This window comes from Myodes glareolus, chromosome 12 (genome assembly GCF_982192425.1).
Source record: "Myodes glareolus chromosome 12, mMyoGla1.1, whole genome shotgun sequence".
NCBI lineage: Eukaryota > Metazoa > Chordata > Mammalia > Rodentia > Cricetidae > Myodes > Myodes glareolus.
Window position 1 is genome coordinate 68,525,286 of NC_142037.1, and position 72,089 is coordinate 68,597,374.

The following is a 72,089-nucleotide window of genomic DNA, read 5'->3' on the forward strand; positions in this document are numbered from 1 at the left end:
CCAGAATAATGCACACAAAATGCTTAACTTGATACCATGCATGAAATATATGCTCAATAACAGTCAAAAGAGAGAGTATTGGGTGTGTATAGAGAGATGGCTCAGTGGTTAAGAACACTGTCTGTTCTTGAGGACTCTGGTTCAAGACCGAGAACCCCAATGGCAACTCACAACCATTTGTAACTCTAGTCCCAGGTGATTCAATGCACTCTTCTGACTTCTGTGGGTACTGCATACATGTCATTCGCAGACATACATTTGACACTTATACACATAAAATGAAAATAAATAAAATCTCAAAAAAAGAAAAAAATTAAGAAATAAAACAGGTTAAAATGTAATGATAGCTCTTAAATCTAATATTTTGGGCGCTCCTAATTTCTTATTTACTGCTGTAGCTCAGTCTTTTTTTTTTTTTTTGAGGTAGTGATTGCTTTTAAGAAGAAACATCAGAATATGAAAATAATGCAAGCTGGCACAGCCTCTTTGGATGCCAGTGTGGCGATTTCTCAGAAAATTAGGAAACAACCTTCCTCAAGACCCAGTAATACCACTTTTGGGTATATATCCAAAAGATGCTCAATTGTGCCACAAGGACATGTGCTCAACTATGTTCATAGCAACATTGTTTGTCATAGTCAGAACCTGGAAACAACCTAAATGCCCCTTGACCGAAGAATGGATAAGGAAAATGTGGTACATTTACACAATGGAGTCCTACACAGCAGAAAATATAACGACATCTTAAATTTTGCAGAAAAATGGATGGAGCTAGAAAACATTATTTGAGTGAGGTAACCCAGACACAGAATGACAATTATCACATGTACTCACTCATAGGTGGTTTTTAAACATAAAACAAAAAAAACCAGCCTACAAAATACAATCCCAGAGAACTTAGATAACAATGAGGATACTAAGCGAGACTTTATAGATCTAATCTACGTGGGAAGTAGAAAAGGACAAGATCTCCTGAGTAAATTGGGAGCATGGGGACCTTGGGGGAGAATTGTAGGGGGAGAGGATAGGTAGGGAAGAGAGCAGAGAAAAATGTAGACACAATAAAAACAAAAAAATAGATGAGAATAAAATGAAAAAAAAATAAAGACAGTGTATAGAAAACTTGTTTTAGTTAGGACTTTATTGCTGTGAAGAGACACCCTGACCATGGTAACTTTTATAAAGGAAAACATTTCATTGGAGCTTATTTACAGTTTCAGAGATTTAGTCCACTATCATCATGGCAGGACATGGTGACTTGCAGGTAGACATGGTTCTGGAGAAAGAGCTGAGAGTTCTACATCTTTATCTGCAGGCAGCAGGGGTCTGTGTCCCACAGGCCAGACTTGCGCTTATAAGACTTCAAAGCCCACTTCCTCCAACAAGGCTATACCTCCTAATAGTGCCTCTTCCTATGGGCAAAGCATTCAAACACATGAGTCTATAGAGGTCATACCTATTCAGACCACCACAAAGCCTAGCTTCCCTTTCTCTTTGATCTGTTGCCTCTTTCAATTATTCCATTCTCATTTTTATTGTTTCTTTGAGAATTTCATACAATATGTTTTGATCATATATACCTCTCCCCCGGCACCTATAAGATAAAACTTCCTTCTTCCATCCACCACATGTTCCTTTCTCTTTTTAAAATCAGATAGCACTGTTTCTTTATTCTTGGATGAATGGGCTTTCACTGGAGTGTGGTGGACCGTCTAGTGGCTGCACTCTTAAGGAAAACCGATTCCTTCTTTCCCAGTAGTCAGTCGCCAACAGCATCTCACTTAGATGTGGGATCTCATGCTCACATCTACTCTCCATGCCAGGGATTGAGCTTGCATAGGTCTTGTGGCTAATGCTATAACCACTGTGAGTTCATAGGGGCAACTGCCATGCTGTGTCCAGAATATTCTGTTTCCTATTCATTCACTGTCCCTTCTTCCACAATGATCAATGAGTCTTGAGAGGAGACTGTGTGATATAGATGTTTCATTTAGGACGGAGAACTTACAGTTTCTTATTCTTTGTGCCTTGACCAGTTAGTTGCATGTCTCTGTGTTAATCATTATCTCCCACAAATCGAAGATTCCCGGATGAAGCTTGTGAGGTGCATTAATCTATGGGTATAACCACAAGTTATTAGGAGTCAGTTTAATACCACGTTTATTAGCAGAATATTTATAGTAGGTTTTCACTTGGGACCTATCTTGCCACCTATCTTGTCCCGATAATCATGCCAGACATGTGTTTCACCTTGTGGAGTTGGCCTTAAACCCAACCAGAAAGTGGTGGGTTCTTGCCGTGGCGTTCATGTTATTGTTGTTCCAGTGGGCATGTCATGCCAGGTCATTCACTGTAGCTTGCATGATTCACAGCTCAGTGAGGCCAGTGATTATTTCTCTCCTCCATTAGTATATGTAGCACTTCCCGTACTATGACAGCAAACTATTGGGATGAAGCTTCCAGCTGAGTATCAGCTTGATTTCTTCACATCTCTAATTCAAGCATGCAGTGACATCAGCAAGTATTGGGGTGTAACTTATATCATTAGCAATAGTGTGTAATGTTTTGGGATCTGTGGGACCTCACTGGGCAACAACTCCAAGAGAGGTATCCTGTTCCTAGTAGTAGGCTTCATTCCTATGGTGTATAGTAGAGGCATTGATCCCTGTCATTTACACTCCATTTTAGCATCCACATATATTCAGGAGCTTCTATAGTCGTAGGTCTCCATATGTTTTTTTTTTTCACTTGTAGGAAGAAACTCAAGAACAAAGAAAGAAGAAGGATTAGGAAACAGAACACACTGAAATTCCTACTCCCGTTTGCCACATGGTTAAGTGTGTACCGCTTGTCGAATTCCGCAACTGTACACAGTTTAGTCTACCGTCAGTGGGCAATCAGCCATACTATAAGCAGCAAACCTGAGTGGGAGACAAAAACATGGTGCATTTGTTAGTTTAGTACTAATGTTTGGTTTTCTTTTTTCCTAGTACACATGACTTAAGTTTATCTACAATAGTAGACAAGCCATTCCTTCCAAGCAAATACTCTTCGCTTGTTTACAAACAGTTGTAATGTGGGTTCCTTTGGATTCATCCAGGAAGACAAACAGGAAGGGAAAGAGCTGGAATGCTTCAGACTTCGCAGCATAAACAGTTGGCCAATGATGGGCTGCAGACTATTATAGCCAGGTGCTCCTCAGTGCTCTCATTGTCCCCCTTCCATTCCTGGACGGAGACCAGAACGAAATTAATCAACTTACTGGGTTTTTTTTTTCTTGTTATTTAAATGTGATTTAAAGTCAGGGTAGAGAAGCCTTACAAAATATTTCCCTCATGTCACCACATAAACAAAGAGCATCCAAATCTTAGTCATCGCTTCAATAATCTGTAAGAAGCCTGAGGGAAGAGCAGAGCAGGATGTGTAGGGAAGGCCTGATTCTACCATTTGGATAAGGAGCCCACTAAGTAATTAACCTCAGAATCTCCACAGTCCAGAAATGTAAAGTAATGTGTCACAGACCTGTTTCTTAACAGAACGTTAGCTGTGTGTTCTTTCACTTGGCACATGGTAGGAGAGCTACTCCCCTTTCCTAGTCTTAGATTTCTCCTGTTTTGCATGAACTTTGCTAGTTCCTGTCCCAGTCTTGGCTCTTCTGATGGTGCCTGAGGGAGAATGAATAGTAGAACCAGAGGCCTGGGGTTTGATTCCAACACATCTGCTTCCTCCCTAGAGGTTCCTGAAAGCCACGTTCACCTCACCTGACAGCTTGGCGCTGTTGTTGCGGAGGCAAAAGGAGGTAAAAACTGAGCAGTGCTGGGAATGGGGTGGGAGTGGGGCTTCTGTCACATGAGAAATGTTTTGATTATCTTAGTTCTTTGCTTTTCTCCAGTAGAAGATTTGACTTAGTCTTATATGCATTTGTTCAGATTTTAGGTTATTAATCAATGTTTTCCACAGTATTCTTTTTTAAAATTTATTTTTATTGAGCTCTACATTTTCTCTACTCCCTTCCCTGCCTCTCCCCTCCCCCTTCAGTCCTCCCCCAAGGTCCCCATGCTCCCAATTTACTCAGGAGAGCTTGTCTTTTCCTAGTTCCCATGTAGATTAGATCTATAAAGTCTCTCTTAGGGTCTTCATTGTTTTCTAAGTTCTCTGGGATTGTGGGTTGTAGGCTAGTTTTCTTTGCTTTATGTTTAAAAACCACCTATGAGTGAGTACATGTGATAATTGTCTTTCTGTGTCTGGGTTACCTCACTCAAATAATGTTTTCTAGCTTCATCCATTTTCCTGCAAAATTCAAGATGTCATTATTTTTTCTGCTGTGTAGGACTCCATTGTGTAAATATACCACATTTTCCTTATCCATTCTTCGGTCAAGGGGCATTTAGGTTGTTTCCAGGTTCTGGCTATGACAAAGCCACAGTATTCTTAAGGAGACTGTTTTCACACCCTACTCAGACAGCTTCATCTACGAGTTTCTCGTTTCTCTGCAGACTGTTTCCATAAGACACACTGTGCAATGGTCCATCCAGTACCCATTTCCCTTTATCTGTCAAAACGAAATTTTGACATTTATTTATTTGTGCATGTGTTTGTCCATGTGTGAGAGAAAATGATTTGAGGGAGTCAATTTTCTGTCCATCGTGTGGGGTTCTGTGAGTTAAGCTGAGGTCCCTCAGGCCTGGTCACAGATACTTTTCCCCACTTCATCCCTCATAGGCCCCACTCACGCGAGTGCCGAGGAGAGGGTTTTGTGGGGAAAGGGCTTGCATAACATAGGACTTGAGTTTGGAATCTCAGCACCCACAAAACGTGAGGTGAGGTGACACATGCTCGTTGTAATCTCAGTGCTGAAAGGTCTAGACCTCATATCCTAGTGGGTCTGTCTGAATCAATGAGTTTCCTGCTTAGGAATAGACCTTGTCTCAAAAGATAGTCTGGAGAGCAATCTAGGAAGATACTTAAAATCTACTTCTCACCTCCACGTCCATGTTCATAAAAATGCATGGATACACACACATGCATTCCCCTTATACATTGTAGGGTGTATATACACTTGCACACATAGACACACACAGACACACACAGACACACACAGACACACACAGACACACACACAGACACACACACACACAGACACACACACACACACACACACACACACACACACACTACCCCACTCAACTTTTTACTTGTACATAGTTGATCGGTGAAGTACCTTGCTCTCCTTGTCTGGGCATTCTTACAGTCCCGAGACTTGAATAGGTGCCAGAGTGACCTGAAAATGGTTGGACTAGCTCATACTAAATGTGTCACACCTGGATGAATGTATTAAGTTGTCCTTTCTAACTTAGATTATTTGACTCAATTGCCTCTTGAGTTTTTCTTAGCCCAGAGTGTCTCCATATATCCATCGAATGAATTATCTCTTTTTTTAAAAATCAGAACTGGCTAGAGCAATTTTTTTTTTTATACTGAGAACTGAAGAAATCTCTCTAATATAGAGCTCTTCTTTCTCTGTTAGTATTGCAAGTCTCTCTGCACACTCCAGGGTTTTGCTCTGTGTGCTCTGGCCAGCTGCCTCTGTATTCTTTCCCACTGCAGCAACTGCAAGCATATTTCATTATACTGCTTTTGGCAGAAAGAATTGTTTCTTGATTAATATCTGAGCAGAAAATGGTTTCTCAGTTGAGCAAAATTATCAAAGCTGTCCTAGACTTGTTTATAATGGCTTGCTATTTCCTCAGCCCCTTCTAAGGGCAGCTGCTGAGGCCCTTGCTAACTAATAAGTAGATTTGTTATGGAGAGGCACCCTGTGACTTACACCATCTGGCTGATGGTTATTGGACCAGGGAGGTGCATCTACCCCGAAGCCCTGTTTCAGCAAGGCAAGAAACCTATGGCTTGCATAGCCTGGCTCAAAAAATATTTTTGGGAAAATAGCCAATCAGATCCATGTCTTTGGAATTTAGAATTTGGAAACAGATCTGCCTAAGGCAGTTAAGCTTAGGGACATGTATCGTGTGTGTGTGTGTGTGTGTGTGTGTGTGTGTGTGTGTGTGTGTGTGTGTGAAGAGTTGCTCTTGTTGAGAGGAGTCTGAAATAACCACCCAGAGATATGCAAGCCGAAGCAGGAAAGAGTCCCTGGGAAAGAGACAGACGGATGAAGTATCTGGCAGAAGACAGGCAGAAACATATGAAAATGTATTCTCTGTAGAGCAGAGGGGGAGGCTGGATTCTGAAAGTTCTCCTGGTGTAAGCCCTGTGAATTTCAACTGTATAGTGCTACTGCTCTCAACTTCTTGGCTTCTTGATTTATCCTTAAAATATTGCACGTGAACACATCTTTACCTTTGTGAATTGTGAAAACCAATGTTTGTTCACCAAAGAAGGTACAGTATTTGCCGCATCACTCCTGTGAACTCTTTGCTGGAACGTCAGCATACTTTCTCTTAAACCTTACAAAGTCTTCGTGTGTAGCTATAACAAGAGAGTTTTATTGTTTATTATTGCTTATTTGAGTCTTGGTTGTGCATCGACCCATGCCTCTTTGCTTGTCTCTTCATCTTCCTGTCAATTTCTTAAGGGTCCACCAAGCTATAGTTACTCTTCATATCTGTGAAGTCCCTCTAGAGCATGTGCTAAGGAATTACCTGCCTGCTTCCTTTTTGTGACCATTAAACCTTCTCTGTGCTAATGTTCTTAGTTCTGAAAAATTTCATTCAGTAAGGATTACACGATGTGAGGAATTGGAATAAACCCATACGACCATTAAAATAGAACTGACATGCATAATAATTATTTAGACTGCTACTCAAGACAGACACTATGATTGTTTGGTATGAATAAAAGCAAAGTGAGTGAGCACATCCATTGCTACAGATGCTGGGTTTTAGATACCCAGAATGTATTCATTTTGTAACTAAAAGGCTGGGCTATGTGACGAGCTTCTCCATGTTGTCATTGCCTCCAGACTCTGGGAACCATACGGATGTGTTTTATGAGTTTCCCTTTTGTAGATTCTCTGTTTAAGTGAGGCCATACAGTATTTATTTTGATAAGCCAGACTTATTTTACTTAGCATATGAATTTCTATATTGTTCCTCTACATTGTCACAAATGGCATCATTTTCTTCTTTTCAAAGTCAAATCACATTCCATTTTGTATATATACCACATTTATTTATTCATTAATTTCCTGATAGATACCTAGTGTGTTTTCTCACCTTCGTTATTGTAAATGATTCTACAGTGAAAATAGAGGTATATTTATATATTCAACATAGCTGTTTTATTTCCTTTGTATTATAGATGTGTGCATGTAATACACATGGTGGTTTGAATAAAAATAGTCTCAATAGGCATATAAATTTGAATACTTGGTCACTTCCTGGTACCTACAGATTCAGATGTAGAACTCTCGCTCCTCCAGCAGTGTGTCTGCCTGCGTGCTGCCGTACTTCCTGCCTGGCTGATGATGGATTAAAACTCTGCAACTGTAAGCAAGCCCTAATTAAATGCTTTCCTTTGTAAGAGTTGCAATGGTCATAGTGTGTCTTTACAGCAATAGTACACTGACTAAGACACACACACATGCGCTGAATTGATAGATAATATGATAGTTCAATTTTATAGTTTTTTGGAAACTTTATACTCTTTATGTAGTATAAAAATTCAGTTTACATTTCTGTCAACATTTTGCCTAAGTTCTTTCTTTTCCTTTGACAGAATTTTTATTTGTTATCTTTGTGTTGTTATCCATCTGGAGAGAGCGAATTTCTGTGTACCTAAGCTATTCTTGTATCTGATAATCCCCACTTCACCCTCTGAGTGCTTGGATCATAGGTGCAGGTGTCTACCACAATCCCAGATCAGTTGTTTTTGTGGTTAATCATGAGGTATGAAGTGATAATTTGTGATTTTGATTTGCATTTTTGAGTGTTTTTCTCATCTTTGTTGATCATTTTTTTTATGTCTTCTTTTGAGAAATATTTACTCATATCCATTCTCTGATTTGACTGTGGTTATTATTTATTTTGTCATTAATTGGCTTTTTGTACTTGCAACATTTTTCTTCACAATATAGTTGCTTTATAATTTTGTTGATTGTTTTGAACCACCCAAACAAATTGTCTTTAATTTAACATAATCCTACATATTACACCTTGCCTGGTCTTTAGTATTATATCCAAAAAATATGATTAAGATTAATGTCATGGAGTTATCTTCTAGGAGTTCTGAAGGTTTTGAACTTACATTTAAATCTTTAATCTGTTTTTTTCTTATCTTTCCTATATGATATAAAAAAGTATCCAATTTCAATCTTTTGCAAACATTTATCAAGTTTTCTCAACACCATTGAAGATTTCCTTATATATGTATATATACATGTATATATGTGTATTTTATAATACATATATATATATATATATATATGGAATTTATTAGGATTGCCCACACACAGGATTTATTAGAATAACTTAATGAAGTTTGCTTCTGTGGTTCTTGTTCTAGTTCCTACATGTTTTATTTCCAGATATTCTTCAGTTTGGGTTTTCTTTATTGATTTTCTTTGCATTTTCAGGTATTGAATTGTCTTTATTAATTTCCTTCCAATACTTGTTTGAGTTTTCATAAATTTCTAAAGACATTATTCATTTCTTTTTTATTGACCTCTACTATATCCATAAAGGCTATTTTAAGGTCCATCTTGTGCTTCTGCTATAGTAGATTTCCCGGGCTCTAGTGGAGACATATAGTCCTGGCTGTTATTGACTGTGTTTTTATGGTGGCATTTAGGCATCTAGGTTTGAAAAGATTGTAATTCTAGATGTTGATATTTGGTCTTGTCTTTGTTGAATGGGTATTTCCTTGGTTTCTGTTGCCTTCTCTGGTTTTTAGGAGAATATGGTGACTGTGTGTTGCCTCACAGGAAATTTTCTGGGGTGATCTGGAGAGGCATGGTCTCTGGGGATAAAATGTGTATCTAGATATTGGGGGCTGACACTCAGGAATGGGGACTGGCTTGGAGAGGGAGGTTGAGGAAGTCCATAGGAAGGAGGAGAGCAGGGTATTACATCAGGATCTGTGTAGTCCCCTGGAGGTGGAGGCAGAACGTGAGTAAAGGCCACAGCACAGGTCTACTACAGAGCTGGGTTGAAAATGGTAGGTTGGACTTGTGGGAATGGAGGGAAAGGTGAAGATGTCCTTCAGCTTGCTATGGCCTGAAGATTCCCAGGAAATGCCATTGAGTGGGGGACTGGGATAAGCCACTGGGTGGGGGCAAGGAAGTTTGGAGGGGAGGATCTGTGTGATCCGCTGGGGGATGGGAACAGGGTTTGGAGGAAGGAAGGATGCAGCACAGAGCTGCTGGTCTTCTGCAGAGCTAGGGCTGAGACTGGGGGATTGGATTCCGAGGAGGGGAAGGATAGGAGAAAGTCTGCAGTCAACAACTTTGCTTCCCTGTTCAGAGGGGTCTGTAGGCTCCCAGGGGTTGCCTGCTGAAGCTGGGGTCTGGAACAAAGCATTGCATGGGAGAAGAAGAGTTAGAAGGTGGTGATCTGCGTGATCCACTGGGGGAGAGGGAAGGGAGGCTACCTTTGAGACACAGCATACAAGTATTTATGAGAGAGAGCGGTACCCGGATGGCGCAGTTGCTTGCAATATAAGTCCCCCCCACTTTTTTTTTTTTTTTTAAAAAAAAGATTTTTAAAGATTCTACTACAGAAACACTGGCAATCTCAGGACCAAATTTTCAGAACATAAACTGCTTGAGGACAAACCTCTCCCAAAACACTGCAGCGGGTCCTGTGATTTTCACCATCTTCAGACAGCCAATGAGAAATTCAGCTGTTTGACAGGAAATAACCCAGAAATTGTACCCACATCATACCTTCTCATGTTCTCAAGACCCTTGTAACATTGCTACATGAAGAACAAATAAATATCTCTCAAAGTGTCTGTAGAATTTGTATTTTCTAGAATTCTACTAAATGTTTCCTGGGAAAACTGAATCATTCACACAGTCAAGGCCTTCATGCCAAGAACTTAAATCCCTTTATGTGTTGTACATTCTTATGCAACATAAGCAGAATATTAAGTGTTAATATATTTCCTTTGCTTTTCCTTATTAATTTTTTCTCAGTGTTGAGGATTCTGTACACGTTAAGTAATTTCTTTGCCAGTGAGCTGTACTTCTCGTTGACGGTTTGTAAAGAAATGTGTGGAAGGGACTTTATGCACATGGCTGATGCCCCACTGCCTATGTATCTATTCCAATCTTCTTTTTCAGAAGGTTTTATTGCTGACAAGAGATAAGACAGCAAAGTCTTTTTTAAATACATATTTACTCCATGGGCTACATATTTCTTCAATCTTTTTTAAAAAAAGATTTATCTATTTTTATGTATGAGTATTAGAATATCCATTCTTTGGCTCTTTATTCTTCTTATTTTTTTTTACATTTCTTGGCAGGATTATTTCAAAAATTCCACAGATTCAACAGATGAACAGGTAATGAAAAAGCGATATATACAGACAGTGCAATTTTATGTAGTCTTAAAGAAAATGAAATTGATGGAACTCACTGGGGAATAGTTTATTAAGTGAGGTACCTTAGGCTCTGAAAGATGAAGAGTGTATGTTTTCTCTATAGACGAGCTTCCAGTTATACACGCATATTTCGGGGAGGCCTGATGTCAGGCACTAGAATGCATTGCTAGACTCTGTGGGAGAGTAGAGTAGAGCAGTACAGCTGGGATGAGGGACAGGGAGGAGGGAAGAACAGGGAGGTCACCCATATTCGCGTATGAAAGCCAAGGACATAAGCCCAACTTGTTAGGCTGTATGTTCATTAAAAAGGAAAGCATACCTACAGTCACCTCTCACCCCTAGTCTGGTGACCTCACAGCTACCTTTATCAAGTGACAAATCCCCTTCCTTTCCTCTTCCCATATGTTAATCCTGGAGTCTGTGACTTGCCTTGGAGAGCAACAGGGATACAGTGTGTGGCTTGTAAGAAGTCTGGAAGCTTCCACTTTCATTCTTGCAAAGATTCTTAGTATAGATTAACAAATGGTACAGACTGAGAAAGTCAAGGAGACAGATGGTCTGCGTGGAGAAAAAGTGTAAGAATCCAAGCCCCACAACTGTGAGCAAGACTCCTCAGATTCTCCAGCCCTTGTTAAGAGACCTTGTTGCTAAGACTCCAGGGAGCATGAGACATGAACTATGACCTCTGTTTCCATTCCTAATCTGTGGTTTGTGAAGAATACAGTGAAGGTTGGTTTCAGCTCCTGAGTGTTGGAATGGAAGTTTATGCAGCAATGATTACTGGAACTCTTTTATCCCCCTTGACCTCACATATCTTTCAGCGGGGAGAACCATTCTAATGCATTGTTTTGGTGTTTCTTCACAGAGCAATCGTCTGGTTACACAAGAGCTGTAACTGAATTAATGCCACCTTGTATGTCTCTAGGAAAAAATCTCAAGATTAGTCTGATAAAGTTCTGCAACTGTCAGTGTGATTTTGAAAGGCAGCTTTGTTATGACTTGATTATTTGGATTCATGGCATTATACAAGTCACTAGATCACACAAGGCAATGGTGCCGTTCCTCTCCAAGTCTCTCTCAACTCTACCCAAAGTTCTTAAAACCATCGTCCTATCAGCAGCCTCAGAGAGAACCACAATCACAGTAGAGACTTCATGTGGATAGGAATAAAAGCAAGGAAGAGAATGGAAATTTAACATCAAACTTAGAGACAGTTCAGTGTACTTGTTCTAGAGTATGTTTTTAGTTTTTTATTTTAGAGTAAAATTAATAAGATGAAGTAAAGCAAAAACAATAGTATGGAGTGACAACATGAGTCCTAGTAAATGCCTTACTTCTGTAATAAAAGAAAAATAAAAAATTGAGGGAAGAGAGATTAAATGACAGAGCAAAATGTGACACCAACAGATCAAATAATAGCCATGGTTTTATGATGACTAAAATAAAGGAAGGCATTTTCTGAATAAAATATTTTTTAAAAGTGATGTATGTGATAAAACTCCCCCCCCCTTTTTTCCCAAAGATAGGTGAGTCATACATAAAAGAATAGAATTGGATTGCTGAGAAGAGGTTTTGGTCACTTTCCTTTAAATAATTAAATTTAACCTTTTTGATTGGTTAGAAATGTCTTCCTATCTTTACTTCTCTGACAGGTACGCAGGGGAAACTATGCCTTCTTTATCTGTCTTTATTTATTCCATTAATGTCTCAGTAACAGCAGCTTGTATGGCATAAGCGCGGGGGCTGTCTCGGTTTTCAGAGGAAAGCCATTCATTTGGTGCCTTCCCTTCAGTAAGAGGCATGCTCTCAGCTGCGCGTGGCTGGAAGCCAGAGAAGCAATTTCCTTTCTTTTAAAAGGGCTAAGAAAGCATCTGATTGTATCAGGAAGAGGCTTTTCAGTTCTCAAGGTGAAAGAACACTTGCTTCTTTTGAAGATATAGTAGAAATAAGATACAGTAGTGAGAGACAGGGCTGACCAGTTAGACAAATCCAGGAAGGGTAGGACACAGTCTGTCTACAAGCGATCTCAATGCAAATTAGCAGAGCAGGAGAACAGTATCACCTTTTCCGAATCCCTGTACTACTTGGCTTAACTTTTCATCTTATTTTACTTGCTCTGTGTTTAATATATAGTGAAGGTAGGCACTTTTGAAGTACAATGTGACGTTTTGATTTATGTGTTGTTGGGTAACAATCAGCACCAAAGGATTTGTCCATCTAATACTGTAAAATTTCTTGACAAGAATGGTAAAGACCATCACTTCCCTCCGCTTTTTAAAAAATATTTTTTATATTTATAATTTAAAAAATATTTAAAACAATTTCTAAATTTAAATACATTTTGATCAGATTCTTCCCCTTCCTTCTCTTTCCAGATGCTCTCTGCCTCCCTTGGACCCACCCAACTTGGTTTTCTCAAAACAGACAAACAAAAAGCCAATATGACAACACCACCCCCACCAAGAAAATGAAATTAAACTATACTTAAACAGAAAAAAACAAACAAACAGAAAAACAAAACACGACAAAACAAAAAAGCTAAAACAACCAAATTGTAACTCGCTGGCCTCGAACTCACAGAGATCCACTTGCCTCTGCCTCCCAAGTGGTGGGATTAATGGCATGTGTTCTTTTAACTTACTAGTGTGGGATTTTTCCTGCTTTTTTATGTAGGCATTTAGTGCTATGAACTTTCCTCTTAACACTACTTTCATTGTGTCCCACAAATTTGGGTATGTTGTGTGGTCATTTTCATTAAATTTTAGGAAGTCTTTAATTTCTTCCTTTATTTCTTCCTTGACCCACTGATGATTCAGGTGAACACTGTTTAATTTCCATGTGTTTGTGTGTTTTCTGAAATTAGTGTTGCTATTGAATTCTAATTTCAAGCCATGGTGATCTGATAAGATACATGAAACTCACCTAGGGGACTAGATGGCAGGAAATCATCAAATTGAGAGCTGAAATAAACAAAATAGAAATAAAGAAAACAATATAAAGAATCAATGGGACAGAGTTGGTTCTTTGAGAAAATCAACAAAATAGACAAGCCTTTTTCCAAACTAACCAAAAGGCAGAGAGAGAATATCCAAATTAACAAAATCAGAAATGAAAAGGGGGACATAACAACAGACACAGAAGGAATCCAGAGAATCATCAGGTCCTATTTTGAAAACCTATACTCCACAAAATTGAAAAACTTAAAAGAAATAGACAATTTTCTAGATAAATATTACTTACCAAAATTAACAAGACCAGATAAGAAAATTAAATAGACTTGTAACTGCTAAAGAAATAGAAACAGTCATCAACAGTTTCCCAGCCAAATAAAAAAGCCCAGAACCAGGTGGTTTCAGCACACAATTCTACCAGATTTTCAAAGAACTAATACCAAATCTTTTCAAATTGTTACACACAATAGAAACAGAAGGAATATTAATAAACTCTTTTTATGAGGCTACCATTACCCTGATACCCAAACCACATAAAGATATTACTAAGAAAGACAATTAAAGACCAATCTCACTCATGAATACCAATGCAAAAATATTCGATAAAATACTGGCAAATCGAATTCAAGAACACATAAAAAAAATCATCCACCATAAATAAGTTGGCTTCATGCCAGAGATGAAAGGATGGTTCAACGTATGAAAATCTATCAATGTAATCCACCATATAAACAAACTGAATAAAATCCCACATGATCATCTCATTAGCTGCTGAAAAAACCTTTGACAAAATGCAATATCCCTTCATGATAACGATCTTGGAGAGAACAGGGATACAAGGAACATACCTAAATATAATAAAGGCATTGTATAGCAAGCCAACAACCAAATTCAAACTAAATGGAGAAAAACTCAAAGTGATTCCACTGAAATCAGGAAAAAGACAAGGTTGCCCATTTTTTTCTATATCTATTCAACATAGTTCTTGAGGTTCTAGCTAGAGAAATAAGACAGTAAAAGGAGATCAAGGGGATGCAAATTGGAAAAGAAGTCAAACTCTCAGGATTTGCTGATGATATGATAAGTACATAAGTGACCCCAAAAATTTTACCAGGGAACTTCTACAAATCATAAACATATTCAGTAATACAGCAGAATACAAGATTAACTTGAAAAAATCAGTAGCTCTCCTTTACACAGATTATAAACGGGCTGAGAAAGAAATCAGAGTAACATCACCCTTTACAATATCCACAAATAACATAAAATATCTTGAAGTAACTCCAATCAAACAGTTGAAAGACCTGTATGACAAGAATTTTAAATCTTTGAAGAAAGAAATTGAAGAAGACACCAGAAAATGTAAAGATCTCCCATGCTTTTGTGTAGATAGAATTAACAAAGTAAAAATGACAATCTTACCAAAAGCATTCTACAATTCAATGCAATCCCCATCCAAATTTCAGCAAAATTCTTCATAGATCTTGAAAGAACAATACTCAACTTCATATGAAAAACAAAAAAAACTAACAACAACAAAAACAACAACAACATCAAACCCCCCCAGGATAGTCAAAACAATACTGTACAATAAAGGGACTTCTGGAAGCATTACAGTCCCTAACTTCAAACTACAGAGCTACAGTACTGAAAATAGCCTATTATTGGAATTAAAACAGACAGGAGAACCAATGGTACTGAATGGAAGACCTGGATTTCAATCCACACAATTTTGAACACTTGTTTTTTGACAAAGAAGCAAAAAATATCAAACGGAAAAAAGAATGCATATTCAATAAATGGTGCTGGCATGACTGGATATCAACATGTAGAAGAATAAAAATAAATCCATATCTATTACCATGCAAAAAACTCAAGTCCTAATGGGTCAAAGACCTCAACATAAAGCCAACCACACTGAACCTCATAGAAGAGGCAGTGGGAAGTACACTTGAATGCATTGGCACAGGAGACCACTTCCTATATATATAACCTCAGGAGCATAGACACTGAGAGCAACAATTAATAAATGGGACCTCCTGAAACTGAGAAGCTTCTGTAAAGCAAAGGACACAGTCAACAAGACAAAACGGCAGCCTATGGAATGGAAAAAGATCTTCACCCCACCCTACATCAGACAGAGGACTGATCTCCAAAACATACAAAAAGCTTGAGAAATTGGTCATCAAAAGAACAAATACTCCAGTAAAAAAAATGGGGTACAGACCTAAACAGAGAACTCTCAACAGATGAATCTAAAATGGCTGAAAGACACTTAAGGAAATGCTCAACATCCTTAGTCATCAGAGAAATGCAAATCAAAACAACTCTGAGATTCCATCTTACACCTGTAAGAATGACTAAGATCAAAAACACTGATGACAATTAATGCTGGAGAGGATGTGGGGTAAAGGGAACATCGCTCCATTGCTAGTGAGAGTCCAAACTGGTACAGCCCCTTTTGTCATCAGTATGGAGATTTCTCAGAAAATTAGGAAACAACCTGCATCAAGACCCAGCAATGCCACTTTTGGGTATATACCCAAAAAATGCTTAATCATACCATAAGGACATGTGCTCAACTATGTTCATAGCAGTAGTATTTGTCAAAGCCAGAACCTGGAAACAACCTAAAAGCCCCTCAACCAAAGAATGGATTATGAAAATGTGGTACATTTACAAAATGGAATACTACACAGTGGAAAAAAATAATGACATCTTGGAATTTGTGAGTAAATGGATGGATCTAGAAAACATTATATTGAGTGAGGTAACCCGGACCCAGAAAGACAAATATACATACTCACTCATAAGTGGTTTTTAGACATAAAGCAAACAAAAACTAGCCTAAAATACATAATCCTGGAGAACCTAGATGACAAAGAAGACCCTAAGAGAGATATACCTGGATCTAATCTACATGGGAAGTAGAAAAAGACAAGATAGATCTCTTGAGGAAATTGGGAGCTTGGGGATCATGGGAGAGGGTATAAGGGGAGGGGAGTGGAAGGGAATGGAGCAGAGAGAAATATATAGCTCAATAAAAATAATTAAAAAAAAGGTGTGTGCCTCCATCACCACCACCCAGTGAAAAGATATTTTTAATCTAATATATTCTATCATTTTTTAATTACAGCATTGTATATTTGCTATAGTGACACCTATAGCAAGATTCCCATAATTCTGGAATTCCTGTAGATATTATTCCATTCCTTACCTTTTCTCTCTTTCTGGTATTTAAGTTTGCTGGATTTGACATCATCTTAAACTTTTATACTTATGTATTGAGATAGAAAAACAGGGGAGTCTGTTTAACAGAATGCGAACAGAACATTAGGGAAGCAAGACCTTAAATTCAAAGTTGGAAATTTAAACAGACCTAAGAGGAACCAGTAGTTCTTGATCTAACTGAGAAGACTCAAAGAAGCTAGAGCTTATGCAAAAAATATGAGTTGGGATTTATTATGTATTTTCTTCAATAAATAAATTGTGTCTGTCTAATGTAAAATTGTGAAACTCTCTGATAATAAAATAGTCTAAGTGCCATAATGCTTGTATTTCATAATCTATTACACAAGTCCTGGCTGTGATAGTTGGATGGCCATCTGTGATCATGGAATATTTTCAAAATGTGCCATATGGCAATTGCTCAGCTGCCGCATAGCCAGTTGGAACATCACTTGCCTTGTTTAATATGTGGAATATAACACTCCTTTTTACTCCCCATATTACTTGTCATCCAACAGCATCCATCATCCTGCTATTTATCGGAAGTTCCTCCCTCTTTTTGCCTTTCAACAATACCCATTATTCAGTACTTCCGATTGATCTAAATTTTACTAAAATAACTATATTTGCTCCTACTACTTGTTTCTAAAATTTAACACCCATAGAACATTGTATTATAGGGGTTGGAGAGATGACCCCGTGTTTTAGAGTCCTTGATCCTCTTGTAGAAGAGCCAGTTTTGGTTCCTAGCATACACATGGTGACTTAAAACCATCTGCCCCTGCAGTGCTGCAGGGTCTACTGCTCTCTTCTGATCCTCAGTAACACTGGACAGGCAGACATACATGTAGGGAAAACATTCCTACACAAAACCAATATAAATAAATATAAAAGGAAAAGTAGAATATTTGATGCTGTATAGCCTCTATGGAACATAGTATCTTTCCCAGCTATTGGGTTTCCAGATTGTCATGTGAAAAGACAACTCACTTCACCTAATCCATGACATGAATGTCATATTACCATGGCAGACAAAAAAGCATCAATAAAAAGAATTATGAAGAGCTACTTTTCTCAATAAAATATTGGCTACTTAGAAGACATTTAAAGCTTTATAGATTTCCAAGCAGAAACACTGACATCTTACAGGAACTCTTCAAAATTCTGGAACAAAAAAACCACCCATACAATCTGGCCTAGAGGAGCACATAATCCCACCCCAAATTATCTTCATAATTGTTGAAAATATGTTTTGTCTGTGAGATCAGCAAAGGCCTAGTAAAATATGTCAATGTACTTGGAAAACTGATATATATATATAAAAGCTGATCTTGAAGAATATGAACAGGAATTGCTGTGGCTTGTGTTTACAATGGTTATAAATAGTATGTGATGGTTGCTTGGTCCCCAGATAGGGCATGGAGGTAGTTAAACATTGACTTCCTTATAAGATTATTTCATAAAATTGCTGGTTAAAATAAATTCAAATAGTAGTAAGTAGAATAAGGAAGTGTGTAGTTCAGATATAATTTCCATTCTAACATTTCTATAAAGATTTTTGTAAAAATGTTTCTATTCTTTACTTTTTCTATATCTATCCTGAAATGTCAAACTTTTGTCTATTTCTTGGCATTTATTAATACATTGCTTAAAATTTGTCCAAAACTTGTTTAATATAACTAAAACTTTCTAATTTTGGGCATGATGTATTACTAACTTTCTAATTTTGGACATGATGTATTACTTACTTTATTTATTTTGTTCTTCTTATATTTCCAAATATGCATACTTAGAATAATGATGAATTATTAGGTTATACATTATTATGCAGTGAGTACTTAAATATCTCTTTCAGAGATGATCCAAGTTGTTATATTCCTATTTTTCAATGGACATTTTCTTTGGCCTTCTTAAAATCTGAGTTAGAATCTCTCTCCTCTCCTGTGTGTGTGTGTGTGTGTGTGTGTGTGTGTGTGTGTGTGTTTGCTCTAGTTTGTATATAACTATCAACAAATCACCCTTATACTGTGACTACAGTGCATAACTCTTCAGTCCTGTGAACTTGCAGACATACCCACTAATTCCATGTTTTTGAAGATATCCTGCTGGAAGAGATTTTCTTCTTACTCTCGTCTAGAAGAGCTTGCTACTCAGCTGGTCCATTGCAGGTTAGGTATGGTTCCGTGATCTTCCTAAATATTCATCCTAGAAATTCCAATATCATTTCCTTCCATTAATTTATCAGTGTCTGGGTTTTATATCTTCTTTGTTTTTTTTCATCCTGATTTTGGTGACATGCCTTCTACTAACTTTTGAACAACAAATTCATGAAAGATCAAGTTCATACCATTTTGTGAACATGAATATGTCTTTATCTACTCCCACACTCCGTTTCCGATTGAGCTGTTATTAACTATGATATGAAAATAATATTCACTCATAATTTTTAAATTGTTTATTTATTTTGGTTGTTTAGTACCTAGCATCACTACTTAGCAGGTCCATGCTCGTTTTCTTTCCTCTTTGGGAATTTTGTCCTTATGTCCTAAATTTAAAGCAATAAGTACTAGATTATGCCTCCTGTACTGAGCTTTTTTTGATTTTTCATTTTGAATTTCAATTATTTCTGCAAGTATTAATTTGTAATTCTTCTGTCTTTTCTTGTACTAATGACCCATATTTTATATGTTTAATTTCATGTATCTTTTATTTTAATTGTGTGTATATCATTGTCTAATTGTTATTTTCATTTTTCCTATTACATTTCTTATTTGTAGGCATTTTCACTGCTTGCTTGTATCCTTTTAAAGATTTATTATTTTTAAAATATACATGCATATTTTATATACATGTATATAAAAATGTACATGTGTGTTTGTGTGTATGTGCACATACGTATGTACAGGTGACTGCAGAGGTCAGAAGAAGGTGTCAGATCCTCTGAAACTGGAGTTACATGTGGTTGTGAGCTGTCTTATGTGGGTGCTGGAAACTGCTCAGGTCCTCTGCAAGAACAGCATACGCTTTTAAATGCTATGTTATCTGTCTAACTTCTGTGGTTTTTTTTATAAGCTGATTTTATTTAGTAAAAGCAGTGTCCATGGGCTAGAAGAATATAACCTCATATATAGATACATACTTGAGTTTTTCCTAATATTATTATTTTATCCAAAATTGTTTCTTTTCCTTTAAAAAATGCTGCTTTAAATTGGAAGCTTTCTTCAAATACCTAGAGAATTTTGGCTGCTAGTAAATGTATAAAAATGAATCACTAGCTTGTGGGACTGAACTTTTTCCTGCCTTGTTAGGTAACCTAGTTCCACTGTTTGGTCCGTGAACTTTTGACCATGTTTTTTATTTTTTTCCCGCCTAGATATTTTCATCAATCTGTTTAGATTCTCTAGAGAAAAATTAAATCCACTTCTTTCCAGAAAGGTCTAACACTGGTCGCTGGCATTAGAATTAGATGAGAAAGGTTGGAGAGTTCTCATTGTTCAATGTGCAACCTGTAAGAGGATTCTCCTGTTTCCTGTATTTTCTACATTCATTCCTTCTGGTTCATTCTCAATAGAAGATAAACCCCAGTTTTCAGCAGAAGTGGGACTCAGCTGTGGTGTAATTATGTATCCATGTCTATGTTCAACTTTCTAGTTATGGATACTTTGGATTGGCAGTGTTTCAGAATCTTGTTCCTCCCCTCCCACCGGAATTTTCTCTATATATTTTTATCCTTTCTCTTATTTTTCAGTTTAAAGTTTTTTTCTTTTGATTTACCTTTCTCTAGTCTCAGTTACTAGTTTTCTCTAGCTTACAAGTTAGTGTTTGTTATCTTTCCTTGGATATTTGTAATTTATCCTTATTTATTCCTTGAATATTTGTAAGTTTGTTATTTGTAATTTAACAATCTGCACCATTAGCTCAGTAAAACGCTATTAGGAAATAAGAGTGTGCTTCAATTTACCTTGTAAACAATTTAAACCATTTGGAATATCTAGGTTTTCATAGTTTTTTTTTTTTAAGACATGAGATTATTTAAAATGCTGACCTAAGCACGAACAATGCTAGATAGTCTGCAAAACTGAAAAACAAATAAACACCCACAAACAGCTTAAACTTTTAAAAATGTTAAAAGCAAACCCTTGAAAAACAAATAGCGTATCTATTGCCATGTGCTTAATAGACGACTTAATATCTCTGAAAGGTTTGCAGTACTCTCGGTAGACCAGTCCCTTATTAATCATTTTAACTTTTATAATGAAGGAAGTGCCAAAATATCTCCTCACTGCAGCTGCGTATTCCCAGTCCAGAACATTCTTTCCAGTATGACTTGATTATGTTCATCAACTTTGTAACAACCTTCTTATGTTGGACGAGAGAGTAGAGAGAGTAAAGAATTATGTCTTGACACTTCTTGGAATAGAATCAGAGTGCTAAAATGAATTTTGATGGGGAATGGTATTTAGTTGTGAGGAGCAGCAGTTGTCTGTGAAAGAACTGATCTGCTCACTGTATAGAAAAAAAAACAATTAAAAAAAGAAAATCGCTTTTGAAATCTGAATCATCTTCATTTTTAGGAGACTGGGCCCACCAGTTATTTCATCGGTCTGTCTTTAAATTGTCTATTTAGATTTCAGTCTTGGGGTCAATACGAGCTTCGAAGTCACTATGAGGACGAGGGTTTGAACGCCTGAACTTTCACCTCTGCTGGCCTGCTGGGATTATTATTACTGCCCGGCTGCTCTCACTAGTCTTTTCTATTACATGGTAGGACGGGTTGGAGCCCACCTGTCAGCGCCCTCCCTTGAGTACCATCAAGACAGAGGTCCGCCAATGGCCCAGAGAGCCCTACCAGTGGTGGTGATGGGGAATTAGAGCGCATGATGTCATTTCCGGGTGCCTCTCCTATAAAAGGCAGTAGCGTGCGAGGCGGGCACCAGTTGCTGTCTTCGCCCTCTGCCAGTTGCTGATTGTGGTGCCCGCAGACGCAGACCCTGGAAGGAGCGAAGGCTGGGCTGTCAGTTGGCGGCCTGGTTTCCACCAGTGCGAGCGAGGGCTGCGTGAGTCGGGTGCCGAGGGAAGCCCCGGGGTGCAGGCGTCTCTGTGACCTGAGCAAGGCACAGTGGGCCGAGGGCGGCAGCGGCGGGTTGTAGGTGACAGCGAGGCCTTCGTGCTTCCCGCTCCTCACAGGGCAGCGAGGCCCAGGTCTTCCCGCTCCTCACAGGGCCGCGAGACCCCGGTCTTCCCGCTCCTCACAGGGCCGCGAGACCCTGGTCTTCCCGCTCCTCACAAGGCCGCGAGGCCTGGGCTTTCCCGCTCCTCACAGGGCAGCGAGGCCCAGGTCTTCCCTCTCCCCTCACAGGGCCGCGAGGCCGAGGGTCTTCCTGCTCCTCACAGGGCAGTGAGGCTAGCAGGAGTCGCGCCCCTCACAGGGCAGCGAGGCCGAGGGTCTTCCCGCTCCTCACAGGGCCGCGAGCCCCCGGTCTTCCCCGCTCCTCACAGGGCAGTGAGGCCTTCGTGCTCCCCACTCCTCACAGGGCAGCGAGGCCTTCGTGCTCCGCACTCCTCACAGGGCAGCAAGGCCTTCGTGCTCCCCGCCCCTGTGCGCCTCTGAGCGACCAGGCCAGGTCCCTGGTCCCGTGACTGTGCTGCTTGGCAGGGCAGCCAGGCCTTCTCTATCCCAGCTTCCGCAGGACCCGCGTGCTCTGCGATGGCGGCCCCGCACGGGCCTCCCAGCCCGATGCAGTCCCTCCGGGAGGAGGCCGTGTGTGCCATCTGCCTGGATTACTTCCAGGACCCCGTGTCCATCGCCTGCGGGCACAACTTCTGCCGGGACTGCGTGACCCAGCTGTGGGGCAAGGACGAGGAGCCGGAGCGCGGGGCGGCCGTGAGGGAGTTCGTGTACCGCGGGCCTCGGGAGGGGGCCCCCGGCGGCCACGGCCACCCTCCCAGCCCTTCGGGCCTCGTGGACCCGGGCTGGAATGCCGTGGGGCGCTGGAGCGGGACGCTGGTCCAGGACCTGAGAATCCGGGTCTTTCCCGATGAGCGGGAGGCGCTGCTCCACAACGGCCACCACTACCACCACCTCGGCCGCTACCGCCACCGCCACATCTTCCGGCGTGGGCTCCCGCACCCCCGGGTGCGCCGGCAGCTCTACGCGAACACCGGGCCCCGCTCCCCGCCCCGCACCCCACCCCGCACCCCACCCCGCACCCCGCCGCGGCCCCGCATCCCGCAGGTCTTCAGCTGCCCGCAGTGCAGGAGGACATTTCCCAGCCGCAGCTACCGCCCCAATTTGCAGCTGGCCAACATGGTCCACATCATCCGCCAGATTAGCCGCACCGCCTGAAGTTGGCCAAGCGCGCGCCCCGAGTGTGAGGAGGCCCTGCTGACCTCCTGTGAGGTGGAAAAAAAAAAAATGGAGTGTGTCTAGATTCCAGGCCCCACAAGCATCACAGTTAAATGAAGTGTTTCAGGAACACAAGGATCACCCCCCCACCCCCCCTCCCCAGACCTGCAGTGCCTTATCGGCCCAGTGCTGCCCCAGTACTGGGGAGAAATCAAGGCATTCCAAACATCACCTTTGGTTCAGTCTTAAATCAGAATTAGAATGCTTGTTTGCCTAACATGCTGCGTCCTTCCCCCCAATTTATTTCGAGTTAATGGCTAGTTTCATATTGGTTTCTGTTAGCTGAGAATTTTCTTACGGGAATGAGGAAAACTTGCTTTGCTTTGCTTTGCTTTGCTTTGAAATTTGAAACAGTATGTTTTCATGAGCTTGACATTTGATTACTTAAAATATTTTTGAACTTATTATTAGGTGATTTGGGGACATTCTTGGAGTCTGTCAATAGTACTATAATAATGCCATAGCTTAAATTTTTGGCAAAAGTTGAAATGTCGCCAAGAAGTGCTGTTCTGTCAGTGTCTATGGATTGTCTGTTAGAAAGGTTCTCTGTCATAAACTGAGAAAAACTGTATGCTTTGTTCCCATTTGCTTTTGAATATCTGAACACCTGTCATTGTTTTTGTCAGATCTAAAGTTCCTTGGTTGTTGAGAACTGCATTCAGCATTTGGATAACAATCCTAACATTAGATTACCAGTGGAAAATTAAAACTGAAAACATGAAACTTTAAAAAGTTAAAACTTTGGACAGAATTTTAACAGTAGTGTTGACCCTGAAATGCACTGGCTCTGAACTGGCAATAGGAAAATACTAACATTTTCATTGTGAAGTATTTAAAGCAAAACTTGCCAAGAACAGCATATATAGGTATATGTGAGCAAATTCATAAAAAAGTGCCTAATTTTGTTGGCTCACAACCAAATTTAAGAACCAGATTAATGAATATTATATTCTTAAACTTAAAAATTAATGGTAATATACAAAATAATAGATTTCATTATGACACTTTCGTACTTGTGTATCATTGTGCTCTACTCACATTTTCTCCTGTTACACTTAAACTGGCTCATCCTTTTCCTCCAGCTAGTCTGTAATATCACATGATGTCATATATAAAATTTCTAATCTTAAATTTTAGATGAGAAAGTATATTCATTATTCACCATTACCCTTTCTAGCGCCCCCATCTTCCTCCTTACCTTTAGAGCCCCCTTTCTTGTATAATAACCCTTTATTAATGTTATTTCAGGAAATTTAGAAATACGTTAGGAGATGTGTTTAAGACATGTAAAAGCTAATATATGGCAGCTCTGAGGGGAGAAATGGATTTTTACCTTGATGTCCAGTTTTTACTGAAGCACGTCAAGAAGAATTTGTGGAATTTAAGCAAGTCTGACTGTTTTGACAAAAGAAAAACAAACTTGTATGTAAACTGTATATAGAGATAAGGATTTATTGCATTTATTTTTCAAATTTCTCTTTACATTTTTGTTTTTGTTCTTTTTTTTTCCTTGCTGAGTGTAGCTGGGAGGAAACTGTAAATCTTCTTAAAAGTGATTTATGTTTTATTACATTTTATACAATACTCAGTAAAGAGAAATTTTTTCACAGTGACATGCTTACATTTTCTAAATAAAGTTTTCATTTTAAAGTTAAAAGAGACTGAATGAAAATTTAATTTCTTTTTTAAATCCTCATTTTAATATTTTTCCCCACTCCCCTTCTACCCTCCCTGAAAATTTAATTTCAAAGAATAAATGTTGAAAGTAGTCATATCAGTAAATATTGAAGACAAGATGATTAAAAAAATGGAACAGTAAATATTTTCTAAATTAGAATCAGAATGACCTTCATTCCAAAAAACTGCAATCCTGGAACTTTATTTATATTTATCCTTACCATCTTTCACATCATGCATCCAGATACCATTCATTTCCCATCCCTTTGTATCTGCTTTATTCACTTGCAAAATCAACCTCCCCCCCCAATAAAATTGAAGAGAAGAAAAAAAAAAATCTCGTGATGGATGCTGTAGTTGACACAGTGAGTCACCCAGTAAACTCGTTTGGTCCATATATCTTTAATTGCAAATGACAGTCATTGGCCTTGTTTGAGGCCTCTGATTTCTGCTGCAGTATTGATGCTGGGCCCTTACTCCTCCTCCTTCTCTTGGTTTTCCTGTTGTTGCCTTGTGTCATTTAGATAATAAAGGTTTGGGTCTGTGGGTCAGGTCCCTTCATGTGCTTCAGCAGATTACAGATGGAATAGATGTTGGGGTGTGCTAACTCATAACTCTGGTTCTGGGCCTGTGTGGTTGCAGGATTCGTCAACCCACCTGCTCTTTGCCATTCTCACCACCAGGACGAGCTCTCCAACATTTCCCTGTCTAGTTCACCCCTTGAGCAGCAATGAGTAAGGGGTTGGGGCTCAGTCCTTAGTGTCAGCTCTTCCACACCAACACCTTCAGGGCCAACTACTGAAGTGCAGGGGCCACTCCAGAGTGCTGCAGCTGATGCGGGGCATGGACAGGTATCCTGCTCTCAAGACCACGGGGCCAGTTCTCCCACCTGTCTCAGTTTTAGAGGGAAGAAGTAGGGGTAGGGCATCTCTTCCCTGTCCATGGCCCAAGCTGCCATATGGCAGATGAGGGGCAGGGCAGGGTCTCCGATGCTCATGTTTTGGGGTGACTCACCTGTGCCCCTGTCAACAGGGTCTGCTTCACTGTGCTGCCCAGACAAGATGTAGGGACAACTTTCTTGAGTGTTGACGCTGGTAAAGTGGAGGGTTACCTTCCTTGCCAACTGGAGGTGGTTCCTTCACTCTCACCCCCAAACCACAGTAAAGGGGTCGGTACTGATCATTCCCCTCTCAGGTCTTCAGGACTGGACCTGACCTATTTTTCTTTCTACAGGGTCAACTCTACTTCCCAGGCAAAGGTTAGAACCTGTTCTCTCAAGTGCTGACTGCACCTCCACATGAGAAATGAGAGGGGCACAACCTGCTCCGCAATCCTCTCACCTCTCAGGGCCAGTTCATCAATGTCAATTTGAACAGGGTCAGCTCTATTGTAGGTGACATGTAGGAATTCTCTTTCCTGTGTGTTTCAGTTGGGGAGGGGCAGGATCAGTTGTTCATAGTGTTGCAGCCAGTGAGGAGGTGTGGTCAACTCCTTACAACCCTATCTATTCTCTCAGCCTTTGGTGGTATGAGGAGCCAGGGGCATCAACATAGACCATGGCTGCATTAGGGCCATGAACCCAGACATGGACCCCAACATCAGCCTAGGCCCAGACATCATCATGGCCCTGGGTGGCAGTGAAATCACTCACTTCAGCCTGCTCCTTACCACTTTGACCTCTTCACATATGCCTCTGTCTACAGGAAACGAACCATTCTGTCTGTCTCTCTCCCATATACCCTGTAAATTTCCTCACTCTAATAGTGTCAGTGTTTTCTCACTATGCCCAGGGAAAAACACCCCAAGACTGCATGTGAGTCTCTTTGCTCAGTCCAGGACCATGCATGCTTCTTCCTCAGAGCCTGCATGGTCCCCAGAAACTTAATTTCTATGTAAGAATGAAGATAGTTCACATCACTTTTTATAGGGAACATCTGAATTCTAAGGGCTATTGTAAGTTAATGGGGTGTGTGCTGTTAGACATGTGACTATGGGAAAATACATAGAAAAAGTATTGAGCATATTTCATTAATTTAAGCCTTTTGTATAAATTCTTTTTCCCTTTAAAAAGTTTGTCTATTATATGGATAAATAAAAACTGTTATTCCTATTGTGCATTAATTACTTTTCTACTACTTTGACCCAAATTGAACAATGTAAAGGAGGAAGGATATATTTTAGTTCACATTTAGAGGTTTGAGTCTATAGCTTTGTTGATTCTGGGCCTTTGGTGAGGCCAAATGCTACGGTGGTAGACTGAGTGGCCAGCTGCTTGTCTTAGTGTGGGTGGAAAGCAGAAAAAGAGGGCCCAGTAAGATATAACAAACAATGATAAGCCACCTTCCAGTGGCCCTCATTCTCAAAGTAGTCTCCACCTAAAATATCTATAACCTTGCATAATACATTAGCTAGGAACCAAGCCCTCACTTCCCCTCAAACCACAATACATAGAAAATAAAAGTATAGCTAAAAACTGCACAATGAAAGGGAGCATTGGTGAGATGTTGTAAAGTTAAACTAATAGTAATTGAAAATGTAGCATATCTGTGTTTTTTCTTGTTGGAAAACATTACGCACGTGATGAATAATTTCATAGATAAATTAGAAAGGAAATAAAGCCCTGTAATTCTAACTAATTCTGAATTTTAAATCCAGAGGTAACAAGTTAAAAACATACTTGCCTAAAAATCTACAGAAATATATCACAGAACCAACTGTAAAGATGAAAATTATGCTAGTTACATTGTTGAGTCTACTGTGCTCCCTCCTGTGTCCATCATCGAGATACAACTAATCCACTTTGGCAGTTTGTCTAAACTGGCCTGCTCATCGTCACATGCTGAGAGAAAAGTGAGGAGAAACTATATTAGTGTTAGAAATAATAGAGCTATCAAACTAGTGATGTGGGATTCACCTCTGTATGCTGTGAATATGATGGTTCATTAATAAAGAAGACTGCCTTGGCAGAACTTAGTGGGGAAAACTAAACTGAATGCTGGGAGAAAAGAGGCAGAATCAGAGAGAAGTCATATAATCCCACCAGAGATAGACATTGAAACTTTGCTGGTAGGCCATGACCTTGTGGTGATGCACAGATTAATGGAGATGAGTTAAATTAATATATGAGTTTGCCATTAGAAGCTAGAGCTAATGGACCAAGCAATGATTTAAATAATACGGTTTTTGTGTGATTGTTTTCAGGGCTTAGCAGCCAGGAATTGACAAGTGGCCTCCTCCAACAAATTGGCACCCACATGGCCAACTGAAATCCACTTAAAAACTGAGAGGGCTTGCAAAGAATTCTAGGCACTAAACAACATTAAGCCTCATGGTTTTTTTTTGTTTTTTTTTGTTTTTTTTTTTTTTTTCTGAATGGACTTTGCTTGCTGGCAGCATGCTGTGTCTCCTTTAAGAGAGGTTTTCCTGATTCAGTAGTAGCAGGAAAAAAAAAAGCTGCGGTTTTGAAATGCCAGCCTTCTGAGCAGGGCTGCCAGCACTAATCTGACAAGGTCTGGCTATCAAGCATTTAAATGGGTTTTGTGAGTAGAGTGTTAAAACTGCTTAATGGCTTGACATAGACATGCTGCATACTTGGAATTATGCGAGTGTGGCTCTGAGAGGCAGTGAAAGCTCTGCCATGTCAGACTGGTGGGGCAAGCAGGAAGTGTGGTATTTCCCCTAGTAATGGCACCACTTAAGTTCATAAGAACAGCTTAGCATTTTAAGAGGCACTTCTTGTCAGAAAAGAATTTCAAATATCAATAGGACAGATTCAGACATAATAGACCTCTAAATGGGTCACAGTGTTGGATAAATGTATGTAGGCTTGGGAGGGAGAAAAAATAGAGTTATAAAAAGAAGTAAATGTTTTTTTTAAGGCAAAGTCTTTAAAGAGACAGAGTACAGACAGTTATATTAAAGGAGTAAGATAATAAATATTAAAAAGTAATATGTTAAGAAAAGCCACATAAAGATGGAATATACACGGAGAGTCTGGATTAGGTATATTGTGTCTACCTTCTTTGAGTTTTTTGATGGGGAATACGCTAAACACAGAGAGATTTCATTGTATGGGCTGCTAATCTAAACCAGCATGTATATTATAATGGTATCTTGACTTCAGAATTTGGGTCTAAGGATATATTGCTTTGGTAAAGAGGTTCTTCTTTTGTTTTCACAGAGGATAAGAACCTGTGGATTGCTTCCAGACTAATATGGTTTGATGTACCAAAAAAGGTTGTCTTGAACACTCCTCAAAAAATTATTTTGCCCACTAAATAGCAGGAAACAGTATGGAGAGTGCTACACCCTTATTCCCAAATATTGTCTATAAATGTTTTATTTACATTTAGAGAGGGATATGTTATAGAGATTTGTATTGGTATGGATCTTGCTTTATTTATACAAATTAAAGATCAATTTTGTTATATTTCTGATGTTGATTAAGATACTGTGTTTGTCCAGCTCATTTAAAAATGTAATATATAATTAAATATAGGTTAATAGATAATCATCTATAATAGTCAAACTTGTAGTCGTATTAGTTAGGTTTTCTAGATATATAGAAATACATTTCAGTTAGGTATTCTTCAGATCTTTCAGAGACCTTCAGAATATGGCATTTAAAATGTTTTCAGTTAGGACTTCTCATGACAGTGCGATGCATCTCCTGGCAGCACAAGCTACTTTAAGAGGAAGATGGGCATCAAAGAGGCTCCTTATGGCATTGTTTAGCCATTTGGGCAAGAAACTGCTCTTGCCTGGACTGCTTGATGGTATGCTATGTATACTGGACATTCAGAACCCATAGAAAAATGACTGCTGAACTTGCCTAAAGGTGAGACCATCCTTTGGGGCTCCTGCTTCATGAAAGAGTCTACCAGACATTCTGCAGGACTCAGAAAATCTGATGGACAAACTGCCAATATAGGCAGAGCTGCCTTTGAAATTTCCTGCTTTATGAAAAAGTCTGCTGGATACTATGGGCTTGTAATCTGAAGATGGATTCTCCAGTGGTACAGAAGAACTTTGGGTGACTGTCCAGGCAGTAGGATGTCACTGTCAAATCTAGAGTTTTGGAAGTTGTTTGCAATGCAACTTCCTGCATTGTATTACTTAGGTAATATTATATCCTTCTGGAGTCTTTAATGGAGTTGAAGAGTATGTAATTATAATTATAGTTTTTCTTATTTATCATGAAAGATAAAGTAGATATAAATATTGTAACTAATTCTTGCTTGGTAACTGTTTTGTTGTATGTAATTTTACTATGTTAAAGTTAAAACCTTCCTTTTTATTTGAACAGAAAAGGGGAGGTGATGTGGGATTCCCCTCTGTATGCTGTGAATACAGTTGGTTCATTTATAAAGAAAACTGCCTTGGCCTGTTGATAGGGCAGAACTTAGCTAGGCGGGGAAAACTAAATTGAATGCTGGGAGAAAGGAGGCAGAGTAAGGGAGAAGTCATGGAGCTGCTGCCAGAGATAGACATGCTGAAACTTTGCTGGTAGGTCACGACCTTGTGGTGATGCACAGATTAATGGATATGGGTTAAATTAATATGTAAGAGTTAGCTAATAAGAAGCTAGAGCTAATGGGCCAGCCAGTGATTTAATTAATATTGTTTCTGTATGATTATTTTGGGGCCGAGCAGCTGCGAATCAACAAGCAGTTTCCCCCAACACTACAGTTATTAATGTGTTCAGAGGTAAGGAAGAAAAGCAGTCAAACTTGGTTTCTAGCTTGACTGAATTATAAACTTTATTTTTTCAATAAAGAGAGAAAGAGACTAAGCAGAGTACAGATATTGAGGATCTTTGGTGTACTAGGTATTTAAGTAATGTTGAGCAAAATAACCAAGTACAAAGACTTTCTTGAAAAATGATACTCCATATTTAATGATTTTCCTTTTCTTTTCTTTTTTTTTTTTTTTTTTTAAAAAAAGCAGTGGAAGTGTATTGCTAATGCCAATTGATCCTCACATCCACCTCATCTGACCCCTGGAATGAGCTCTATTAAAGCTTTCTGGGTCTAGAATGGTGCCTTGGGCACATAGCTTTAAGAAGTATGTAGACAGGGAAGTTTTTGCAGATGGAAATTCCCCCACTTTTCTTGAGCACAAACAGGAAAAAATTAATAAGGATTCTTTTAAATTAAGCTTTGTTTATAATAGCTGGATTTAGTTTGTTTTCATAGGATGACCAAATGTGCCTACAAACTACTTTGTGTTTGCCAAATAGATAATATTAACCTTTGCTTTTTTTTTCCTTTTTGGACAGAGGTCCAAACAAATGGTGACCAGGCGATCTAGTCTAGAAAAGTATAATAGCATAATTGCCAACTCTGACTTTAGTGGGGTGGAGAAACTCCTTAGAGGGAAATGGGAATTTAGTTTCAAGATAGAAGTTTCCATGTGCAAGTGGGTTTGAATTCTCTAAAGGAGAAAAATAAGTAGTAGAAAAAAACTTGCAAAAAAGAAAAGGTTTAGGATAAGTTTATTTTTAAGGAAACTATCTAAAAGACTTACATGTAATAACTTACATAGTTTTGTATTACTAAAAATAATTAACATACTTTCAGACCTTAAAATTTCTCATCAATTTAAAAGGAATTAACTGAGCTGACAGATTTCATTACTCAAAGTAGTCTGTTTCATTTTTTATTTCACTTTGACATAAGATTTGGCACAAATCTATTATAAGCAGTGCTCATTTATTGCTGCACTTCTAAGTTATAAATCTGGTTTACATCTATGGAAAATGTAGTACAGTACTGAAGACATGTCCAGTTATCTGAGCAATTTGTTTTATGAGCTTATACCAAATTAAATAGAAAGCATTGCCAGTATTTGTACTTCCACTGTGGCCTGCAAGTCTGTTAGGAAAAAAAAAAAACCCTAAAAAGCAAAAACAAAAATTTTTTTGAGAAAGGGTATTTAGGGTTCTGGCTCTTAGCATGTGTCCTGGACAGGTTGTGGTTAAAACATGATCTGAAAGTCTGATTGATGGTGTCCATTTCCTTTTTTTATACAACAAATACGTTCAGAATGTTGACACCTATGAAAGGTAGAATCATTGATGCTGGGTTGCATTCCCCCTTAGTATTTCTTAATATTGGAGAAAATGGTTTGACCACAAGAGAGACAAGGCTGGTTTTCCTCAGGAAATAATTACTGAAATTTACAAGGTTTTATGTACCATAGTTTTAGACTTTTAGAATGACTTCACTGAATTAGATCAAATATGTTAAGGTGAATTGTAAACAGTTGGTTGCTGTAATGAGTGTAATGGGGAGAGAAAGCTTTGTCATAATTGGGGTAAGAATGGGAAGCACTTTTATTTCCATCTGTATTGCTTTGTTTTGGGAAGGAGATTTTTGATGGAGATGGAAGAGGGGAAGAGAGGGAGGGAGAGAAGGAGGAGGGAGACAGCTGGAGAGATTTCTATGGAAACAATTATGGATTGATTGTAGATGGCTGGATTTTTTTTTCAGCTTTGGGATTGGAGATAGATTATTTTTTTCCTTAAAAGTATTATAGTAAATTTTTGTTTTAGTGTTGTAGAAATGTTCCCCCCCCCCTTTTTTTTTATTGTACTTAGGTTTTTGAGATGGGCTCATGTAAGCCAGGCTGGACTCACAGTGCTTATATAGCTGAGGATGATCTTGAACTCTATATTCTCCTACCTCTACCTTGTAAGTGCTGGAATTAAAAGCACACCACCACATCTGGCCTAAATTATATATACTGTTTATAGAGTGTTATGCTTATTTAAAACTTGGATCTGATTTATTTTATCACCTCTTTTCTCATGTAAAACATTTTGGAGAGAGCTTGTACCTTCTATTTTCTTGGTGATATCAAATCATTACTCTATCAAATTTTTTGGTTTATTTTTGAGATTATGCAATTATATAATTTCTCCACTCCCTTTCCTCAAAACTCCTTTATACTTCCTCCTTGTTCTTTTAATTCATAGCTTCTTTTTCATTAATTATTATTACATGAAAATATGTATATGTATATGTATTCCTAAATATAATCTCGTCAGTCTGTATAGTATTGCTTGTATATATGTTTTCATGACTGACCATTTGGTATTGGATAACCAGTTAGTGTGCTTTTCTCTGGGGAAGACTTATTTCTCCCACTCTTTACATTCCTTATTTACCTGTGGTTCTTTGTATAGAGCTGAAGCCTCATCATCTTCCCTTTCCATTTTGGAATGTCTGTTGGTGTTCTTGAACAGCTGATATTTAGACATCTGTGTTGGTGAGACTTTATAGGTGTAGCTTCTAATGTTACTACCTGATTCTTTTTTCTGTACCCTTTTCCACAATGTTCCCTGAGCCTTAAATGCAGGAGCTCTTTTGTATATGTATCCATTTGGACTGGATGCTGCAAGTCTGCATTTTGATTGATTGTGGGTTTCTGTAATGATTTTCATATATTGCAGAAGTGAGTTTAATTGATGAGAGGTGAGAACTACATTTATCTGTGGGTGTAAAAAAAAAAGACACTTAGTGTAGTTAGAGATTATCTTAGTTTTATAAAGTGGTTCTAGATTTCTTTTTGAACACCCATAACTTTCCTAGCCCTAGGTGGTTTGCTAGGTTTCTAGTGCCAGAAATGGTTTTTCTGGTGGCTTTGGTTTTAAGTCCAGTTAGAGCTGCTAAGGACTGTTGGTTGCTTCCTTCCTTGGGTAGCTTTTTCTTTTGCCTCTACTTCATTGATTTCTGTTCTTTTTTTTTTAATAGGTTAATATTTAAATAGGTTTGAATTTGGTTCTTGTTTTTCCAAATTTTTGAGTTGCCTCATTAAAGTATTTATTTGTGCTCTTTCTGAGTTTTTAGTGTAGGTTCTTAGAGCTAAAAGTTTACCTTGTAATACTGCTTTCAGTGTGTCTCAGATAATTTTTTGTGTTTTCATTTTCATTTAGTTCCAGGATTTCTTTTTTATTTCTGTCTTGATTTTTTTTCACCCACTCATCATTCAGTTATGAGTTGTCTAATCTCCATGAATTTGTATCTTTACTTTAGATTTACTTGCTGTCAATTTTAAGTTTATTGCACTGTAGTCAGATAGGGTCCGAGGAGTTATTTCCATCCTTTTGAATTTGTAGAAATTTGTTTTGTGTTCCATGATGTGATTTTAGAGAAGCTTTCTTGTGCTGCTGAGTAGAATGTGTATTCTTTTGTGTTAGAGTGAAATGTTCTGTCGATATTTATTATGTCCATTTGATGTATGATGTCAATAAATTCTGATGTTTCTGTTTATTTTTTTGTCTAGAAAACCTGTCTATTGGAGAAAGTAGGGTATTGAAAATTACCCAGTATTAATGGATTAATGTTAATCTGTGTCTTTAATTCCAGTAGTAGATTAAAAAAAAAAAACAATTGGGCGCCCCAGAATTTGTTGCATATATGTTTAGCATAGGAATGTCTTGGTTAACTTGTTCCTTGATTAGGATGAAATATTTCTCTTTATCTTTTAAATTTAATTTTAGTTTGAAGGTTGTTAGATATTATGATGGAGGCTTCTGTTTGCTGCCTGGTCCCATTTGATTGGAGTTTTTGTTTTTGTTTTGTTTTTTAACATTTTACTATTAGTTTTATTTACAAAATATGATCAGTAAAGAGAAGAATAAATGGATGGGTAAGTGAATGAAGGGTTCATGGAAATGATAAGTAGAGGATAAAGGGTTAGAGAATTAACTATAGGACTGTGATAGATGAGTTCTTTGAAATTTGAGTTGATTTGAAGATGCAGTGCATAGTACATTTGACATCCAGGCCTTGGTTTCTTCTCTTCACTGGTTCTCCCCAAAAACCACTTTATTATTATTATTTTTTTTGGTGCGCATTTTACTGCCTGTATTCAGATCCTGTTTATCTCCCTGTCCCCACCTTGTATCAGCCCTCTGCCCTTGCTTCTTCCTCTTTCCCCCCAAACAAAATCAATTTTAACAGCAAAACCAAAACCCAAAGAAAACAAAGCAAAAACATAAACAAAAAAGAGAAGAATCTTGCAGTGGAAGCTGTAGTGTGGCCTGTTGAGACACAGTTTACCCTTTAGTCGGTCTTTACTTCTAAGTGCCCTGAGTCATTGGTTTGGCCTGAGGCTTCTGGCTTCTGTTACACAACTGATAATGATAATGGGCTCTCACTGGGGCCAGTCTTGGCTATCCTGTTTTTGTGCCGCGTCATGGAGAGTCTGCTGTTTTGAATCTGGAGGTTCATCCCCTTCACATGCTCCAGTAGTTTATAGATGAGGTGGATACTGGGGTGAGCTAACTCTTAGTCCTGATTCTGGGCCCAGGTGGTCGCTGGGTTGGTCAGACTGCCATATTTCCCTCATTGCTCCAGGTTAGCTCACCCAAAGCAGCCTGCAGCAAGGGGCGGGGTCGTTCTCCCCTTTCAGGTCCTCAGATCTGACCCACTCATGCTCACTCCACTGTTTTGCCCAGGCAAGGTGCAGACAAGGCTCTCTCTCCTGATGCTGTTGGGGGAATACAAGTGAGAGGGTAGGGTCAGCTCTTCAGGTTCTCATGCCCTCCGGGCTGGCTCACCTGTGCCCCTGAAAACAGGGTCAGCTCCAGTGTGCTGTACAGACAGGAGGCAGAACCTATTCTCTTGTGTGCTACACCCGGGTAAGGGTCAAGGCTAGCTTTCCTACATAGCCACCCCAGGCTCAACTCTCTCTCCTGCTATAGGTGGTAATGTGTGAGAGGGGGAAGATATCTTTCTCTCATCCATGCTGCCACATGACCAACTGGTGTGGCAGGGTTGGGGGTGGAGGGTGTCAGCTCTAGTGTGCTGCCCAGGTGAGGGGTGGGGCCATCTCTGTAGCACAGATTCTGGTTGGTATTAATAATAAAAACCCATTGTCAGATATAGGGATTAATACGGAAGATTAGAGAAGCAGAGTGACCAGTCACTAGAAAGTTTTTACCTCTACCAATGCTCAGACCTAAGGGGCAATCCTGTCTTCGCTAATCTTCAGACTGACGCTGTCTCTCTGAAACCTCAGACTGCATCTTCAGACTGCATCCATCTCTTTGAATCCTCAGCCTGCATTTGTTCTTGTGTCACCGCATCCCCAACACACACACACACACACACACACACACACACACACACACACACACACACACATATAAACACACCGCCTTATATTCCTCTCCAGCCATATCATTTCTGACTCCACCTCTCTGGTGCTGGGATTAAAGATGTACAAAACTGTTAGGGATTTGCTGCGGGGTCAAGACCAGCGGCAGGTCCACAAACCAAGGTGGCTGGTCCCCTTGGCGTCCCCAGTGGCTAGCCATGTGGGCGGCCGGTGGGCAAGGGGCAGACAGATAGGCACACCATGCGGATGGGTTTGCTGCAAGCTGCCGAGGTCCTGAAAGCAGCCAGTCTAGTGGATGGCGCACAAGACCACGAGGCAGGTCTCCATGTGACTGCGGCCGGTGGGTGAAAGACGGCTAAACATACAGAGTAAAGTTAGGTTAAACATTTATTAGGTGGATTATGGAGGGGAAAGAAAAAGGGGAGAAGGGGGAAGGGAGGGAGGGTGAGGGGGGAGGGAGAGAGAGAGAGAGAGAGAGAGAGAGAACGAACAGGAAGAAAAAGAGTGGGGCTCTGAGGCTGTAAACAGGAAGGGAGTGGGTGTGGCTTGTCTCTTAAAGGGATAGAACAATCATTACAACTACCCACCACCGGGCTCTGTTTCTCTTTGAGACTGGATCAATTGAGTGTAGCCCAGGCGGGTTTGAACTCACAGAGATACCTCTGCCTCTGTCTCCCAAGTGCCAGGATTAAAAGTATGCACCACCACTGCCTGGCCTCTATGGCTAACTAGTGGCTTAGCTCTGCATTCTGATCTTCAGGCAAGCTTTATTTGTTGAATCACAAACAAAATATCACTACACATTTCCCCTGAGTTGGGGAGGGGACAGCTCTCCCCCAGGGGCAGAGTCAGCTCTTCTGCTTCAGGCGTCTAGCATGGGTAGGCCCAGCTCTCCCAGGGCCAGGGAAGGGTGGGGCTGGCTTAGTACAGCATGGCTCCAATGATGCACTGTGCTAACATGGGCCACAAACAGTATCATGGACCCCAGCTGAAGTAGCACCAAGGACCCACCCAGACATGACCCTCAGCAGCAGCTTGGGTCCAGATGTTACCACGGCCCCAGTGGCAACACAGGCCACCCAGATCAGTGTGGCCCCTGCAGCAGCAAGGCCTTGGGCACCAACATGGTCTCAGGTGACTTACCAAACCCGGGGTATCTGCAGAGCCTTCAGTGGTAAGAGAAGCCATGATCGTCACCCTGGCCACTACAGGGCCACAGACCCAGACAAGGCCCTAGGCAGGCCACCCCACCCCCCACACCTCTGTGGCCCCCAGGTGGCAGCACTAGGAACTGGAGTACTTTTACTTTTGTTCATTCCTTTAAGGCAGTTTCCATATTTAAAATTAAGATGTATTTCTTAGGGAGAGTGGATGTATTTTGTTTTTTGATCCATTCAAGTAGACTGTGCCTTTTGATTGGAAATTGATATTTAAAGTTATCATTGAAATGTGTATGTTAATTGTGTTTATCATGTTGATTTTTGTGTTGTTTTTGGTCTGAGTGGTACTTTGTGTTTTAATAACTATGGCTTCATATTTCTATCCAATAGTCTTCCCTCTAAGCTCATTTCTCCCCAGCCTGAAGTATTGTTTCCTGTATTTTCTTTAGGTTTAGTTTGTTGTACATAAAAGTTTTAAGGTTTTTTTTTTATGTTGTGCAATGTTTGTCTTTCTCCAATTAGGACAGAGTTTTTCTAGGTATATTAGTCTAGACTGACTGTCATAGTCTTTTAGGATTTGGAATGCATTGCTCCAGGTTTATGTGGATTTCAAAGTTCCCATTGAGAAGCCAAATATTATTTTGATGGGTTTCTTTTATATGTGACTCGCATTTTTTTCTCTTATGACTTTTAACACATTTTTTCCTTTTGTTACATGTTTAGTGTTTTAACTATGATATGCTGTGGGAATTTTTTTTTCTGAGTCGATCTAGTTGGTGTTCTGTGTGCTTCATGTATCTGAATAGCTGTGTGTTCTGTTAGTTTGTGGAAGTTTCCTTCTGTGATCTTTTTGAAGATCTGGTCTATGTCATCGACTTTGTATTTCTCTCCTTCACCTATGCCCATCATTTGAAGGTTAAGTTTTTCATGGTGTCCAACATTTCTTCAGTGTTTCCTTTCTATGTTGTTAACACTTTTCCTATTCCTTTTTTGTTTGGTCTAGATCTTGAGTCCTGATACTTTATCTTCTACTTGATTCATTCTTCTTGTAAGACATTTCTTTGAGTTTTCTAATCGATTTTCTAATATTTTTAGTTCTATCTTCATTTCAGCTTGAGTCCTCTTTAATACTTCTATCTCCTTTGAATCTCCCTATCCAGTCTTTTACCACACTTTAGGTTGTATTTTCTTGGAAGTCACTCAGGAGTTTATTCTTAAGCTCTTTTTAATTTCATGGAGCTGTTTCTTTATGACTTCTTCAAATTCCTTAAATTCTTTGATAAAATATATGATAGTTCCTTTAAAATAATGTGTTTTGGGGTTCATGTAGATAATTCTCATTGGGAAGTATATCTATAGGACTTGTAGGTTTTGGGGAGTAGATTCTGGCTCCATTTTTAATATTGTTGGTACTTTCACTGTGAGATCTAGGCAGGCTTTTTTAGTTCTAAATTTGATATGCATAGATCAGGTTGGTGCAGAAGATAGGACATGGGGGTGGATTTTGCATGGAATGAAGTCAGTTGAGTAGACGAGGCTGGGTTGGTATGTAATATATGCCTCATGGTTCAAGATCTGGTTAAGTGGAGAGGTAATATGGTGTGGGAGGATCCTGTTGTGGTTGAGGGATAAGTAGGTAGAGACTAGGCAGAAGCCTAGAGATTGTCTGTTGCTGTGGAACAGTGCTTCTACATTGTAAATATGCATTCCTTTCATTGTTAATAAAAAGCTGATTGACTGATGGCTAGGCAGGATTTTTGGGCTAGAGAGAATGCTGGGAAGAAAGAGGGTGGATTGAGAGGCGTTAGCCCGCCAGCCAGAGAATAAGCAAGACCTGCTGGAGAGGTAAATGCTGTGACCCTTGGGGCAACACATAGATGAATAAAACACATAGATGAATAAAAATGGGTTAATTTAAGTTGTAAGAGCTAGTTAGTAATAAGCCTAAACTACCAGCTGAGTATTTATAATTACTAATTAGACTCTTTTGCAGTTATTTGGAAAGTAGCTGCTGGGATGGGAAAAGTCTGCCTATATATAGTCTGTGGTGCAGGAGGGATTGCTAGAGTAGGCCAGGGCACTGGATATGGGACTCAGGTTTAATATGGCAATGGGAATATGTCTTTTATGGGAATACCAGGGAAAGACACTGGGCTAGACCCTGGAGGAGGAGTTGGGAAGTCTGACTGTCAGAGATTTCTTTCTGTTGTATCCGTTGTCTCAGCTTGAATTGGCTCAGTCCTGGGCTAAGGGTTCTACAGTACTATGGTGATAAGTCTTTTGTTTTAGAGGTGTAGTCTATAGTGTCTTTGGTTAAATGTAAGTGAGTGTTTGTTTCTTTAGGGGCTGTTTTGTTGTTCTGGGTATTTCCTATTATGTATATGGGTAGATAGTTGCTTGTGACTGTATTGGCACAAGTTCTCACTTTTTGTTTTTGCCATTGCTCTCTGGAAAGGCCAGTTTTTCCTGACATATCTTTCCTACTTAGTTTCTTAACTGTTTACAAGCTGAAGGACCATATGGGGTCTTCAGTTTTTTGTGTGGTTTTCTGTCTTGCATTTTCTATCTTCTATTCTTTATTTCTTATCATCCTCTCATCTTTCAGGGCGTCTGCATAAAATATTCACAAATATTCTGATTTTTGAATATATTCTGATTTGTGAATCGATTCTCATTTTTATATATGATTGCATGTTCTTTCCAGTAAGGAACATTTTTCTATATATGAATTTGCATTGCTTATGCTGACAGGTTGAATTAAATCTGTGCTCTTTTTGAGCTTATATGGCTTACTTCGGGTTTTCACTAAGTTGGCTCCTCTTGAAAATTCAACAGCTATCTCTGTAGATACTTACAGTCGTGAATATCTAAAGAGGTATTGGAGGAAGGGAAACTTAATGAAGTGAAATTATTACTAAAATCATTAAAAAATACTTTTAGCACGCAGAGTAATGAGTCTCAGTATTGCCTTTTCATGCTTGTCCTTATGCTTTATTCTCGTTCTGTACTCGTCTCTTATTGCCCTCCTATGTCCCTGCTCCCCTCTGGCAGGTTCTTTCCATTTCTCTGAATATTTCCCCTGGAAACTGAACCTTTGACCTTGTGGATATTTCATAAGCATTATACCGCTGAGCCACATTCCCCACTCCTATTTTTATTACTTTTTTAACCATTCACTTTAGAAATGTCAAGAACACATGTTAAAATAATCAAACACTCAAAAATTACTATTTTATTTTTTCTATTTACATATGATTATCAAGATTCAAAGATTAGTGCTTTGTCTTTTAAAGGAGGCAAAAAAGACAGGCAGACACATTGGTTGAAAATTAGTGAACACTCAGGTAATTAGTTATAAACACTCAGATTTAAGGTCATCGTCATGTGGGAAGTTTGAGTTGCACAAATAAAGGGATTTAGATTATTTTGTGATAGTAGGAAAATGCAATTATTTTATAGAACTGGACTTTATTCCCTTAGAACCCACATAGTGGAGAGAAACAACCTCTGTAAGTTGACTTTCTTTTTTTTTTATTTGTTTGTTTATAAAAATTTCCACTTCCTCCCCTCCTCCCCATACCCTCCCATTCCCCCCCACTCCCTCTCCTCCCCCCCACTCCCTCTCCTCCTCCCTCTCCAGTCCAAAGAGCAGTCAGGGTTTCCTGCCCTGTGGGAAGTTCAAGTTCCTCCACCCTCCCTCCAGGCCTAGGAAGGTGAGCATCCAAACAGACTAGGATCCCAAACAGCGAGTACATGCAGAGGAAACAAGACCCAGTGCCATTGTCAATGGCTTCATTCAGAGAATCTGGTTTGATCACATGCTTGTTCAGTCCCAGTCCAGCTGGCCGTGGTGAGCTCTCATTCGATCAGTCCCCTTGTATCAGTGGGTGAACGCACCCCTCAGTCCTGATTTCCTTTTTCATGTTCTCCCTCCTTCTGCTCCTCATTTGGACCTTGGGGGACTCAGTCGGGTGCTCCAATGTGGGTCTCCATCTGTATCGCCATCCAATCGTCGGATGAAGGTTCCCTCTGGTCCTGCCTTCCTTGCTCACGTTTTCCCTCCTTCTGCTTCTCATTTGGATCTAGGGAGTTAAGTCCAGTGTTCCAATATGTGTCTCTGTCTCTATCTCCATCCATCGCCAGATGAAGGTTCTATGGTGATATGCAAAATATTCATCAGTATGGTTATGAGCCAAGGCCAGTTCAGGCCCCCTCTCCTCTGCTGCCCAGGGAAGAATCTGGGGAACTCTCCTTGGGCCTGAGAACCCCTCCAGAAACAAGTCTCTTTCCAACCCTAAAATGGTTCCCTTAGTTGAGATATATACTTGCCTGCTCCCATATCCATCCTTCCTCCCCCATCTCATTCCCCCACGCCATCCACAATCCTCCCCCTCTCCCTTCTCTCTAACCATCTCCCCTTACTTCCACCACCCCCCTCCCCTGTGCACCCAAGTTTGCCTTGCAATCTTGACTGCTTTCTATATCCAGGAGGATACCTATATGATTTTCTTCAGGTTCACCTTCTTATTTAACTTCTCTAGGATCGCGAATTATAGTCTCAAAGACCTTTAACTATGGCTAGAATCCACTTATGAGTGAGTACATACCATATCCCCCTTTTTTGGGTCTGGGTTACCTCACTCAGTAAAGCGTTTTCTATTTCCATCCATTTGCATGCAAAATTCAAGATGTAATTGTTTTTTACCGCTGAGTAGAACTCTAATGTGTCTATGTTCCACACCTTTTTTAACCATTCTTCTATTGAGGGGCACCTAGGTTGTTTCCATGTTCTGGCTATTACAAATAGTGCAGCTATGAACATAGTTGAACAAATACTGTTGTAGTATGATAGGGCATCTCTTGCGTATATTCCCAAGAGTGGAATTGCTGGGTCCTGAGGGAGGTTGACTCCCAGTTTCCTGAGAAACCACCACACTGATTTCCACCGTGGCTGCACAAGTTTGCATTCCCACCAACAATGGATGAGTGTTCCCCTCATTCCACATCTTCTCCATCATAGGCTATCATTGGTGTTTTTAAGTTTAGCTATTCTGACAGCTGTAAGATGGTATCTCAAAGTGGTTTTGATTTGCATTTCCCTGATCGCTAAGGAGGTTGAGCATGACCTTAAGTGTCTTTTGGCCATTCGAAGTTCATCTGTTGTGAATTCTCTGTTCGGTTCAGTACCCTGTAGAGGGCCGCAACCACACTCTCCACCATAGATGGCGCTGCACCGCCAGGTGAGCTAGAAAGCTCACATGTGTTGGTATTTTCCACTACTCCCAAGGTTTCACCTGGGACTGGGAGCAGTTGACCAATCCAGGAAAGACACGTCCAGGGCAGGGTCTGTTTTCCTTTATAAGGGCTGGGTTTCCCTCATTCTGGGTCTCCGCCATGTAGGCTTATGCTCTAGCTCCCAAGAGACATAAAGCTTTTCTGCAGAAGGATCCTATGTGTACCGCGTGGTTCTTGCTGGCGAGACGGTAGCGCGGGGCAGTACCCCATTTTTTAATTGGGTTAATTAGAGTTTTAGTATCTAGCTTCTTGAGTTCGTTCTATATTTTGGAGATCAGACCTTTGTCTGATGAGGGGTTGGTGAAGATCTTCTCCCAGTCAGAAGGCAGCCTTTTTGTCTTACTGACAGTGTCCTTTGCTTTACAGAATCTTCTCAGTTCCAGGAGGTCCCATTTATTCATTGATTCTCTTATTGTCTGTGCTACTGGGGTTCTACTTAGGAAGTGGTCTCCTGTGCCTATATCTTGTAGACTACTTCCCACTTTCTCTTCTATCTGGTTCAAAGTGGTCAGATTAATGTTGAGGTCTTTAATCCATTTGGACTTGAGTTTTGTTCATGGTGATAGATATGGATCTACTTTCATTCTTCTACAGGTTGACATCCAGTTATGCCAGCACCATTTGTTAAAGATGCTTTCCTTCTTCCGTTGTATACCTTTAGCTCCCTTGTCAAAAATCAGGTGTTCATAGGTTTGTGGGTCAATATCCGAGTCTTCTGTTCGATTCCATAGGTCGACTTCTCTGTTGTTATGCCAATACCAAGCTGTTTTCAATACTGTCGCTCTGTAATAGAGTTTGAAGTCAGGGATGGTAATGCCTCCAGAAGTTCGATTATTGTATAAGATTGTTTTGGCTATCCTGGGTTTTTTGCTTTGCCATATAAACTTGATTATTGTTCTCTCAAGGTCTGTGAAGAAGTTTGATGGGATTTTGATGGGGATTGCATTGAATCTATAGATTGCGTTTGGTAGAATTGCCATTTTTACTATGTTGATTCTCCCAATCCAAGAGCAGGGGAGGTCTTTCCATTTTCTGGTGTCCTCCTCAATTTCTTTCTTCAAGGACTTAAAGTTCTTGTCCAATAGGTCTTTCACTTCCTTGGTTAGAGTTACTCCAAGATATTTTATGCTATTTGTGGCTTTCGTGAAAGGTGATGTTTCTCTAATTTCTCTCTCTGCTTCTTTATCCTTTGTGTATAGAAGGGCAACCGATTTTTTGAGTTGATCTTGTATCCTGCCACATTACTAAAGGTGTTTATCAGCTGTTGGAGTTTTTTGGTAGATTTTTTTGGGGTCGCTTATGTATACTATCATATCGTCTGCAAATAATGAAAGTTTAACTTCATCCTTTCCACTTTGAGTCCCCTTGATCCCCTTATGTTGTCTTATTGCTATTGCTAGAACTTCAAGCACTATATTGAAGAGGTATGGAGAGAGTGGACAGCCTTGTCGTGTTCCTGATTTTAGTGGAATGGCTTTGAGTTTCTCTCCATTTAGTTTAATGTTAGCTGTCGGCTTGCTGTATATTGCTTTTATTTTCTTTAGATATGATCCTTGTATCCCCAGTCTCTCCAACACCTTTATCATAAAGGGTTGTTGAATTTTGTCAAATGCTTTTTCAGCATCCAATGAAATGATCATGTGGTTTTTTTTCTTTCATTTTATTTATATGATGGATTACATTGATAGATTTGCGTATGTTGAACCAGCCCTGCATCTCTGGAATGAAGCCCACCTGATCATAATGGATAATTTTTCTAATGTGTTCTTGGATTCGGTTTGCCAGGATTTTGTTGAGAATTTTTTTGTCATTGTCCATGAGTGAGATTGACCTGTAATTCTCTTTCTTGGTTGTGTCTTTGTGTGGTTTTGGTATTAGGGTAACTGTTGCTTCATAGAAAGAGTTTGGCAGTGACTCTTCTGTTTCTATATTGTGAAATACATTAAGGAGTGTAGGTATTAACTCTTCTGGAAGTTCTGTTAGGATTCTGCATTGAAACCATCTGGTCCTGGGCTTTTTTTGGTAGGGACTTTTTTGATAACAGCTTCTAATTCTTCACGACTGACAGGTCTATTTAGATTGTTCACCTGTTCTTGGTTCAACTTTGGTATGTGGTACTTATCTAAAAAAATGTCCATTTCTTTTACATTTTCCAATTTTGTGGCATACAGGCTTTTGTAGTAAGATCTAATGATTCTCTAAATTTCCTCTGTGTCTGTGGTTATGTCTCCCTTTTCATTTCTGATCTTATTACTTTGCATGTTCTCTCTCTGCCATTTGATTAGTTTGGATAGGGGTTTGTCAATCTTGTTGATTTTCTCCAAGAACCAGCTTTTTGTTTCATTGATTCTTTGAATTGTTTTCTGTGTTTCTATTTTGTTGATTTCAACCCTCAGTTTGATTATTTCCAATCTTCTACTCCTCCTGGGTGAATCCTCTTCTTTTTTTTCTAGAGCTTTCAAGTGTGCTGTTAAGTCTCCAATATGTGCTTTCTCTGTTTTCTTTAATTGGGCACTTAGTGCTATGAACTTTCCTCTTAGTACTGCTTTCATAGTGTCCCATAGGTTTGAGTATGTTGTGTCTTTATTTTCATTAAATTCAAGGAAGACTTTAATTTCTTTCTTTATTTCTTCCTTGACCCAGGGGTGATTCAGTAGATGACTTTTCAACTTCCATGAATTTGTTGGCTTCCTGGGGGTAGCACTGTTGTTGAATTCTAACTTTAATCCATGGTGGTCTGACAAGACACAGGTGGTTACTAATATTTTTTTGTACTGTGGAAGTTTGCTTTGTTACCGAGTATGTGGTCAAGTTTTGAGAAGGTTCCATTAGCTGCAGAGAAGAAGGTATATTCTTTCCTATTTGGGTGGAATGTTCTATAGATATCTGTTAAGTCCATTTGATTCAATACCTCCAATAATTCTCTTATTTCTCTGTTAAGTTTCTGTCTGATTGACCTGTCCATTGGTGAGAGAGGAGTGTTGAAGTCTCCTACTATTAGCATGTGTGGTTTGATGACTGCCTTGAGTTCTAGAAGAGTTTCTTTTACATATGTGGGTGCCTTTATATTAGGGGAATAGATATTCAGGATTGAGACTTCCTCCTGATGAATCGTTCCTGTTATGTGTATGAAATGTCCATTTCCATCTCTTCTGATTGATTTTAGTTTGAAGTCGATTTTGTTAGATATTAGAATGGCCACACTTGCTTGTTTCTTAGGTCCATTTGCTTTTCCCAACCTTTTACTCTGAGTAGGTGTCTGTCTTTGTGGTTGAGGTGTGTTTCTTGTAAACCGCAGAATGTTGGATCCTGTTTTCGTATCCAATCTCTAAGTCTGTGCCTTTTTATAGGTGAATTGAGTCCATTGATATTAAGTGATATTAATCACCAGTGGTTGTTGACTCTGGTTATTATTTTATTTTATTTTTGGGGTAGTAGTGTGTATGTGTTTCCCTTCTTTGAGTTGTGCTTGTGAAGGGTCGCTAGATGTCTGAGTTATTGTAGGCGGTGTTGGGAATGTTGGATTCCTTGGGTTGTGATTTTCCTTCTAATACTTACTGTAAGGCTGGATTTGTAGCTATGTATTGTTTAAATTTGTTTTTATCCTGGAATATTTTGTTTTCTCCGTTGATAGTGAACGATAGCTTGGCTGGGTATAGTAGTCTGGGCTTGCATCCATGGTCTCTTAGTTTCTGCAGTACCTCTATCCAGGACCTTCTGGCTTTTGTGGTTTCCATAGAGAAGTCTGGTGTAAGTCTTATAGGTTTACCTTTATAAGTTACTTGACCTTTTTCCTTTGCAGCTCTTAATATTCTTTCTTTAATCTGAATGTTTTGTGTTTTGATTATCATATGGCGAGGGGATTTTTTTTTTTTGATCCAGTCTATTCGGTATTCTGTATGCTTCTTGAACCTTCATAGGGATATCGTTCTTTAGGTTGGGGAAGTTTTCTTCTATAATTTTGTTGAATATATTTTCTGGACCTTTGATCTGCAAGTCTTCTCCTTCTTCTACCCCTATTATTCTTAGATTTGGTTTTTTTATTGTGTCCCACATTTCCTGAATGTTTTGTGATGAGAATTTGTTGGATTTGCTGTTTTCTTTGGTCAGAGCATATATTTTCTCTATGGTGTCTTCAGAGTCTGAGATTCTTTCTTCTATCTCTTGTATTCTGTTGGTTATGCTTGTTTCTGAAGTCTCTGTTTACCTAGATTTTCCATATCCAGCCGGCTCTCAGTTTGTGTTTTCTTCATTACCTCCATTTCAGTTTTCAAATCTTGAACTGTTTCCATTACCTGTTTGATTGTTTTTTCTTGGTTTCCCAAAATTTCATTTATGGATTTACTCATTTCTTCAAACTTTTTGTTATAATTCTCTTCCATTTCTTTACTCATTTCCTCAATCTTCTTGTTATACTTAAGTTCCATTTCTTTATGGCAGATTTTCACCTCCTGTTTAAGTTCCTCTATTATTTTCATAAAGATCTGCTTAGAGTCGATTTCTTCTATTTCTCCTGGAGTAAGGTGTTCAATTCTTCTAGTTTCGTGATCCCTGGATTCTGGTGATGTCATGTTGCCTTTCATGTTTTTGGAGGAATTCTTGCATTGGCGCTTGCCCATCTCCTCCTCTCTGGATGAAACTCCTCAGCACTCTCTGGATAGAACTCCTCAGCACTCTCTGGATAGAACTCCTTAGCACTGCAGCAGGGATAGCTGGTATTTCCAAGGACCCAGGAGACAAAAGGGCGGCAGCAGTGGGGCCAGGGAGGTGTCCCGTGGAACACCGAAGACTCTGCTGCAGAAGCTGAGGGGGGAGGGGCTGTGCTCTCTTCCAGGACAGACCGCCCGGCGAGCACCCACTCACCTCTCTTGTAAGTTGACTTTCACATGCATACTGTTATGCCCCCCCCTTCTCTTATAATTGTTATAATAACAATCTTAAACAATAATTGGTAAAAATCAGCCTTCCTCATAAAGGTCAATTTAACTTTAATGATGTGAACATCCCATTTACTTTAGAGGGAACCACTTATTAAACATTTAGACCAAAACTTAACACTAAGAATTTGAACATCACTGTTAGTTTTATTACTATATCCTTATTTTATTGTTAGTAACACAGGCCTATTAAATAACCTGGTATTTATTTATGCTAAGGGTTGTTTACATTTATGCTCAAGTTACCGTATACAAATTTATAAAAAATTCTGAATTGTAGGTGTTACATTTCTTTATTTGAATTGTCAAAAACAAAACCCACAATTCTAGAAGTAGATCATAAAGTAATTACTTTCTGAGACATGTTTTCTTTGCTAAGCTGTATTTTCACCTAGACACTGTCCCTTACCACAACCATTGATTTAGAAATGCTATTTTACCATACAATAGTTGACTACTTTCAGAACAAGCAAAAAGGAAACCTGTTGATTTTGTATTTGGTCCTGTTTGTCTAGTTACTGTCAGATGGCCTGATTATGCCAATGCATGTTTTCTCTTAGTATCTTAGTACTGTGTGCATTTATTGTACTGGCTGAAATGTATATAAAGGACTAACAGTTGTGAGTGGACACAGGCTAGAGTTCCTGAGCCAGTGGCAAAAAGGAGGGCTCTCTAGAGAAAATGACTTTAGAATGAGAGAATGAGAGAAAGAGAGGAGAAGATGGACAAGAAGAAAATAAGGGGTGAATAATTCAGAAGGAAGCAGAGAAAAAGAGCGGAAGGGGTCCAGAAGGAAGAGGAGGAGGAGGAGACTTAATTCTGATGACATCCCAGTGCACTGAGTTCATGGTTCCCTGATCTGCATATAGCTTGGTTGTTCCTCAAGACATGATAATCTGAAAATTGTGGTGTATGTTTAGTGTTTGTTTTTGCCATCAAAATATTTTTTCATGAATGTATATAGTTATATCTATGAATAATGGCAACCTTGCAGATATGGTCCATGTCCAAACATAGAGACCATCATATAACTAATAATAATTTTTGTCATTTTAAAAAGACTATAGATAGAAAAAGAAACTGTTCAGTATACTGAGATACTGGGTGTTGAAACTTAGATTTTCTTAAATGGGGTAGAATAACAGTTGTAGAATATGTTTACATATGTGGTGTGCTTACAGAGTTTGCCTCATGTAAACCTAAATAATTTGATTTTAAATATTTTAATGGAACTGCTTAGTTGTCAAACAAGTTTTATGTATTATTTTACGAAGATTTTGCTACTTTTTGGTGCGGGAGAGTTGTCTGTATTCTGTCAATCATGTTTTAAATAAATGCTGATTGGCCAGGCATGAAGTATAGGTGGGAAAACCAGACAGGAAGTAGAGGTGGTGCAATGAGAACTGGAGAATTCTGGGAAGGAGGAAGCTGATTCCTCCCAGTCCTGTGCAGAGCACTGAGGAAGCAGGATGTGACCTGCCCTGCTGTGAAAGGTACCAAGCCATGTGGCTAATGTAGATAAGAACAGTGGGTTAATATAAGCTATAAGAGTTAATAAGAAGCCTGAGCTAATGGGCCAATCAGTTTATAACTTATGGAGATCTCTGTGTGATTTTCTTTGGGCTTAAACAGCTGTGGGAACTGGGCAGAACAGAAAACCCCAACAAGCCAACACTTCATGTTACAACTTTTGAAATACGTTCTTAGAAATTCAACCCCAATCTCACTTTTATTTTAATAACTTTTGTAAGGTCTTTCCTTATAAAACGTTATATTGTCAGTTCTGTGTTTACATGAAAACTTAGTCTTTGAGTATTGGAAGTTGCATGTAATGGGGGAAAGTAATTAAAAGATGTTAACATAATACTGACTATCACCTGAAATATATATAGCTTAAGGATTTAAGAACAGGGCACGAATAACTTTTGAGACTTCTAGTATTCTGTTCCTGACTTTAGCAATTGTTGTAATGAGAAGCAGCGGGCTGCGTACCGTCGTTCGGCTAGTTTATACCCTGAAATAACAACATACAAATTATATTCATTTAAACACTGCCTGGCCCATTAGCTCTAGCCTCATACTGGCTAACTCTCACATCTTGATTAACCCATTTCTATTGATCTGTGTTTACCACGATGCCGTGGCTTACCGGGAAGATTTTAACCTATGTCCATCTCGGGTTGGAGAGCCATGGCGTCTACCTGACTGCTTTCTTTCTCTCAGAATTCTGTTCTGTCCACTCCACCCACTAAGGGCTGGCCTATCAAAAGGCCAAGACAGTTTCTTTATTTGACCAATGAAAGCAACACATAGAAAGAAGGCCCTCCTACTCTATTTCCCCTTTTTCTGTTTAAACAAAAAAGAATGGCTTTCTCTTTAACATAGTAAAATTACATATAGCAAAACAGTTATCAAGCAAGAGTTACAGTTACAATATTTAGATCTATTTTATCTTTTATCATAACAAAAGAAAACTATAACTATAACTAACCATTCTTCAACTCCATCAAAGACTTCAGAAGGATATATTACCTAAGCAAACAAGAAATAAGCAACTTCCAAATTCTAGAAATGACAGAGACATCTCACTGCCTATACAATCACCCAAAGTTCTTCTGTATCACTGGGGCATCCATCTTCAGCCTACAGGCCCATAATATCCAGCAGACATTTCCATGAAACAGGAAATTTCAAAGGCAGTTCAGTCACTTTCTTCTGTATCCTGCAGAATGTCTCTCAAATTCTTTATGAAACAGGAACCCCAAAGGATCATCTCACCTTTAGACAAGTTGAGCAGTCCTCTCTCTGTGGGTTCTTTGTGTCCAGTTTATGCAACAGTCTAGGCAAGAGCAATTTCTTGCCCAAATGACTATCAAACTCCATAAGGAGCCTCTTCAATGCCCATCTTCCTCTTGAAGTAGACTGGTGCTGCCAGGAGCAGATGTGTCTCATTGTCATGAAAAGCCCTAAGTTATTAAAACATTTAAATGCCATATTCTGTAGTCTTTGAAAGATATGAAGAATGCCGATCTAACTGAACTATATCTCTATATATCTAGAAAATCTAACTAACATGACTACAAGCTTGACTATTATCAATGATTATCCATTAACAACCTATATTTCCTAATTATACATTACATTTTTAAATGAACTACACAATCACAGTACCTTAATCATGAGCAGAAACACATATACATATAACAAAATTGACCTTAAAATCTATACCAATGCAAATTATTCATATCTATATCAAGCAATCATTTGGAAAAAGTGGGAAATAAAACATACTGGGCCTTGAGAACTTTCCTTTTGCTACCGGAAAGTGAGCCCAGGACCTTGTACATTACCAGGCATATACACTATCACTGAGCTATGTCTTTATCCCTTTAACCTTTTCCTATCTTGTGATCGTATCCTTCCAAGTTTCCAAACTGGCTTTGAACTAGCTCTGTAGGTCAGGTAGGCCTTGAATGATTTTACTGCTTCATCCTCCCTAGTATCTACAATTGCAGATCTGGCCAACAATTCTTATTTGTAGTTAATATATTTTAAAATACTTTTAAATACAGTGGCTGTGTGGTCTATTTTGTGAGAATTACAGACAAGAATAGAACACTGTCACTTTAACATAAGTGTCTTAGTTACTACTGCTGTGACAAAGCACCATTTCCAAAGCAATTTATAAAAGAAAGCATTTAACTGGGATGTTGCTTACAGTTTGAGAGGGTGAACCCATGACCATCATGGCAGGGGGCATGGTGCTAGAGCTGAAGCTGAGAGAGCTTTCATGTTGAGACAATAACCACAAGGTGGTAGGAGGGGGAGAGGAGAAGAGAGAGGAGAGATGAGTCAGTATTGGCAAGATAAGTATGAGGCTCCCAGGAAATGTACCTGGGTATATCCTGAATGTTCACACTATTCCTGTCACACACAGTTTCTGGTTTCTCTTCATCAGGTGCTACCTCTACAAGTCTCTTGGATTGGAGTTCTGGCTTTTGTTCACATTTTCCCTGTCTTGTCTCATTTCTATGTGCCTGTATCATGAATGGCACAGCACAGTCTATTATCTCTAGTTTTTGAGACCAACTTACCCAACTTTAACATTTCTCCTTACCTAGTTACATCTCATTTATTTCTTGGTTTTCTTGGAAAATATTAAATTCAGTTTCAGAAATTTATATACACTTTTTCATAAGGCAATTTAGATCTCCTTCAAGAACATGTAGTTGATATATTTGAGGATTTTCAATAGATTGGGGAATCATCCTGAGAAAATAGACATCAAAAATAGAAAGTTAGGGAGGCTTGAGAGAAAATAACCATGTACAAATAAGTCTAGTATGTTCTTAATAACTCTTTCTCCCAATAATGAGACATTCAAGTTTAAAAAAAAATTTTACTCTAAAAATGATTTTTTAAAATTTATATGTATCTCAGTGTGTTCATGTACATGTATGGGTGCCTCCAGAGCATAGAAGAAGTTGTCAAATTCCTTGTAGCCAGAGTTCCAGGCATTTGTGAGCCACCTGATGCTGGCAACTGCCTGCTAGATCTCTGGAAGAACAGCAAAGGCTCTTAACTACTGAGAAATTTCTTCAGCCCAAAGCTCGTTTGTTTGTTTTAAAATACTCACTTAAATATTTTAAAAATTCATGACAAAGCCAGTTCAATAAAAGTGAACATTTGAAGTAAGGCTTCTGAGGAATGAAAGGGAACTTTTAGTCACCTGACCTCCCTTTGGGCTATGACGGGCTGGGAATAGGTGATATTCTTTTGTAGCTTCTGGTTTGGTGTTTATGAGAGGTCAGGAATATGACTTAGAGGGCAGAGCAACTGGAAGAGTGAATAGGTACTGAAGGCACAGATGATGGTGGTTTCTTTCCGGTTCTTATCCAAAAGGTGCTAAATGTTTCATTTGGAACTCAAATGGAGACCAGAGATCTGGCCTCTGTGATGGGATCTTTAGGGGACCGGATCTCAGCATTTGAAGAGGTTAAGCACAGACTATGCTCTAGAGAAGAGAGGAAAAGATTGGTGGGGAAATTGAAAGAGGTAAACAATAGTGCCATGGAAAGCTGGAGAGATTGCATCAGCCTCTTGTGTGTGGTTAGATGGTATAATCTAACCACAGCAGAAAGGCAGAATCAGAGGATTTTTCTTTAGTGCCTCTGTTGGGAATTTTTATCAAAGTGTTTATTTCTTCACTGTGATCCCAACCTGCCTTTGAATAGGGGTGACTGTAGACTATTGAAGGCTGCCCAAGGCATGGTGAGTTCACATCATTCCTTTTCTTGTACAACTTGAGAGTTTTCTCCTGTCACTTGGAGTTCATGAAATGTTCACATTGCACTGTCATGAACTTGAAAACATCTGCAGATACCATTTTCTTTTAAAAAATTCTGTTTTTATCCTCATCGTGCCTTTTTTGTAAGGAGACATTTTTTTTTTAAACGAGTATCCAGTCTGTTGTATAGCTCTTTAACATGTGATTCCCAGACCTCAGAATCTCAAGGGCTGGGATTACAGTTATGTTCCACCATATAGAGACTAATTTCTTCTCCCACTCCTAAGCCTAGCTCTTAACACATGCTGAGCCTGTCCTCTATCATAGAACTGCAATTTCAACTAGAATTTAACTTCTGAATTCTCAGAATAATTTCTTTGGGTGTACATTTGATTCAGCTTTTTTTTTTTTTTTTTACATTATCCCAAAGTTATTTTTTTCTATATGAAACCGTGTTTGAATGTGGTTTATAATACATTTCTATAGACATAGCTTGTGTTAACCCTGCTATTATCAAATATATGACATAACTAGGAAGGCCTTCCTTTGCGTATCATTCTGTTAACATCACTTTTAGGAAGGTAATTGAATGTTTTGACAATATGCATGGGAGAGGTAACTACTCAGTTCATAAATTATATGAATCAGTTCTCATAATTTTAAAGTGAATTCAGTCTTTGAGGTGAGACTGATAATTAAATGAAGTAAAAAGTGATGATTTAGTGAATAAAATGTTGAATATAATAATCTCTGCTCTTGACAAATTTAGTGAGAAATTTCTTAGTATTCTCATCACAATTCATGACTCCAGAAAACTGAGTTCACTTGGACTCGGGCCATTCTCTATTTTGTGTTTCCAGTTTTTGTAAATTGGAGCGCATATTGAATTTCAGAGTTCCCAAGCCAAAAATATATTAAAACCCACATATGCTCTTTTCTAGTGGAAAGACGAAATGATCTCCAGTGGAGAGGGACTCCCTCTTCTGTGAGTTTGTCCGCAAAACGGGTTATTTATGTGAGTTCAGAATCACTGCCAAAAAGGTGGTCATGGTATATCCTGTCAATAATTTTGTTCTTTTGTTAAGATTATTTTATGTTTAATGGAATATAAATCTTGTTTATTGCCTTTAAATATTCATATGGATTCTTACATTAACATTTTCATGTTTTTGTTGGCGTAATTTATAGATTAGAGTCTATATTGCTTCTATAATTTATGAGCAAACCAACTACCTTCATAAATATAAAATGGAGTTGGTCAGACCCCTAGAATGGAGATACCTAAGTCAAGTTGTTTTAGATGTGGATAATAATTGCTAGCAGTTGAGAACAGTATTCTTTTAAAGTCAGACAGATACCTCTAGTGATCCAATTTGGGTGATCCAGTCACATTACTAAGCAGTTTGTTCTGTACTATGGTAGGGCAACTAAGTTTTGTGTATATTTGTGTGCTGAATATCTGTGCCTACTCACATTCTTTATTATTTTCACAAGTTTGTTAGCTTATGACAAGTTTATAAGCAAAATGTTCAAAATCAGGTGTTACAGAGGATGCTTGCAGGCTAATGTGGAGAAAATGAAGTCCAGTTTGGAACGACTTTCTTATGAATGTGTTATTGTCAAGAAGGAAGCAGTTTATTGTGGTAAATCAGAGGAAGAATTGGAAACAACCATCTCACTTTTTGGTGGACATTAATGCTGTTGTATATTTTAAATATTCAGTAGAAAAATTGAAAAGGAAGAAATGGTTCATATTAAATTCTTTTTTACTTGATTGGGAATGGAGAGTGTGTTTGAAAATAATGAATTTTACTGGGCATTGTATAAACAGTTTTAAAAAGAAATGTCAAGACATTTAAAACCAGGTCAGGTTTTGAAAAAGGCGATTTCTAGTAATAAAGTTTATATTGCTAATTTACATTCTTTATGTTCTAGTGTTGATCACAAGACAGTGTCATAGGATTTGTAAGTTCTGCAACATCTACATTTACTATTGTGAATGCCTCTATAGAATTAGTCTTAGGAACTGTAACTGGATTTGAGAGTCATTCTAATTTGCTGGAGTGCAGATTTTATTTCCATCGAGTAAGTTGAGGTCTAACCTTTGGTGCCAGATTTCTGCAGTTTCCTGGCTGAGACAGAAAATGTGGTTGGCAGTGCAATAAGGTGGCTCAGGTAGCCAGGAACTGAGATTATGTTTACCATTTTCATAAACCCTCATGGAATACATATAGGCTCTAGTCACCCTTTCTTCTACTCCACACTATTGCTTTCAGCAGGAAGGAAGTATCATTTTCATCTCTTGGTACAACAAAAGCTCTGAGAATCTAGTTACAATTTCCCTTAGCAAATGGAGTCCCAGAGTGGCTGCATGAAGCTAAAATGTACATGTATTCACTTCTTGATTTTTTTTTTTTGACAAAATCCGCTCTTTAAATTATTCCATTGCTTTACAGAGGAAGTATTAATTACATGACTGTAAGCATAGATCAAATTGGGATGTAATTACAGGGCTTATTTTGTCTCTGTTGTCCAACAGAATTAGCCAGGAAGCATTCATGATGCCAGCAGTAGAAGGTGTGTTAAAGCCTATTATGTCTTTGGTTCTTTAAAGAACTCAAGCATGGATCAAGTGAAGTTTTTGCTGCCCAGTTGTCTGGGAAAACAAGAAAGCAAGTATTAACAAGTTAAATTTTTGCAAGTTTATGGTTGTACATTGATATGACATATTATATGTAACAGTAAAAATGTATTAGTTTATACCATCATTGTTAATGTTTGAGTCTCTCCTTTTTGTAGATGTGTGAGTGTATTCCTGATTATACATTTGGCTATCATGTTAATAATAGATAGCTAAAGTGATAAATAGGTGTTTGTGTATATAGTTTTATTTCTATTTAATAGAACTTCCATTTAAAATTGTTCTTCTTAAATGTATGATTTCATACCAAAATTTATAATAAAATCACCTATTTCACTTCTATTGATTTACTTCATTATTTCTTGTATTGTGATTTTCTTTACTATTCTTAGAAAGTTCGGTATTTTCTTTTACTTGGTAATTTTCTTACAAGTTCTCACCTAATGACCGTGTTTACTTTCAGCTCTGAAGCTCCCTCGTAACAAAAAGATTTTAAATTTTCCTGCCATCTTCTGTCGTTAGGGGTGTGACACCTGTGAATCCTTTCTATAATTACGGTGTTGTCTGTTTGCTCTCCCACCTGAAGAGCATCAGTAGTGCTGCCATCACTGCTGAGCAGCCTGTCTTCAGTTTTACTCTTCCCTGAAGTTTCTGCATTGCTTGGCTTATTCCACCTTTAGTCCATGTCACACGACACACTGAAAGCACATTGTCCTTGGAGTACATATTTATTTTTTTCTAGAAACATGCTCATAGCCATCATGTTAGTCCAGGTTATGGGACTGTCCTTACCCATTTTTCTGCCATACTCCCAATTGGGAGAGGTGAGTCTCTAGATTTGCCTCTGCTTCCTTTCTCTTCTGACTGCTCTTATTTTACAGAGGGTTATGAGACACAGGCATAAGGCAAGTTCAGTGGTAGACAGGCCTGAAAATAAAAGGGAAAATTATTTTGTATGTCGACAGAATAACTAATAGAACATATTAAAGGAAGACAGATGAATAGAAACCATTACTTCAAGGACACAAGCTTATATTTTGACTAGCAGTTTAATTGTTTGCTAGGAGAACAGCAGCAATTGTTCATGTGATTGTTTGCTTTGTTTCAGAAGCCAGTGAGAAATTATATAACATGTTGTGCCAGTTTACCTTGTTTTCAACGTGTGCAATTCATTATATATAATTTCTCACTGGCTTCTGAAACAAAGCAAAAATTGCACAAGTGAAAACAAGGCAAACAATGGCATATTAGGAACAAACAAAAATACTCAATCAGAACACAGTGGAGTGATGATACAAATTCAAAAAGCCTAGGAAAAGGTCTTGGCCCTGCTCCTTGTTGGTGTGCTGTGGTTGCACACATCATCTAACCTCTCTAAGTTTTAATTGTCTCACAGAAAAGGAAAAATATTTAGAGCCACCATTAAAAAGTATCCAGTGGGGTAGTAAATATGATAACACGTATTTATAATCTTATTCTCTATTAATGCTATTTGCATTTGTAATGAAACTCATTTAAAGTCTGTACTTAATATGGAGAGCAAGCACTGATATGTTTTAGGAAGCTCGTTTAACAAAAGTAGTAGTGCAGAGTCTATAATCAAGCAGATCTGTTTTATTTCTCATCTCCTCTGCTTCCTGGTAAGGTGATCTCGGCAAGATACTTAAGTTAGCTTCCTTGACTGTAATTTGGCAACAATAGTGGTATGAAGTATGCACATGCTTTTTGTCTTTAGTAAGTGTCAGGGATCATACAACAACCCCACTCATGATTACCACTCCTTAATAAATCCATTAATAAGCATCATAGTGTCAGCTAGATGTGGTGGTGATGCATGCCTTTAATCCCAGTACTTCAGAGGCAGAGGCAGGTGGATCTGTGAGTTTGAGGCCAGTGTGGTCTATAGAGCGAGTTCCAGGACAGCCAGGGCTACACAGAGCATGGAGAAACCTTGTCTCAAAAGAAAAGAAAAGAAAAGAAAAAAGGGGTGTCAAAGCTGTTTCCTTTTTTTTTTATATTCAAGTAATATAAGGCACTAGCATCATTTATATATACTATGAAATTCACCTTCATAGAGTTGACTTTTTTAGTAAATTAATTGAAAATATGAATGGAGAATTTTATTTAAAGTGATGATAACATTCATATTTATTATTTTTGCGAACATGTGGATATTTGTAATGAATATATGTTATTAATGATTGCTGCTAAATTACCTTTATAAAAAGTTCTGTTGTTAGTCCCACTTTAAGAAGCCATCTGTTGGGGTCAAGTCTTGATGGATCAGGGTAGGGGTGAATAGATTAGAAACATCAGGCAGACAGAACAGAGATACAAAAGAAATAGACAGAGACACAGAATGGAACCGGGAGGGCAATCCAGTAAATACTGAGTTCGCCCACATTTATTTTCCTTATGCTTATATATGCCAATCCAAAAACGGGGGTGGGGGGAAGACTGCTTTAAAGTGATACAAAGAACAAACAGGGTAATTACATCTTCAATACCTGAAACATCAAACAACTATACCCTGAGTTAAGTATTCTGTTTTTTAGGCAGGACAGGCAGTGATCACACCTTAGGTCAAGCATTCTGTAGGCAGGCACTCCCTGGGTCAAACTTCCTAACACATCCTTGAAGGAGCAGGACTATGCCTGAGCTCTCTGGCCTTTGGTCCAGGTGGAACAGATTCACCTCTGTGGACCACCTTAATACCCCAAACATGAAATGACCACACCCTTGGTCAAGATATCTTGTTGGTTGCCACACCTTAAGTCAAGTCTCTTGTCATTAGCCTTTGAAGGAGCAAGAGAAGGCCTGAACCTCTCTGACCTGCAGTCAAAGTAGACCGGACCCACTTCTGTGGACTGCCGCAAAGCACCTTGTTTCTCTTAAAAAAGCAGTAAACTTAATAGCAGAAATTGACTTTGTAATGTATGCTGGTGGTGTGCTTAAATAATAGCTTGTAATCTGAAATTTTGATCTTCAAGATATCTCTGACCCCCCCAATTATGTTTGTCACCTTATGCCAACAGAATAGAAGTAGCGTCATGCAGAAAAAAACCCGTTGTTAATTTTTCATAGACAAACAGATGGCGGGCAATGATGAGAAATTATTTAGATTTCATTGTATATATGGCATCTGAGTTTAGTTGAGTAGTGAAAGGAAGACTAGTGTGAATGAATGATATGTTTAGGTATGGATGTTCATTCATTCATTCATTCATTCATTCATTAACTAGATAGGCTCTGGTACTTGTTATACAACCCATGCTTGTCTCAAATTTATGGTAATCCTCCTGTTTCAGACTCCTTAGTGCTGGTATTACAGTTGTGTACCACCAAACACATCTTCAGATTATTTACTTAAAGGTTGAAGTGTTAGACTTTCAATTTCTGAAAACGGTGTTCTTAAAAAAACTTAGAATAAGTTATTGAGGACATAATTACCAATAACTAATCAAAAATTATTAATGATTGAGTTGTTGATGCATATATTTTTTTCTTAAGTTCTTGAAATGTTTATTTAGTATTCATTTACAACTTATATTCGGTATAGCCACTTCACAGAAGACAAAGTAATATTTGTTGTGAAATAGACTGTCTGCCAAATGACTATTCTCTTGTAAGTCAAGATAAATGGGAAATATTTTCTTGGTTTCCTGGTGGGACTTTCACCCAGATCTGTTTGTAGTTATTGTAATTGAGTTGTATACATTGAGAAAGTAAGGAATGAGCTTCCCTCTTTTGAGGTTGCCCCATTAGGCCTTTTCATTATCTGTTTTTTCTATCCTTTTCTTCTCTGGTTGGTTTGATTGGAGAAGACCCTAAGAGGGTCATAGGACCTCTAGGAGGTAGATTCTGAATATTTATGTGTAGATAAATGTTTCCCTACCAATACATACCGAAAACACTTACACTGGTTATTAAATGAATAAAATTAATTTCTTTATATGGAACAGGCAAATGATTTTACTATTTAGTCTTAAATTTCATTTGCATATAATAATGGTATCTGGCAAAACTTAATTGTCTCCATGGTCAACACTCTACAAATTCTCCACAGGGATAAATAGTTTTTATTAATGACAACCACTTTTGTTGCAAAAGATCAGAAAACTAACTGAAAAAGGTTAAGCAGTAAGGGGAATTTATTACATTTTCTGGGATATCTTATAGACTGGGAAGATGACCAGTCTCCAGTAACAACTGGAAACAGGGGCTTACATTCTACATTTCTATATCTTGTATCTACTATTTTCTTTGAGAATCTATTTAAAGAAATTCCTTTTTTTTCTGTGTAGATCATATGTGCTCAGTGTTCCATTTGAAAGTCATTCTTTTCAACCAAACACAATGACTTCACTTTTATAAAGGTAGACGATTAGAATAAAAATCTGAAAATTCTTTTAATGCCCATATTGGTTGTACTTTAGTTCAGTGCCAGGTTCTGGGCTCAGCACTGTGATGAGTTTTGAGTCTCTGATTTTCTTGTTGCCCACTGCCAGAAGAGAATTTTCTGACCAAAAATAAGAGCTGCACCAAATCTATGAATCTAAAGATTCATAAGGTAGCTAAACTTTATATCCACAGAACAAAACATCAGTAGTCGGTTCCTCCATGGTACCTGTTGTAATGATTGAGCCACACAACATGGCTGACACTTCCGGGTTCCAGGGCCATGCATGTGCGGACAAGCCCTCAGGCAGAAGTGCCTAATGGCCCCAGGAATCTTAAAGGACACCGTGCGACCCACATGCATCATGGTTGCATCGTCTATATATGATGCAGCCGTGTGAGCACTTGCGCACATGCCTGTGCGCCACCATCTGCGTGACACAGCCACATCATCTCCCTATGCGCATGCGCTAGGCAGCCCTTAAATGCTGGAGGTGCCATCTTCAGCTCTCTCTCTCTCTGTACACACCTCCTCTAATAAACTTCTTAGCGAGTTTGTTGTGTGTTCTGTGTTTCTTTCTCTCTTACACCAGATAATTTCATTGGTGCCATGAGACTTGGGAGGTTCTCTTGCCCCGAGCTCCTCTCCTGGGGTCAGAATCTGGAATCGGGTATTTTTTCCACACCAACCACTTGTTCCATCTGCCTGAGCGTGATTTATATGCACACCATCAGTTTTAATTGGTAAGTTCCTCCCATTCTGGTCAGCTTAATCATTTCTCTGAACTCGAGGAACTGACCACTGAGCTCCTGGCAATCTTCTGGTGTTCCTAGAAATGGGGGTCAGTTCCCAACCACGGCCTTCATGGCTACAGTTGAGCCCTTTGCTGACATTCACCTCTGGATTGCTTCCCTTAGCTAAAATGGTGTTTGGATGACCTGGGGATAGTCCTCCCATGACTGGGGGACCAGGGTCACTCAGATTTTTCTTCCTCCTTTTTTCTTTTCCTTTTTCCTTTCCTTTCCTTTCCTTTCCTTTCCTTTCCTTTCCTTTCCTTTCCTTTCCTTTCCTTTCCTTTCCTTTCCTTTCCTTTCCTTTCCTTTTTCCTTTCCTTTCCTTCCCCTTCCTTTCCTTTCCTTTCCTTTTTCCTTTCCTTTCCTTTCCTTTCCTTTCCTTTCCTTTTTCCTTTCCTTTCCCCTTTCCTTTTTCCTTTCCTTTCCTTTCCCTTTTCCTTTCCTTTCCCTTTTCCTTTCCTTTTCCTTTCCTTTCCTTTCCTTTCCTCTTTCCTTTTTCCTTTCTTTTCCTTCTTCTTTTCATTTCCTTTCCTTCCCCTTCCTTTCCTTTCCCTTTTCCCTTTTCCCCTTTTCCCTTTTCCCCTTTTCCCTTTTTCCCCTTTCCCTTTTTCCCCTTCCCTTCCCTTCCCTTCCCTTCCCTTCCCTTCCCTTCCCTTCCCTCCCCTCCCCTCCCCTCCCCTCCCCTCCCCTCCCCTCCCCTCCCCTCCCCTCCCCTCCCCTCCCCTCCCCTCCTCTCCCCTTCCCTTCCCATCAGTGATGCCCACTGTGGACTGTCTGGCTTCCGAGTCACCCTGCCCAGAGCCAGTCAGGCCTTAGCACCCTACCTGAAGGTAGAGGATACTCATCTCTAAGCCCTGCGGGGTTCACTGCCATCACACTCTGCCTATAGAGGGGAGATGTCCCTTTATAAGCCTTGTGGTGTCACCGTTTTTGTGGATTTTCATGGTTTTAGTTATGGGTAGCAAACCATTCAAGTCCATCAATCCGGCCTCCCACCTGGGATGCCTTTTAGAGGCCCTAAAACCCCAGGCCTTAATGCCCTTTACAGATTCCCATAATTGTCCATCGTTGTTCAAAAAATGGCCTCCTTACAATTTAGGTAATAATTTTAAAGTGTTATTTTTTTTTTTTTTTTTTTTACCATTTCACTGGTGCTTGTGACTAGGCCAGGCTCTCCATGGTCCCTCCTTCCTGCAGGTGGGCCAGCTGAGGACATGTGGAACTCTGGGCTTGGGAACCAGGTTTTTTTTTTTTTATAACAGCTCTGTGTTGTATCTGCCTCAATGCTGACCTCTATGCACACCTGCAGCTTTGGTGCTAAAAAGATGACCAGACGACCCAGGGTCAGTCCTCCCGCACTAGCACTGCAGTGTATTTGACTGGGGCCCATGGTCCTCAGAATTTTTCTTTCTCCTTTTTTTTTTTCTTTTTCATTTCTTTTGGACCACTTGTCAGTGATTCCTGTCATGAAAGACTGCTTGGAGCGGCCTCTGGCCTCTCTGGCTTCCAAGTTGCCCCGAGTGGAGCCAGTCAGGCTTCTATACGAGAGACATCTTTCTCTAGGCTTTGTGGTGTCATCACCGTTTTCATATCCCGCCTATAGAGGGGAGACGTCCCCCTATAAGCCTTGTGGTGTAGCTGTTTTCATGTTTCAGCTGTGGTGTAAACCCTCACTCCATTGGTGTCCCGCCAGCTCTGCTTTTCTTCAAACTGTCCTTGCCTCTGCTACTACTGCCAACAAGATTGGTCAGATCCATGAGGTGACTGTTTTCAATTCCAGCCTTTTGCTCCCCGCCACACTTGTGGCACCGTGGTTTGGCGGCAGGGCAGATCACGCCTCTAGGTCTCTCTTTCATACACAAGTGACTGCTACCATTTTGACTGAGGTCAGGTGACCGTACCACCATCTTAACTGAGGTCAGGAGACTTCACCACCATCTTAACTGAGAGCCAGGTCAGCAGATGACCATGTCCCACCATCTTTGCTGAGGTATTCCCTGCCTGGTTCCCCAGTGTAGACTCGGTTAAATGTCTGTTTTGTTCAGTGGCATGCCTTTGGTAGGGCCTATCAAGAGCATCCACTTTGTCCAATTCCTGTTTACTGTGTGTGTGTTCATATATGTAACTTAAATACACGTATGTTTACTATTAAATGTTATAATTGTCTGCTCATTGCATCTCATTCCAGACTACAAAGCAATAAGCCTTATGTTTTAAATTTGTATGTACTTTTAAGTATTTACATAAAATACTTTATATTTAATCCAACCCTGCTTTACCTGTTAAGTTGAGAGCCAGTACAGTCAAGGTCAGACTCAGCTCTCCAGGCAGATTCTATACGTAGTTATAACTCATCTATACCCAGAAAACAGCCTTCATCTACTCAGAGATCTGGGGAATATGGCATTTAAATGCTTAATTACTAAAAAACAACAAAAAGAACTTTTCATAACAAAAAGAGACTGGTTGGCTCCTAGCAGCAACACTCTATTTCCTCTGAAGAAGACAGAAGACCAATGGGCACAAAACAACATCCATCTGCAATTTGCTTCAACTGACAAGTGCTGACCACTGGGCAAAACTGCCTTTCATCTAAACTGAAGATCTCCAGACGTGGACAGAATCACTGGAATCGACAGCCTAGCTGCTCAGGTCAAGGTAGGCTTGTCTTCAGATCTTCTGGAGCATGGCAGGCCCTGCACTAAACAGGAAAAGAAAAATATGGCCCTCAGTGACCATGGAGGACCCTGAGGAGTAGCTCTAGGTGCCAACCAAGTAAGTTCTCTGTCATTTTTCAATCAACAACTCAAGTAAAATTTTGTCCTTCTCAAGGATCTCTGATGCAGTTTGACAGCTGAGAGGTTTTGTCAGTTTAAAAGGACAGCCTCACCACACAGATTTCAGTAAAATAAATATAAGTTATTAAGGTGTGTACCTACAAGTTATAAAGGTGTGAGGACAAATACAAGTTATCAATTTTTTTTCTCTCATGCTTTCTTTCATAGTCTTTAAGATACTTTTTAATTATGCAAAAATGTCTGTCACAGTCATTCTGATAAAAATATGCTACTGTTAATCTTGTGAGTTCCAGGAAACCAAATAGAAGAATTCACCTTAAACAGGTCAGATACACCCCTCTCAATTCCCTGGTCCTAAATTTTTTCCCCTAAACTTAACTTTATCCTCCGTTCTGCTAGTTCCTTAAACAGGTGTTAGAGACACCAGACATTTCCATACCATGAACATTGGACAGGAGCAAAGAGACCAGCTATGCCAGAATGTGATTAACACCCAGCTTTCTCAAGTTCTCCCCCAAAGACGATGCCCACAAATAATTAGGAAGCAGTCTTGAGAGTCTACGGCCCCAATTCCTTTAACCTCTTGTGCTTAACCTCCTGCCTTTTTATTATAAACAAGATATGGGAATGTAATGGTCTGTGTTGTTCCTTTTAAGAAACAAGCCCTTCCCACTCCCCCCTCCCTCTCATCTTCTTTTCTGCTTGCAGCCCAAGCCTCTTCCTTTCTGTCTCTCCCCTGAATAGGTAGCTGTTGCTGTGTCTCCTCTTACCCCCTCCTCTGGATCTCTCTTTCTCTACTGGATTGAGGCCTCCTGTGGGCCTTTCTCCCTTTGTGTTCTGCATGTTGGCCCAGGATTCAGAGAAGCTGCAGGACAGTCAAGTGGGGGTGAAAGTTCTCCATGTGACTGATGCTCCATTTCTGCTCTGCCAGCCGACTAGAAACTGCATGCCTCAGTTGTATGGGGCTCACTGTCTCACCTGACCCCCAGTGTAAAAGGTTGTGGGCGTTGCTTGGTCGCGGCCTTTCAGATTTCACCTAGACTACCTCTTTTTTGCACATAGGAATTTGGAAGCAGATAGGGAAGATGGGGGGTGTCTTAGTTTCAATATAGGTGAGCAAACACAGTACAGATAACATTACATATATTTATATATAAACAACAAATCCCAGTAGTTTCTTTCTTCTTTCTTCCCTGGAACAAAGACTGAAATAGCTTTCTTTCAATATTGTTTTCACCAGATTCTCATCACAGCTTCAGTGCCTGTACCAGATAACATCTCAGGAAGTCTGGTCCAGGTCACCCTTCCTCCAGACACAGTGGATATGATCTTAATTGCTAAGGATATTAAGGGTGGATAATAAGATAATAAGGGAAGCAACAGGCACACGATGTGGTAATTGTTAGTCTGGGGCCTGGAAACTTTAAGAAAGATATTGAGTAATAGGACTTGGAAGCTTGCATGTTTTAATTCTTTATCTATGGTGATCTGACGGGTATATTTATCAAGATAATAAAGAGTTCATGTTCAAATTTAAACCCACCTGAGAAGGCTGGAAGACCATTTAAGTTGTTGTTGTACCTTGATTGTGAATCAGGGTTGCATATAAACCACTCATGGAAAGGGCAAGGATACATATAACACACAGGCTGATCAACAAAGAGAACCTTGTGTGGAATGTAAAAAGAATTATAACTCCTACAAACTGCTCTTGGCTGTGAAAACAATTTACGGAGAAACCTTTTACAGTAGGCCACTTTGGAGCCATTGATAATTAACTAAACAAAGAATTCAAATTATGTTCAACCGCTTTCACCAAATTTCCTTAGGGGCTTGTAATACTTGACATTTTACATCGAGATACTGCAGGATCAGCGTCTTCAGCTATAATACATAAGTACACAGTATATGATTCATGCATTTTGGATAAAGCCTTAAGTTTAATATTTCAAGTGATAGTAAATCAACAGATAATCTTTCACAAATAATAATTGCAGTTGAGTCTTAGTTATGAATATATAGAACTATAATGAATTCTACCAAATACATAGTTATGGTACTGAACAAAAAAGTTACTGAGTAAAAAAGACAGTATTTTCTTATAGTAACAATATAGTTTAATAACTTAAAATTTTGTAGGTTTATGCATATATGTCACAAATAAAACTAAAGTTCACTTACTTATTCACAATGATTCTGAATTTAGTAACCAGTATTTCTGCCTTATTAGGACTCAGGTTTTTCTTAGTCCTGAGAAAATATGAAGTTTATCTGGTTGCAGTGTGTGGCCCATGTTGCGTTTTTGCTTCTATAATCGAGTTTGGGATGTGAGTCATTTTTCCTTTTCCCAGGTTAGATTTCTTTGAGAGTTGCCTAAAATGAGCTGGTAAAATGCACTATAAGTAGTAAAATACTATGAAATGGGTAGTTAATTTCAGATTAATTCCTAGGGTTGATCGCACTTTAAGGGATACAAAAAAGACACATTGACATATTTAAATGAAATAATGTGTTTTATTAGTGATATGTTTTTATTTTATGGCATAGATCTTTGTTTGCTAATGCTCATTGAAGAGACACATAGTCTGATTTTTATTATAGTCTGGGAAACCTAAAAGCACAAGCAGTACCATATTCTTGTCTGTTCTATTATTTTAATTACTCATGTGAGCTTAATTTTTATTTTTGAGGCCTTTGCCTTTTCCAAAATTATTCTGAAAAGCTACATTTGGAGCTGGTGACTTGACTCAAAGTTACTTGCTACAGTTTGATTTGTAAAACCCAAGGTGGAAGGAGAGACCTGCCCTCTGATTCCATCTCACAAATATTTTTTTTAAAAAAATCCCGTATTTTGATGCATGATTGCTTTCTGAACTGCAATCTTAAATTACCCTCTTTTTCCTGTTCTGGGGTGATGAAGATTGCTAGAAAAATCAAATATCCTATATACATGCATACTTTTGCAAATGTCCTGTCTGGCCCTACCTGGAATCATTTAATCACAGGTAAAATGGATATTGCTGCCAAATGGATATCACTGTTTGCGAAGTATGATAGGCTTTACTCTTTCCCTGCACTCTAGAAACTGCCCTTTTTGCCTCTCAGTTCCATGTAGATTCCCCATATCTGCTTTAGGCATTTCTACTTATTCTTACCTAGAGTCAAATTGATTTTCAGGAATCATCATGCTCAAATAGAGTATATTATATTTTGAATACCCTTTTTTTTAAACTTCCGCCATAGATGTCATAGAAAGAATTTTCAGGTCCTGTTCTTTCGAGTGGGTCCAGAATTATAGATTGATTTCTAACCTAGTTGCCCCACAAATCTTACCAAGTCTAATTAACTTTCTTTTCACAGTGCAGATACTAAAAACATCACTACATTTGTCCAATTATTTCATTCTAGCCCTTTTCTTGTAATTAATGATTTAATTACTGGAAATTAAAAATATTTTATCTTTTACTTTTTGGATAAAAAGCTAGTTACTGGAGAAAAAATTTAATTGCCAGAGAAAAATTTATGACCATCTGCATTCTCCACTAGTGTTATTTCTGACCCATTTTGTTTATTTTCTACAAATTGCAGAGGAAGCCTGTGTAAAGGTACCCTTCTCTTTTCTTTTCCATCTTTCTGAAGTCTTATCTTTAGCCTAGGCTCATATGGAGTACTTTCCTATTGATTGTAACATACACACTTGCCGTATCTTCGTGTTTAACTAGATCTCATCTATTTAGTAGCCTCTAAGAGGGATTGCTTTTGTTTGTATTTTTTTTCGTTTCGTCCTGGTGTTTAGTTGTAGGCATATTCATTGTTCTTTTATTACATGTAAGTCCAGTCCCATTACTCTTTCAGGATCACTCTCCAATTCCTTTTGTTACTAATCATCTTAAATTTTTCAGTGGCTCTCCAGCTTCCAAACTCCTTCCTAGGTTTGTCTTTCAAGGCTCCTGAAGCTCTGGAGTCTGCCCAGAGCTTCCCTTGTGAACATTTGAAAACTGAAATTGTGCATTCTGGTCAGAAAGAGCCACTTTTGCCAATGTTTGATTTCTCTTGATCTCAAATGCCCCTCCCCCAGGAAAATTTAATTCTCGGTAACTGTTAGGTTTGCAGAGCCTAACTTAAATGTATCTGCTCTCTGAAGGCCGTATTGTCCTTGCTATCTGTTCCTCCCCTGCAACTACGTACTTTTCAGCTTACAGGATTTTGTTTCCCTATCTTATTTATGCTTCTGTTTACCTGTTTTACTAAACTACTATATAATAGTAGTCATTTAGGTAGCCAGTAAAATGTGACTAATCAGTTATTGAGTCCATCGCTCTGTAGGCAGAGTTCCTGTCCTGACCAACTGCCTGCTCCGAAATAACCACAAAGAGGCTTAATATTACAAACGCTCGGCCAGTAGCTCAGGGTTGAGCTATGTTTAAATTTAAATTAACCAATATTTATATTTTTTGCATTTAAATTAACCCATATTTCTTATCTATTCTACATTTTTATCTGATTTTTTAATCTAAGATACATTTAAATTTAAATTAACCCATATTTTCATTTTTTACATTTAAATTAACTCATATTTCTTTCTATGTTTTTGCCATATAGCTCATGGCTCATTACCTCATTTTATACATGTACTGCTTCCATGGCGGCTGGCTGGCATCTCTCTTGACTCTGCCTTTCCTCCTCCCAGAGTCCTCTGTGTCTGGCTGTTCCTCCTATACTTTCTGTCTGGCTACTGGAATGTCAGGTTTTTAATTAAACAAAGAAAACTAACTATTCAGAGTGTACAGAGGATTATTCGACAGCATTGTGTAGCACTGTTGGGAAAAATTAGTTTAAGGTGTATGACTTTTGTTTATGCTGCCTTTGTTTAACTCTGTGAAGCTGTGAATCTTTGCTTGTCTAAAATACCTGATGGTCCTAATAAAGAACTGAATAGCCAATAGCGAGGCAGGAACAAGGATAGGTGGGGCTGGCCAACAGAAAATATATATAAAAGGAGAAATGAGGAAAAAGCAAGCAAGGAGAGAACAAGGGAAGGAGGAAGTTAGGGGCCAAGCATCCAGCCAGCCGCAGAGTAGGAGGGAAAGTAAGACTGCAGAAGGAAGAAAAGGAAAAAGCCTAGAGACAAAAGGTAAACAAGATAGTTTAAGTAAAGCTGGCATGAAACAAACCAAGCTAAAGTCAGACATGTATAACTAAAAATAAACCTCCGTGTGTGATTTATTTGGGAGCTGGGTGGCAGGCCCCCAAAAGCCAAAAGAGCAAAACATTGCACAACACAGCTTAAACTGCTAAATGAGACTGTAAATTTTTCAATGAGTTCTATAGATCAGTGGTTCTCAACCTTTGAATCATGACGACTTTGGGGGATGGAATGACCCATTCACAGTGGTCACCCTAAGACTATTAGAAAACACAAATATTTATATTATGATTCATAACAATAGCACTATTACAGATATGAAGTAGCAACAAAACAATTTTTATGTTTGGGGGAACAACATTAGGAACTGTATTAAAGAGTCACAGCGTTGGGAAGGTTGAGAACAACTTCTATAGGTAGTTTCATAGTTAACAGTGAAGAGTTTTTTCTTGGCTGTTTTGAGTCACTGTGTTGCTCTGTAATCTTGTGTAGCCTCAGATTCACAACCCTACTCCTACTGAGCCTCCTGGAAACTAAAATCACAACCATGCTGTACTATACCTAACATACATAAGAAACTTAAAGGACACGGGTGTTTTCTTCCAAGTAGGTAGTTAAGAAGGAAACTTTATGAAATATTGGTACCCTGGCAGATTTTCATATATGTATTTGTGCATAACTTCACTTCTGGCATTTTATATCAGAATCCATGTTACCATGGTGCTACTTGTTGGTTTATTATGAATTTGGTTATGAATAACCACATCCAATTTTCCTTCCTAAATACCTCCAACAATTAACATCTACTCACTATACACTTCTGCTTAGCTTACTTATGAAATTGCTTGGTTGATATTACTGTTTGATAACAATATATTACAGATAAGATAGGACAATGAATATGTTAACAAAGTTTCTTATTTGGCTTTATCCCAAAGTGGGTGTGGATAAAACATCCTATAGAATATTAATGACAGGTAGTTTTGGTTCAGAAAGTTTAGAAACAAATCTCTTTAAGTCACTTTACCGAGGCAGTTATTTATTTAGCTAGCCCTTTCATGAGAAGTTTCAGAGGACTTTCTTTTCATTTATTCTTTGTGCATTTCCCTGCCCCTTCATAGCTGCCTTCTGCCTTTGCAAACCCCATTTCCAAGTAAAATGAAATAAAATTGAAGAGAAAAAAGAAAGACAAAGAAAAAAGTCAGTCTTATCCTGGAAGCTACAGTGTGCCACAGCGATTCACGCAGCAAAAGCTTTTATTCATTTATCTTACTTGCTAATGTTCTTTGCAGAGTCATTGGTCTGGTTTGAGGCCCCTGATTTCTGCTACACCATCTATGCTGGGTCCTCACTGGGACTCCTCTTGATTATCCTCTTGTTGCCCTGTGTCATGGAGGTCCTGCAGCTATGGATCTGTAGGACCAGCCCCTTCATGTGCTCCAGTAGAGCATAGATGGGGTGGATATTGGGATGCACCCACTCATAATTTCAGTACCAGGCCTGAAGAGTTGCAGAGTTTGCCAGTCCCTTGTTCTCACCAGCAGGTTGAGCTCTCCAGCATTGCTCTGGCTAGTTCACCCCTTGCTACAGTGAGCAAGGGGCAGGGCCAGTTCTTTTGCTTTCATGCCTCCACAATTGTCTCTTGCATACCTTCAGAGCCATCTTTACTGTGTTGCCCAGGCCTAGAGTACGGGTCACTTCCAAGTGCTGAAGCTGGTGAGAGGCAGGGACAGTTGTCCTACCCTTATGACCTCAGGGCCAGCTCTCCCACCTGCCATAGGCAGCCGGGGGTGGAGAACCCATCTCTTCTTCCCTGCCCACCACACCATATGGCAGATGGGGGACATGACCAGATCTCCCATGCTCATCTCTCCTGCATATGTGCATTCACATGTGCTCATTTTCAGTCAAAGTATGTGAATTTGAAATGGCTTGGAAGGGCTGCAGATTTCCTGACCTTTTGTTTAATGCTCTTTTCATGGTACTTTGCAGGGGTGTAGGTGAACTGCCCCCAAAAATGTGAGCATGGGAAATCTGGCCCTGTACTCCTTTGCTTTGTTAACAGTCATTACCAATTGGAAGTGGTCTCTGTATTAAATCTAACTTACTGCCTGTAGCCTTGGGCAACATGTGATTGAACAATAGCCTTTCTAAATAGGTGTGGGGTTAGAGTGGGAAGGGTACTTTGTATTAATCACATCTCAAACTTTTGTTTATGGCTACCCTAGTTGATTCTTGGCTCCTCTCAGTCTTAACAAAATCCAGGTCATTACCAAGATGTGGATTGTAACCAGCACTGTTGACATCAGGCCAAACTTGTACTAGCTAATGACTTTTTGGTGCCACCATGTATTAGTTTCAGCAACTAATCATGGCCAAGCTTCGTATTGCCTTCAGGGAAAATATGTGAGTGTTGAAATAGAAAGAGGCAAAAGGGGATGTGGAGTGAAAGGGGGAACTTTGTTCCAGTGAGTGAGGAGTGTGCATATAGTCACTGTGTTACAGAGCAGAGCGAGGACATGTTAAAGATGCTGACCACCTGAGCAAAAGGATTCATTAGTAATGGCTGTCAGACCAAATACCTAGGTGTAGATGTTTATTATATTTTATTCATATGAATATAAAGTGGTTCCTTAATTAAACAACTGCTCTTGTGCATAAAATATACATATTTATTTAAGCTAATTTATGAATTGATGATTTATCATTTCCATAATTAATATGGCAAGCTTTTATTTGTCTATGTATATGTTAAATCAGCCCCATGTATTGTTCTTAATGTCTTAGTACTTCTACATATATCTTTAGATTATAGTATAGAAGAAGTACATTCTGACAAAACAATATATCAGCTTCTTGAAACAGACATCTTGGCATAAAAATCCTCTATTTTCTAAAGTTCCAATTGAACACTATTTGCCAACAGTCTCCTAAGTACTTTTGCAAAGGTTTCAAGAAGTTATAGAAATATTTGATGCCATCACAGGTTTAGTGTATATATTAGTATATGGAGTACATGTAGGTTGTTCATAATTGGGGTCATGGTATGAGGATTTCAGAGAAGATAAAATTAAGTTTTTCCAAACATAGTATGCCATAATATATCATGCATGGAAGAACACTTTGATTCAGTCTTCTAATTATTGTCTTATATCACTTTGTGATATGATAGATTTTGAAATTTAGGTGGTTTATAATTTTCTTTTTGTAGTTTAGATTTTTTTCTTTTATTGAAAATGATTATTTTCTTATACAATGTATCTTGACTATGCTTTCCCCTCCCTCTATTCCTCCCTGCCTTTTCCCATCTTTCTCCAACTAGGATCCACTCTTTCTCTCTTTTTAATTTATTATTTTTTAAAATTTCATTTTACATCCAAGCCACAATTCTCCCTTTTGCCCTTCCTCCTACCCCCTGCCTTCCGTCAATCCACTTCTTATCCACTCCTCCTAATGGATAAGGGCTCCATGTCCACAAAGTCTGGCACATTAATTTGGGGCAGGACCAAGCTCCTCTCTCCTGCATTAAGGCTGAGCAAGGTATCCTTCCATAGCTCCAACAGCCTAGCTCATGTGCCGGGATCCTGATCCTACTGCCAGTGGCCCCTAGCTTTACCAATGTCTCCCACATACAGAGGGCCTCGTTAGGACCCATGAGACTCTATAGCTGTCAGTCTAGAATTCCTGAGTTT

General features: G+C 39.1%; 1 protein-coding gene across 1 annotated transcript; it reads left to right on the forward strand.

Moving 5' to 3' along the window:
- The first annotated feature begins 22,198 nt into the window (after positions 1 to 22,198).
- LOC146892162 (uncharacterized) lies at positions 22,199 to 55,302 on the forward strand. Its single transcript, XM_085698087.2, has 2 exons — positions 22,199 to 22,968; positions 55,165 to 55,302. The coding sequence occupies exons 1-2, from the start codon at positions 22,441 to 22,443 to the stop codon at positions 55,300 to 55,302; spliced, it is 666 nt and encodes a 221-aa protein (XP_085554213.2). The 5' UTR covers positions 22,199 to 22,440.
- Positions 55,303 to 72,089: the final 16,787 nt, after the last annotated feature.

Coding starts and splice junctions, on each gene's coding strand:
- LOC146892162 (XM_085698087.2), top strand. CDS start 22,441: ATGGCGGCCCCGCACGGGCCTCCCAGCCCGATGCAGTCCCTCCGGGAG. Junction 22,969..55,164: donor CGCGGCCCCGCATCCCGCAG/GTCTTCAGCTGC, acceptor CAACAGAATTAG/CCAGGAAGCATTCATGATGC.